Source organism: Haematobia irritans, chromosome 4 (assembly GCF_050003625.1).
Source record: "Haematobia irritans isolate KBUSLIRL chromosome 4, ASM5000362v1, whole genome shotgun sequence".
Taxonomy (NCBI): domain Eukaryota; kingdom Metazoa; phylum Arthropoda; class Insecta; order Diptera; family Muscidae; genus Haematobia; species Haematobia irritans.
Window position 1 is genome coordinate 109,182,224 of NC_134400.1, and position 72,089 is coordinate 109,254,312.

General features: G+C 34.6%; 2 protein-coding genes across 3 annotated transcripts; one reads left to right on the forward strand and one right to left on the reverse strand.

Annotated features, from left to right (window-relative positions):
- Positions 1–7,774: 7,774 nt before the first annotated feature.
- Positions 7,775–32,659, forward strand: LOC142236167 (uncharacterized). Of its 2 annotated transcripts, XM_075307429.1 has the most exons (5): positions 7,775–7,854; positions 11,978–12,602; positions 20,811–21,017; positions 21,082–21,870; positions 30,863–32,659. In XM_075307429.1, the coding sequence occupies exons 2-5, from the start codon at positions 12,095–12,097 to the stop codon at positions 31,351–31,353; spliced, it is 1,995 nt and encodes a 664-aa protein (XP_075163544.1). In that variant the 5' UTR covers positions 7,775–7,854; positions 11,978–12,094; the 3' UTR covers positions 31,354–32,659. The 2 variants fall into 2 exon arrangements, with proteins under 2 accessions (XP_075163544.1, XP_075163543.1); XM_075307428.1 differs by lacking the exon at positions 7,775–7,854 and having other exon boundaries at positions 11,892–12,602.
- Positions 32,660–45,360: 12,701 nt separating this feature from the next.
- Positions 45,361–45,949, reverse strand: LOC142235019 (pupal cuticle protein Edg-78E-like). The gene is made up of 2 exons (XM_075306240.1): positions 45,885–45,949; positions 45,361–45,816 (listed from the first exon to the last, which is right to left on the reverse strand). Exons 1-2 carry the CDS (start codon positions 45,894–45,896, stop codon positions 45,451–45,453), a joined length of 378 nt encoding a protein of 125 aa, XP_075162355.1. The 5' UTR covers positions 45,897–45,949; the 3' UTR covers positions 45,361–45,450.
- Positions 45,950–72,089: the final 26,140 nt, after the last annotated feature.

Genomic DNA, 72,089 nt, shown 5'->3' on the forward strand with positions numbered 1-72,089 from the left:
AGCCATGTCCCTTTGAATGTGAGGCGGGCATGCTAACCATTGCACTACTGTGGCTAATTTTCACGATTACTTTTCTTTAATAATTCGTTTTCAATTGTTGGATTGAATCATTATTATAAAATTTGCAACAAGAATATATAATTTTATTCTGTTTTTGCAGATTTAATTTATATGTTACCGCTTAAACTCGAACTAAGTACCCACATTTAGATCCTAATTTGTACACTGAAAAAAAAAAACAAATACTTTGATTTGATTGAAAACATTATGGTTGGGACATTACAATTTAGTGTTTGTTTGAAGGAATGTTGAAATCTATACGCTTGAAGCAGAGTATGTTTGATAGTATTGATAGTTACAGAGACAATTTTTCTTGAGTGGGTACTCATGTACAAATAAAGTGGTTTAAAAATCCAAATTAGGATAAATAGATACTTAAAAAAAGTTTTTCTTAATTAAAAACAAGTATACACGGCCGTAAGTTCGGCCAGGCCGAATCTTATGTACCCTCCACCATGGATTGCGTGGAAACTTCTACGAAAGACTGTCATCCACAAATTTCAACTCACTCGGATGAAATTTGCTCCTCCAAGAGGCTCCAAAACCAAATCTCGGGATCGGTTTATATGGGGGCTATAAATGATTATGGACTGATATGGCATGGTTGTTAAATATCATATACTACCACCACTTACCAAATTTCAACCAGATCGGATGAATGTTGCTTCTCCAAAAGGCATCGGAGGTCAAATCTGGCGATCGGTTTATATGGGAGCTATATATAATTACGGACTGATAGGAACCAATTCCTGCATAATTGTTGGATACCATATACTAACATTACGTACCAAATTTCAACCGAATGGGAAGAATTTTGCTTTTCCAAGGTGCTCCGGAGGTCAAATCTGGGGATCGGTTTATTTGGGGCCTATATATAATTATGGACCGATATCGACCAATTTTTGCATGGGTGTTTGAGGTCATATATTAACATTACGTACCAAATTTCAACTGAATCAGATGAATTTTGGTCTTCCAAGAGGCTCCGGAGGTCAAATCTGGTGATCGGTTTATATGGGGGCTATATATAATTATGGACCGATATGGACCAATTTTTGCATGGTCATTAGAGACCATATACTAACATCATGTACCAAATTTCAGCCGGATCGGATGAAATTTGTTTCTCTTAGAGGCTCCGCAAGCCAAATCGGGGGATCGGTTTATATGGGGGCTATATATAATTATGGACCGATGTAAACCAATTTTTGCATGGTTGTTAGAGACCATATACTAACACCATGTACCAAATTTCAGCCGGATCGGATGAAATTTGTTTCTCTTAGAGGCTCTGCAAGCCAAATCGGGGGATCGGTTTATATGGGGGCTATATATAATTATGGACCGATATGGACCAATTTTTGCAAGGTTGTTAGAGACCATATAGTAACACCATGTACCAAATTTCAGCCGGATCGGATGAAATTTTCTTCTCTTAGAGGCCCCGCAAGCCAAATTTGGGGGTCCGTTTATATGGGGGCTATACGTAAAAATGGACCGATATGGCCCATTTCCAATACCATCCGACCTACATCAATAACAACTACTTGTGCCAAGTTTCAAGTCGATAGCTTGTTTCGTTCGGAAGTTAGCGTGATTTCAACAGACGGACGGACATGCTCAGATCGACTCAGAATTTCACCACGACCCAGAATATATATACTTTATGGGGTCTTAGATCAATATTTCGGAATGACAAAGTTAATATACCCCCCCATCCTATGGTGGAGGGTATAAAAAACAAGTAAGGAAAGTCTAAAGTCGGGCGGGGCTGACTATATTATACCCTGCACCACTTTGTAGATCTAAATTTTCGATACCATATTAGAGGTGTGCACGTGACACGAAATTGTCGTGACTCAAAATTTTTTTCGTGATTTGTACGTGAGTCGTGAGTCACGCTCATGCCAACAGCGTGAGTGTGCGTGAGCGTGATTAACAAACCAAAATGTCGTGCGTGAGTCACGAAAATAATATCTTCGTGAGTGTGCATGAGTAACGATTAACAATCACGAAAATATTCCTGCTCACCAACATAAAACGCTTAAGAGTTAAATTCAATTACAATTTTAGTGACACCTGGGATGTTAAGAGTTTAATAACACTCTCGATTATAATAATGCTCATGTTTTCAGACACTTCTGTAAGGTAAATTAATTATAAAATTATTCGTGAGTCACGATATTTTTCGTGAGATACGGTATTTTTCGTGAGTCACGACGTTTTCGTGCGTGAGTTCAAATTTTCTTTTCGTGAGTGTGCGTGAGTCCTACCAAAAATATCGTGTGTGAGTGTGCGTGAGTATGATTTTTCAGTCGTGAGTGTGCGTGAGCGTGAGTAAACTATTACTCTATACTCTATACCATATCACATCCGTCAAATGTGTTGGGGGCTATATATAAAGGTTTGTCCCAAATACAGACATTTAAATATCACTCGATCTGGACAGAATTTAATAGACTTCTACAAAATCTATAGACTCAAAATTTAAGTCGGCTAATGCACTAGGGTGGAACACAATGTTAGTAAAAAACAAGTATGTACGGCCGTAAGTTCGGCCAGGCCGAAGCTTATGTAGCCTCCACCATGGATTGCGTAGAAACTTCTTCTAAACACTGCCATCCACAATCGAATTACTTAAGTTGCGGTAGCGCTTGCCGATGACAAGGTATCTTGAAACCTCCTAACACCGTCTTCTAAATTGTATGTAAGTCCATACGTGGTTATATTAAATCAAAAAAGATCGATCAAATACGTATATAATTCAGTTTGACAAAATTTTCTATAGACATAAAAAAATTTTAACAAAATTTTCGATAGAAATAAAATTTTCACAAAATTTTCTACAGAAAGGAAATTTTGATAACATTTTCTACAGAAATAAAATTTTAAGAAACTTTTCTATAGAAATAAAATTTTGACAAGATTTTCTATAGAAAAAAAAATTACAAAAATTTTCTATAGAAATAAAATTTTGACAACATTTTCTATAGAAATAAAATTTGGAGAAAAAAAATCCATAGAAATAAAATTTGGAAAAATTTTTCTATAGAAATAAAATTTTGACAAAATTTAATAGAAATAAAATTTTGACTAAATTTTCTATAGAAATAAAATTTTGACAAGATTTTCTACAGAAATAAAATTTTAACAAAAATTTTCTATAGAAATAAAATTTTAACAAAATTGTCTATAGAAATAAAATTTTGGTAAATTATTTTTGGCTCGAGTGGCAACCATGATTATGAACCGATATCATATGCTGACACCACGTACCAAATTTCAGCCGGATCGGATGAAATTTGCTTCTCTTAGAGGCTCCGCAAGCCAAATCTGGGGATCGATTTATATGGGGGCTATATATAATTATGGACCGATATGGACCAATTCCTGCATGGTTGTTGAATACCATATACTAACACCACGTACCAAATTTCAACCGAATCAGATGAAATTTGCTTCTCTAAGAGGCTCCGGAGGTCAAATTTGGAGATCGGCTTATATAGAGGCTATATATAATTATCGACCGATGTGGACCAATTTTTGCATGGTTGATGGAGACCATATACTAACACCATGTGCCAAATTTCAGCCGGATTGGATGAAATTTGGTTGTCTTAGAGGCTCCGCAAGCCAAATCGGGGGATCGGTTTATATGGGGGCTATATGTAATTATGGACCGATATGGACATATTACTGCACGGTTGTTAGAGACCATATATTAACACCATGTACCAAATTTCAGCCGGATCGGATGAAATTTGCTTCTCTTAGAGCAATCGCAAGCCAAATTCGGGGGTCCCTTTATATGGGGGCTATACGTAAAAGTGGACCGATATGGCCCATTTGCAATACCATCCGACCTACATCAATAACAACTACTTGTGCCAAGTGTCAAGTCGATAGCTTGTTTCGTTCGGATGTTAGCGTGATTTCAACAGACGGACGGACGGACATGCTCAGATCGACTCAGAATTTCCCCACGACCCAGAATATATATACTTTATAGGGTCTTAGAGCAATATTTCGATGTGTTACAAACGGAATGACAAAGTTGATATACCCCCATCCTATGGTGGAGGGTATAACAAGTAAGGAAAGTCTGAAGTCGGGCTGGGCCGACTATATTATACCCTGCACCACTTTGTAGATCTAAATTTTCGATACCATATTACATCCGTCAAATGTGTTGGGGGCTATATATAAAGGTTTGTCCCAAATACATACATTTTAATATCTGGGCAGAATTTGATTGACTTCTACAAAATCTATAGACTCAAAATTTAAGTCGGCTAATACACTAGGGAGGAACACAATGTTAGTAAAAAAAAAAGGGAAACGTTTTGAAGCAATTTTAAGGAAACTTCGAAAAAGTTTATTTATGATTTATCGCTCGATATATATGTATTAGAAGTTTAGGAAAATTAGAGTCATTTTTACAACTTTTCGACTAAGCAGTGGCAATTTTACAAGGAAAATGTTGGTATTTTGACCATTTTTCTCGAAATCAGAAAAACATATATATGGGAGCTATATCTAAATCTGAACCGATTTCAACCAAATTTGGCACGCATAGCAACAATGCTAATTCTACTCCCTGTGCAAAATTTCAACCAAATTGGGGTAAAACTCTGGCTTCTGGGACCGTATTTGTCCATATCGGGCGAAAAATATATATGGAAGCTATATCAAACTCTGAACCGATTTCAATAAAATTGGGCACACTTGACTATAGTACTAATTGTTCTTCTTGTGCAAAATTGTTAGCAAATTTGGGTAAAACTCTGGCTTCTGGGGCCATATAAGTCCATATCGGGCGAAATATATATATGGGAGCTATATCTAAATCTGAACCGATTTCTTCCAAAATCAATAGGCATCTATTCTGAGCCAAAACACATACTTGTGCCAAATTTGAAGTCGATTGGACTAAAACTGCGACCTATACTTTGATTACAAAAATGTGTTCACGGACAGACGGACAGACGGACATCGCTATATCGACTCAAGAGCCCACCCTGAGCATTTTTGCCAAAGACACCATGTGTCTATCTCGTCTCCTTCTGGGTGTTGCACACATATGCACTAACTTATAATACCCTGTTACACAGTGTGGAGCAGTGTATAAATATGGGAAAAAAGAAGTTTAGGAAATTAGAGTCATTTTTACAACTTTTCGACTAAGCAGTGGCGATTTTACAAGGAAATTGTTGGTATTTTGACCATTTTTGTCGAAATCAGAAACACATATATATGGGAGCTATATCTAAATCTGAACCGATTTCAACCAAATTTGGCACGCATAGCTACAATCCTAATTCTACTCCCTATGCAAAATTTCAATTAAATCGGAGTAAAAGATTGGCCACTTTGGTCATATGAGTGTATATCGGGCGAAAGCTATATATGGGAGATATATCTAAATCTGAACCGATTTCAACCAAATGTGCTACACATAGCTACAATGCTAATTCTACTCCCTGTGCAAAATAAATCGGAGTGCAATTAAATCGGAGTAAAAGATTGGCCACTTTGGTCATATGAGTGTAAATCGGGCGAAAGCTATATATGGGAGATATATCCAAATCTGAACCGATTTCAACCAAATTTGGCACGCATAGCTACAATGCTAATTCTACTCCCTGTGCAAAATTTCAATTAAATCGGAGTAAAAGATTGGCCACTTTGGTCATATCAGTGTAAATCGGGCGAACGATATATATGGGAGCTATATCTAAATCTGAACCGATTTCAATACAATTTAGCACACTTGACTACACTACTAATTGTACTTCTAGTGCAAAATTTCAACCAAATCGGGGTTAAACTCTGGTTTCTGGGACCGTATTAGTCCATATCGGGCGAAAGTATATATGGGAGCTACATCTAAATCTGAACCGATTTCAACCAAATTTAGCACGCATAGCTACAATGCTAATTCTACTCCCTGTGCAAAATTTCAACTAAATCGAAGTTAAAAATTGGCCTCTGTGGTCATATGAGTGTAAATCGGGCGAACGATATATATGGGAGCTATATCTAAATCTGAACCGATTTCAATAAAATTTGGTACACTTGACTACACTACTAATTGTTCTTCTTGTGAAAAATTTTAAGTAAATTAGGGTAAAGCTTCTGGGACCATATAAGTCCATATCGGAAATATATATATGGGAGCTATATGTATATGGGAGCTATATCTAAATCTGAACCGATTTCTTCCAAAATTATTAGGGTTCTATTCTGAGCCAAAACACATACTACTTCTGCCAAATTTGAAGTCGATTGGACTAAAACTGCGACGTAGACTTTGATTACAAAAATGTGTTCACAGACAGACGAACAGACGGACATGGCTATATCGACATAGGAGCCCACCCTGAGCATTTTGCAGAAAAACTTTCTTACAGCGAAAAGCAAATGAGATCCGAACTTTGTTCGTCTAAAATTTCGTTTGGGAGGAAAGAATTATTTTTTTGCGTGTATGTGCACAAAAACATTAGACCCTTTTGCATTTTATCCAAATTAAAATTAATCAATAAAAGTTAGCAAAGTGCGCATGCCGATCTGCGCACCACCACCAAATTTAATTTACTCGCTCAATGTCCTAGAAATGTATCTTTGGGTCATAAAAACGAAGAGCTCAAAACTTTAAATGCTCAGTTGTGAAAAACACATCGTCGCAGAAGGAAACAAAATTCGATAAAATGTCTCTGTAATAGTATTGACATTTCTGCATCTTTTTCATATCGGCTATTTAACGTTTCACATATACCTACATAAAGGGTGATTCTTTTGAGGTTAGGATTTTCATGCATTAGTATTTGACAGATCACGTGGGATTTCAGACATGGTGTCAAAGAGAAAGATGCTCAGTATGCTTTGACATTTCATCATGAATAGACTTACTAACGAGCAACGCTTGCAAATCATTGAATTTTATTACCAAAATCAGTGGCAGAAAATCCGCTTTTTTATCGACAAATTTTGTTCAGCGATGAGGCTCATTTCTGGTTGAATGGCTACGTAAATAAGCAAAATTGCCGCATTTGGAGTGAAGAGCAACCAGAAGCCGTTCAAGAACTGCCCATGCATCCCGAAAAATGCACTGTTTGGTGTGGTTTGTACGCTGGTGGAATCATTGGACCGTATTTTTTCAAAGATGCTGTTGGACGCAACGTTACGGTGAATGGCGATCGCTATCGTTCGATGCTAACAAACTTTTTGTTGCCAAAAATGGAAGAACTGAACTTGGTTGACATGTGGTTTCAACAAGATGGCGCTACATGCCACACAGCTCGCGATTCTATGGCCATTTTGAGGGAAAACTTCGGAGAACAATTCATCTCAAGAAATGGACCGGTAAGTTGGCCACCAAGATCATGCGATTTGACGCCTCTAGACTATTTTTGTGGGGCTACGTCAAGTCTAAAGTCTACAGAAATAAGCCAGCAACTATTCCAGCTTTGGAAGACAACATTTCCGAAGAAATTCGGGCTATTCCGGCCGAAATGCTCGAAAAAGTTGCCCAAAATTGGACTTTCCGAATGGACCACCTAAGACGCAGCCGCGGTCAACATTTAAATGAAATTATCTTCAAAAAGTAAATGTCATGGACCAATCTAACGTTTCAAATAAAGAACCGATGAGATTTTGCAAATTTTATGCGTTTTTTTTTAAAAAAAAGTTATCAAGCTCTTAACAAATCACCCTTTACAAACAAACGGACTGTAACTTATTGGAAAGCTAGCTAATAGCACCAATACAACACCATATCAATAGCAGCTGCAAAATGTGAGTAAAAGGAGCATGTTTCATGTCCTTATTGTGTGTAGGGTTGTTGGTGATATGAATTCTCTGAATAGGGAGGAAGGGTAGTTGGGTTTAATGAGAGCAAGTATGCATGTCAACTGATGCACAGTGGTTTCCAAATACCTTTTAGGTAGGTAGAGAGAGAGAGAGGATATATGAATGACTCAACAATGTAAGTAAACAATAGAGAAATATAGTAAATATAAATAAAAAAAGGTTATGTACGAAAAGGTTCATAAAGTTATACGTTTCACAAAAATCATGGAATAATTTAAAATATTTACTATTCCTTGACGCAACAAAAACAAATTTTTGGTTGTTTTTGTGTATCACAAATAGGGTTTTCTTTTTCCCGGACTTTTTGCGTTCCCGGGAAAGCGGGAATTTTTTTTCGAATTTACCGGGATCCTGGTCAAAGGGAAACCTGCTTTGATGTGGAATACATTTAGACATTTGAATAAATTAGAAATCGCCTAAAGCTACGGTTATAAGGCGCTTTCTGGACAACTAACAATATATATTATATTGTTCTCTTACATCAGGCATAAATCATACTAAAATACCAAATATTTTGTAATACAAAACATTTTGATAATGGTTACGGCGGTCTCTTTCGGTATAGTTTTCGGAAGAACACTATTAATATAGTGGAATTTTTTGTAACACTAAAAAACTGTTTGGAAATGAAAGAAACTTATTTCGATTTCACCATCGTTAAACGGGGTCAATAAATGCACATGTTCAGTCAATATTGCCAAAAGGGAAACACTACCATGTAATACGACATTCACATTACACTTCCAAAAGCCACTTTAACTAGATTTCAATTGTCGTATGCCCTATAAATAAGGGCTTTAAACCCCAATTTTTAAAAGCTTTCAAGCCTAATGTGTATAAGGTATAAATTTGAAATTAAAGTAACTATCTTTAAAAAGGTTGGAATTTTCTTACTTCATAAAAAACATCCTTGCAATAATTATGAAATTTTGAAATTATGCAATTGTCAACGTGGGTTACATAAGGTCTATCAGCCTATCGGAATATCGGTTTACAGAAATATGACAATCATAAATTAGGAAGTGCAAACTTCTTTTTAACGATTGGGAGCCCGTTGGATTCTGGATTAGAACCCACAACTATGTATGTTCCACAAGGCAACTACTATGACTTGGTACCATAGTTATTCACATTACACTTCCAAAATCCACTTTAAATAGATTTCAACTGTCATTTGCCATATAAAACCCTCCATTATACATAAAATATTGTGAAGAAAATTTCCCGGGAATTCCCGCACTTCATTCCCGGAAAAGCGGGAGCGAAAAAATAGCAATTTCCCTGGAATTCCCGGTATCCCGTTCCCGGGAAAAAATCCTAATGACAATTCATAACATGGGTCACCGTTAATATCACTAGTTTACACTGAAAATTTACATTTGATGAGAGTTGACTTTTTTCACTCTTAAAATTTTGTGATACTAATGTGGGTTTTTTACTATCTTTTTCCTATAAATCAGTTAAACTTTTAAAAATATGCTAGTTAGGAAATCCAATTTATTATAAATTTTGTTGAAATATCTTTATGATAGAAACTCAAAACAATGTTAACTATTCCAATTACCTGTACTTATGATAGATTAATAATAAAACAAACAAACAATCTGCTGAATTCGAAAAAAAAGTTAACAATTTTTTATGGAACAGTTTTTGAGATATCCCGTTATTTTTAGTTTTTCGCTCTTTTTTCACTAAACAAATTATATCTCGAGTTAGAAATGTCCGAGTATATCGTTAGTGGTACTTCCCGGTTCCAAAGATTTTGTCTTTACTTTAAAAATGTTGGTATTGATTCCGAGTCAAAGAAGCGGAGAATACAAGTAAGGATACTTTTTATTTATTTGAATGAAATGTCAGGCTGGTACAACAAGAATTTGTTCTTATAAATGACAGTACCAACTTTATAATGATATTAAGTTTGATGGTAATTGCTTTAAGGAAGCAAATTTTAATTTTTCGTTTTTATACCACATCGAAATATTGCTCTAAGACCCCATAAAGTATATATATTCTGGGTCGTGGTGAAATTCTGGGTCGATCTGAGCATGTCCGTCCATCTGTTGAAATCACGCTAACTTCCGAACGAAACAAGCTATAGACTTGAAACTTGGCACAAGTAGTTGTTATTGTTGTAGGTCGGATGGTATTGCAAATGGGCCATATCGGTCCACTTTTACGTATAGCCCCCATATAAACGGACCCCCAAATTTGGCTTGAGCCTCTTGGAAAAGCAAAATTCATCCGATCCGCTTGAAATTTGGTATGTGGTGTTAGTATATGGTCTCTAACAACCAAGCAAAAATTGGTCCACATTGGTCCATAATTATATATAGCCCCCATATAAACCGATCACCAGATTTGAACTCCGGAGCCTCTTGGAAGACCAAAATTCATCTGATTCAGTTGAAATTTGGTACGTGATGTTACTATATGGCCTCAAACTCCCATGCAAAAATTGGTCGATATCGGTCCATAATTATATATAGGCCCCATATAAACCGATCCCCATATTTGACCTCCGGTGCCTTTTGGAGAAGCAAAATTCATCCGATCTGGTTGAAATTTGGTTCGTGGTGGTAGTATATGATATTTAACAACCATGTGAGTTGAAATTTGTGGATGGCAGTCTTTCGTAGAAGTTTCTACGCAATCTATGGTGGAGGGTACATAAGATTCGGCCTGGCCGAACTTACGGCCGTATATACTTGTTTCACCTTTTTTTCTTCATATGCTATCAAAGACCTTTAAAAACGAGTTAACGACAATTTTATTTTCGAAATTCAGACTCGACTTCCAGTAGAAATTATGATATGTTTCAAGTAAGAAACGTCTTTAAAATAAAGTGTTAAAAAACATGTCTTATATTTGAACGATTTTTTGCTTCGTAGTCAAGATGCAAAAAGACAACAAATTTAAAGACAATTTCATTAATTTTAAAGAACTTTTCTGAATTTTTATAGTCAAGTTGACCTTACCCCAAAAATTTTTTCTTTCATATTATGATACCCATTTTTAAGTCAAATCACTTAATTATAAGGACAATACGACTTCATCGAAAAGTTTATCGACTTTTGAACAAAGAAAAAACGTTGTATTAGAGAAATGCGTCTTTTATGCTAAGGAAAATTTGCATTCATATTTTAAGGACATGAAATCTTTGGCCTGTGATAGAATCAATCACATAATTGACAAATATTAAAATTTATTTAATATTAGTCAATTATTATTTATTTATTTTAATTAATTTTTAATTGATTCAATTAAATTAACAAAACGGAATAGTTACCAATGATTTTCGTAAATGACTTTTTTATTTATAAAATAATAATTGTAATAGTTAATTTCTTAATTGATAACGATTTCAACATCAATCATCTTTTTAATTTAATTGCAAATTTTTGGTCATATTATTTCTGTGTACATATGTTATGAATGGTTAAACAAAAACGCTACAATCAAAATTAATATAAAAATTTAAATTTACAATTAAATTAAAATTATAAAATTTAAATAAAATTAGTTATCAAGTTTTAGTAACAATTGGCATCAGTTCTAATCGAGATTTTGAATAGTTTCCAATACTACTATATATTGTTATGGTAAAAGTAGTAGGTTTGGGATACACCTTCCATAAGTAGGTGGGCGGATCGGTCCAAATTGTTGGTCATAAATTACACATCTCCAGAGGTACATGTACAAAATTTTAGTGCTCCAGGACCATTGCATTTGGTCCATAGTGCATTGTTTACAATAACCAAACTTTTGTTCATATTGCTAATGTTGCGTTGGTTGATGCCTGCTAATTTCATTAAATCCCGCTGATGCCTTAGACACCACGGTGCAGGGGTTTTAGTATACTGAGTTTTCCCAGCATATGCGCCGTTTCATAAGCATGAGACAGACGAGAACATTACAACTACTGTCAGTGAGTGCAGTCGTCAGTTTTCCAACTGTGGCTCTGATGGTCGGTCGGATGTTCTCTGCATTGCGCTCGTTGTGTTATGCCACTCAAAAATAAATTAAGTGTAATGTTTTCCTTTGGTTACAGATAAAAGTGCATAGAAGGAGACAACAGTGCCAACGACAACTGAGTAAAAACCCATTTACCACTGATAACACAAGAAAATCTTAAATATCCTATCGATTTTTCATTGCCAAAGTCGTAATGAGTTCCAAACAAAGTGCGCGCATTAAAGGTAAACGCAAACCCGGCGATCCATGGATATCAAAAAATCGAGTCCTCAATCCCTCCAAGTCCAAACGGAGTTGTCCCATTTATCGCAATCCCAACTTTGACACGGACGAAACAAAATTACTTATCCAATTGTGGGGTGATCCAAAAGTGCAACGTGAATTGATAACCACGCATAAGAAGCATGTGGTCATATCGCAATTGTCGGCAAAGATGGAGGAGTACGGTTACTATCGTTCACCCGAAGAGATAACAACGCGCATTAAAAATATGAAGTGTTTCTATAATCGCCTGAAAAAAGAGATGGAAGTGAATAAAAATCTTGATCCCTCTTGGCGTCATTATGCGGATATGGATGCCATTATGACACGGCCTATATTCAGTGTGAGACCAAATGAGGTGCCGGCACCATCATTGAAATACTTAATGGAGCAAGAGGAGGAAAAGAGAAAAGAGCGCAAGCGCAAAGCAGAAGAAGAGGGTGAGTCTAGAAAAAGGAAATTGACCAATGTATTCGCGTATTGACGACACAGTAGGTGCGGATAGACGAAGTGAAATAATTGTACGCCTTGTCTTATCCCTTGGAGCGTACATTCGTTACTTGTTTGTTAAGGCTTTATCAGTTAGTCAGTTTTTGGGTTGGTAAATGTGAACTAATGTGAGAGACACATACAGCTGATACTAGTCCACCCTCAAAACAAAAAGCAAAAGGTTTATTTTTGAATATTGGCTAAATATTATAATGGTGTTTGTTTTATGTGAATATATAATATGTTTGGAAGCATTTCGAAACCATTCACAAGTATGTTAGTTTAATGTTCCAAACAATACAGGGTGGCTGATATGTAATACAACAATGTAAAGCGCTATATTTTTTTATACCCTCCACCATAGGGTGGGGGGTTTATTAACTTTGTCATTCCGTTTGTAACACATCGAAATATTGCTCTAAGACCCCATAATGTATATATACTCTGGGTCGCGTGAAATTCCGAGTCGACTTGAGCATGTCCGTCCGTCCGTCCGTCTGTTGAAATCACGCTAACTTCCGAGCGAAACAAGCTATGGACTTGAAATTTGGCATAGGTAGTTGTTATTGATGTAGGTCGGATGGTATTGCAAATAGGCCATATCGGACCACTTTTACGTATAGCCCCCATATAAACCGACCCCCAGATTTGGCTTGAGCCTCTTGGAAAAGCAAAATTCATCCGATCCGCTTGAAATTTGGTACGTGGTGTTAGTATATGGTCTCTAACAACCAAGCAAAAATTGGTCCACATTGGTCCATAATTATATATAGCCCCCATATAAACCGATACTCAGATTTGACCTCCGGAGCCTCTTTGAGGAGCAAAATTCATCCGAGTCAGTTGAAATTTGGTATGTGGTGTCAGTATATGGTCTCTAACAACCAAGCAAAAATTGGTCCACATAGGTCCATAATTATATATAGCCCCCATATAAACCGATCCCCAGATTTGACCTCCGGAGCCTCTTTGAGAAGCAAAATTCATCCGATCCGTTTGAAATTTGGTACGTGGGGTTAGTACATGGTCTCTAACAACCATGCAAAAATTGGTTCATATCGGTCTATAGGTATATATAGCCAATGTCCAATCACACAAAAATTGGTCCATATCGCCAAAAATAATCTACCAACATTTTATTTCTATAGAAAATGTTGTCAAAATTTTATTACTATAGAAAGTTATGTCAAAATTTTATTTCTGTAGAAAATTTTGTTAAAATTTTATTTCTGTAGAAAATGTCAAAATTTTATTTCTATAGAAAATTTTGTCGAACTGGCCTACCTTACAATTTAGAAGACGGTGTTAAGTACTTTTTAAGATACCTTGCCATCGGCAAGTGTTACCGCAACCCAAGTAATTCGATTGTGGATGACCGTCTTTAGTAGAAGTTTCTGCGCAATCCATGGTGGAGGGTACATAAGATTCGTCCTGGCCGAACTTACGGCCATTGTTTTAATTGTGTTGATCAAAAACAAAAATTGTCCGAAATAACAAACAAAAAATCAGTTTATATTTGTTCGATTTGTTTGCCTTTGGCACGAATTATGGTCTTCAAACGTCTGACAAAGATAACACGGGCTGTGTAAAAGTGTTTGCGGTATTTCCCGCGAAACGCCGTCTTGCCAAAGTGCCATTTTTTAGTGTCAACCTTACTCTACAATATACCCCAGGCTCCACTGAAAAAAATGTTGTCGTGATATTGTGAAAGATTTCATGTCTTTAAAATACGAATGCAAATTTTTCTTAGCATCGAAGACGCATTTCTCTAATATAAAGTTTTTTTTTTTCTTGTCCAAAAGTCGATAAACTTTTCAATGAAGTCGTATTGCCCCTATAATTAAGTGAATTGACTTAAAAATGGGTGTCATAACATGGAAGAAAAATTTTTTGGGGTAAGGTCAACTTGACTTTAATAATTCAGAAAAATTCTTTAAATTTAATGAAATTGTCTTTAAATTTGTTGTCATTTTGCATCTTGACTACAAAGCAAAAATTCGTTCAAATATAGGACATGTTTTTCAACACTTTATTTTAAAGACGTTTTTTATTTGAATGTGGAAAATAAAGTTGTCGTTAACTCGATTTTATAGGACTTTGATAGCATATGAAGAAAAATAGCTGAAAAAGCGAAAAAATAAAATTTGCTTCCTAGAAACAAGTACACAAAACCCAAATTTAAAAGAGAATTATGTCTTAAAAGTATCCTTACTTGTATTCTCCGCTTCTTTGGTTCGGAATCAATACCAACCGGGCATGCTTTTTTTCAGTGTCATAAGTCCAAAAAGAATTAAATTTAAAATGCAAAAAATGTCAAAAGTAGACTAAGTCTTTATTTGAAAGAAGACGCATCTTTGACTCGGAATTAATAACAAAATCCTTAAAGGCTCATAAGTCCAACGGATTAAGATCCAGAGATTTTGGTGGCCATACTGAAAAAAATATTGTCATAAGGCCAAAGATAAAAGACGCATTTCTCTGATATAAAGTTTTGTCCAAAAGTCAATAAAATTTTCAATCTTATAGTTAAGTGATTCTATTTTTAAAATTTTGCATCTTGACTACAAAGCAAAAAGGAGATTTTCTCCAACACTTTATCTGAAAGACCTTTTTGCTTGAAACAAAGCATAATTTCTACTTGTAGTCAAGCACGAATTTGGAGATTTAAGTTGTCATTAACATGATTTAAAAGGACTCTGATATAACACGAAGAAACAAACTGATAAAACGAATAAATTAAACTGTGTTTCCTAGAATCAAGTACGCAGAACTTTAACGTAAAAGTTAAATGTGTCTTAAATTTGTCATTACTTCAATTCTTCACTCCTTTGGCTCGGAATCAATACAAAAATCAATAGTCTAAAAACAAAATCTTTGGAATCGTACATGTTTTTTCTTTAGTGCATTATGTGGTAGAAATGAAAGGACCAACCTCTTTTATAAGCCATTCAATATTGAACTAAAATTTTAGGGCATATAATTTACACAACATTAAATACAAATTTCTTTAAATTAGTGAAATTTTAATTAAAAGAAAGTTTATGATTTTTGCTGCAAGACTTTTTTCTTAAATTTAGGACACGAGTCTTGGAAATTTAGGTCTCCAGTGTACGTCTTATGTCTTTGATGTAAGGCAAAATTTCCCTCAAGTAAAGAAAAACATTTCTGATTTAAAGAGATATTTTTAAATTAATTGATATATTGAATCTATAGATTTAAGAAAACGATTCTTCAAATATAGGCTAAGACTTATTATGAGAATTTTGCATCGTTTATTTAATTTTTTATTTAATTAAGAAAACATTTTTTATTTTTAAGTATATGTCATAATTTGGATTTTGCATTTGTTTGTACGTGAGCAGCTTTCTTAATATACCGCCAAGGGAGAATTAAAAATCCATACATGAGATCTGTATCCTAGATTTTAAGCTAGATAGGCCTCTAAAAATGTCTTTAGTTTTTTGACTCGGCATCAATACCAAAATCCTTAGGGGAAAGTCAAAATATTTGGATCCAAGTAAACTTTTGTTTGAGTGTAGGATATTTTTCCCGCACTGAAAAAACAGTGAACCCACCAGGAAGAAATCTTTTGATTAATTTTAGAAAATGTTGAATAGTTTTAGAAATTTGTAACTAAACAGTATTGCAAGCGCTGGCATCACACCGATATCACAAAAATAAGTAAATATTTTTCGACAAATTCATGAAAATTTATTAGACATAAATAATTTTTTTTCACTTTTTAAAGAAAATTTTGTAGTTTGCAGGAAAAAATTTGAGTTCAAAATTGCAAGAATGTCTTTAGTGACATGCGAAGTTCATAATGGACGCTTTTGAAGTAAAATTTACAAATTTGAAGAAATAATGAATAATTTTATGAGAAATACGAATTTAGTAAATCTCTATGCTGAATTTGTATATAATTTTTTCCCGTCTTTTAGTTCATTTAACTAAAGTTCGCAAAAAATTATTAGAGTATATGAAACTTTCTCCAAATATAATAATTCCATGAACTAAAATATAGTTAAATTGGCTTTAGTGAAATAGTGAGTTCACTTTTTTTTGAGTGCGTTAATATTTGGCATTTATGTTGATCCAACGGTTGATGAATACAGGGACGATCTTCGTCAGTCCATTATTTTAGGTTCACAGGTCGTGAATTTTGCTTCAAATATTTTTTCATTAACTTTAGGATACGAATCTTGGAAATTTGAGTACATTCGGTGACCTAAGACACCGTTTTCCTTAAAGTAAATAAAAGTATTTTTGATTTAAAGAATGATAAAGTTTTTTTTTTAACATTAAGAAAACTTTTTTGCTGTGAAGTGTCTGTTATAATTTTGTTGAATTTTTGAATTTTGGGTTTTTCAAGTGATATTTGTTTCTAAGTGAATAGCTTTATTAATATATCGCAAAAAGAGAATGTAAATCACATAAATGCGATCTGTATTCTAAATTTAATTTTATTGATCCCAGAGTTATAGCTAGATAGGTCCAAGAAAAATATATTTATTCAAAAAAAACGCATAATACCAAAATCCTACAGGCCGAAAGTGCGGCTTCTTAAGCTTAAAATACCCCATGTAAAGAGTTTTCATTCTCTTTGAGCGAAACATTAAGATTATAAAAATTAGACCTTCAAGTAAAACAATTAAAAAAGAATTAAATTTAAAATGCAAAACATGTCAAAATTGGACTAAGTCTTTCTTTTAAAGAAGCCGCATTTTTTGGCTCGGAATTAATAACAAAATCCTTAAAGGGATGTCAAAATAGTAAAATTATTTGTGTGTGGTTGTTAGGGGGTATATACTAAAATCACGTACCAAATTTAAACACGATCGGATGAAATTTGCTCCTCGAAGAGGATTGGTTTATATGGGGCCTTTATATAATTATAAAGGTACTCTGAAAAAAAAAATTTTTTTTCGAACCAAAGAGCGGAGAATTCAACACCCAGAAAAAAGTGACCCCTTCTATAAGTTAAAATTAACTCATTATGAAGAACGTTGGACTTCGTATAGCGCCAAAGACATTTTTATTTGTTTGAACGATATGATTTTCGTAGAAATTAGGTAGAATGTATTCCATATATTAGTGAGCATTTTCCTATATTTATGTACCACTATACTACAGAATGAATAAATTTAACTTATTTGAATTCATATATGGAATGATTTTATTGAACTTTTTTCATTCATTTGGACAAATCTTACATATTTGTAGTAAACCTTTTACTTCAAAATTAGAACTCCTTACCTTCGTTTTTAAATACAGTTTTATTTATTTATACGAGGGCAGTTCGGAACCTTCTTAGCCTAGCACAAAAAGCGCGGAATAAACAGAAAAAAGTTAAGTGTTTTGGAAACTTCCATCTCTGTTATGAACACATGTTAAATTCTGTTTCGATCTGGCAACTCCTTCATATAGAAACAGGTTTTCAAAAAAGACGCATCCGCAATTTTTTTACAATGGAAATATTAGAAATGCGTGCTGTCATTAAATATTTACATAAACAAGTAAGGAAAGTCTAAAGTCGGGCGGGGCCGACTATATTATACCCTGCACCACTTTGTAGACCTAATATACCATATCACATCCGTCAAATGTGTCGGGGGCTATGTATAAAGGTTTGTCCCAAATACATACTCAAAATTTAAATCAGCTAATGGGCTAGGGTGGAACACAATGTTAGTAAAAAAAGGGAAACGTTTAAATCTGAAGCAATTTTACGGAAACTTCGCAAAAGTTTATTTATGATTTATCGCTCGATACATATAGTATTAGAAGTTTAGGAAAATTAGAGTCAGTTTTACAACTTTTCGACTAAGCAGTGGCGATTTTACAAGGAAAATGTTGGTATTTTGACCATTTTTGTCCAAATAGGAAAAACATATATATGGGAGCTATATCTAAATCTGAACCGATTTCAACCAAATTTGGCACGCATAGCTAGAATGCTAATTCTACTCCCTGTGCAAAATTTCAAATAAATCGGAGCAAAAAATTGGCCTCTGTGGTCATATGAGTGTAAATCGGGCGAAAGCTATATATGGGAGCTATATCTAAATCTGAACCGATTTCAACCAAATTTGTCACGCATAGCTACAACGCCAATTCTACTCCCTGTGCAAAATTTCAATTAAAAATAAAATTTGACACACTTGACTACACTACTAATTGTACGCCTAGTGCAAAATTTCAACCAAATTGGGGTAAAACTCTGGCTTCTGGGATCGTATTAGTCCATATCGGGCGAAAGATATATATATGGCTTCTGGGACCGTATTAGTCCATATCGGGCGAAAGATATATATGGGAGCTATACCTAAATCTGAACCAAAATCAATAGGGTTCTATTCTGAGCCAAAACACATACTTGTGCCAAATTTGAAGTCGATTGGACTAAAACTGCGACCTAGACTTTGATTACAAAAATGTGTTCACGGATAGACGGACATACGGACATGGCTATATCGACGCAGGAGCCCACCCTGAGCATTTTTGCCAAAGACACCATGTGTCTATCTCGTCTCCTTCTGGGTGTTGCAAATATATGCACTAACTTATAATACCCTGTTCCACAGTGTGGCGCAGGGTATAAAAACAACCCACGCGCAAACATATCGATGACATCGTTGACAGGTATCGATTACAGGTAGATAAAAGAAATATAGGAAAATTTCCTATATTCTAAGAAGTGTGTTTCCTTAAGTTTTGAAAGGATTGAATACTTCTTAGTACGAATGAACTAAATATTTTTCTATGCCAAATCTTATTCGTATGTATGATAAGCTCTCTTTAATAAAGGAAGTCATAATTATCATTTTATAAGAAATTTTACTAAATTTGAGAAAACTTGGTTTTAGTTCGGTTTTTGTTTATTTTTTCGAATGATTTGTTATCAGTGAATAAATTTTTCTTGTTCAGTATTAAATTCTTATACACAGCGAAGAAAACAATATTAGTAAAATTCCATGCCATATTCTAGTTAATGAACTATTCCTTACTGCTTTCAGTTTAGGATTTTTTTATTGAAACCATTAAATTTTATTATTTCACACAAACATTTACCTTAATGGAAATAAAATGGTTAAACTAAATTGATGAAAATTTTTTCCTTTCATTTCGAAGGCACTTTTTCTGTGTGAAGTAAGGATACTTTTAAGACACAATTTTCTTTTAAATTTGGGTTTTGTGTACTTGACTCTAGGAAGCAAATTTTAATTTTTCAGCTTTTTTTCTTCATATGCTATCAAAGTCCTTTAATAACAAGTTAACGACAACTTTTTTTTTCCACATTCAGACACGACTTCCAGTAGAAATTATTCTATGTTTCAAGTAAAAAACGACTTTAAAATAAAGTGTTGAAAAACATGAACGATTTTTTGCTTTGTAGTCAAGATGCAAAATGACAACAAATTTAAAGACAATTTCATTAATTTTAAAGAATTTTTCTGGATTATTAAAGTCAAGTTGACCCAAAAAAATTTTTTCATGTTGTGATACCCATTTTTAAGTCAAATCACTTAATTATAAGGACAACACGACTTCATTGAAAAGTTTATCGATTTTTGGACAAGGAAAAAAACTTTATTTTAGAGAAATGCGTCTTCTAACCTAAGCAAAATTTGCATTCGTATTTTAAGGACATGAAATCTTTGGCCTCACGACAATATTTTTTCAGTGTATGTGGACCAAGTTTTTGCATAGTTATTAGTAGGCGTACACTTACATCACGTGCCAAATTTCAACACGATCGGTTGAAATTTGGTCTTCCAAGAGACTCAGGAAGAGCCCCCATATAAATCAATCTGGTGATTGGTTTATATGGGGGCTGTACCGATATGGCCCATTTACAATACCATCCGATTTACATCAATAACAACAACTTGTACCAAGTCCATAGCATGTTTCGTTTGGAAGATAGCGAGATTTCAAAAGACGGACGGACATCGCTGGATCGACTCAGAACTTCAACACGATCCAGAACATATATACTGTATGGGTTTAGAGACCAATATTTCAATGTGTCATCCCATCCTACGATGAGGGTATAAATAGTGTAGGAAAATAGCAATGTTTGATACATCATCCATTTACCAAAGTTTTAGTTTTTACGTGTTCCCATTGTAATAATTTCTCGTTTTATATTCCTACAGGTATAGATGTGTCCGATAGTGATGACGACATTGACGATGTATTGGCAATGCCCGGTGCTAGAAGGCGATCTTCTAAAAGCAGTGACAATGGTGTTATTGAACCCCATGCTGAAATTGAACTTGAAGTCGATGATGTTACATTTGCGGCCATCGAAAATGGCGGAGGTCAAACAGAAAAATCCGATATTGCAAAATCCCATAAAGCAAGTGAGTAATCATCAAAGTTTCACATATCACTTTACTTAGTCTTAATAACTCTCCCTATAAATAGATGATGACGTTACGATTAAAATGGAAATTGGATCCGAGGAGTTTCCAGCAGAGACAGAGAGTAATGGCAATGGAAAGGACATCGCATCTGATGATAATGACTGTGAACTATTAATACCAAAAGTCGAACCCATTGAGGTAGACGATGATTCACAGGACAAAGTAGATCCAGCAAATTTAGGCAATTCTAAATCCAATCCTACAACGTCGAATTTGTTGGGAGTTTTGAATCAATCAGATAAATCGCAAACTGCACCTCTCATATCATTACAAAAATTCTCTATGCCTCCAACTAGTGGAATTGCTACAGTTACCACAAGTACATCTACCCCGGTAACACCATCAAAAATATCCGTTGTTTCACCCACCATACTAATGCCGCCATCTGGACAAACGTCAAAGGGCAATAATTTACAGGGAGCTATGCAAATGCGCGTAGGCGGTAATCTCCAAGCTTTACTGGCAGGATCAAGATCAACAGTATCGACAGCTAATGGAATGAAATTCATTTTGGTTAATACTACGGATTCTCGAGGAGCAACTGTTGCAACTGCTGTACCAACAGCATTGACGGCTCAAAGTCCTCCACAGCAATGTGTTGTAAAAACTGTACAGCAAACTCAGCAAATCCAAGATCAACAAAAGCAACAACAGCCGCAGTCACAACCAAATCAATCGAAGGCACAACACCGATCTATGCATAAGACAATCAATCAAACACCCTTGTCGAAAAAGAGGCTCTTGGATTCAATGCCTGATCGGGAAACAATGCGCAGAAGAGAACTGTGTGGTAAAGCATAATTTATAATTTTTATTCTCTGTATATTATAGGCCATAAACAATATCATTTCTCTCCGGGAAAAGAATGTGTCAGTTCAAAAGATTAATTTTCTGACATTTCGTTTTGTGTTTTTTTTTGTAAGGAGTCAGTTCCAACATTAATTTTCCGGGATTTGCTTTTATGTTGTTCGTAATTAAATTTCGTATTTTCGCGGGTTTGGTCACAATGTTTTGTGCAAACATGAACTTTTGAATTTTTAATTTATTTTTCTGCTTCTTTGACTCGGAATCAGTACCAAATCCATGGGATATTAGTGCAAGTTACCACTAGCGAACCCATTATAGGGCAGTTACCGATGTAAGGTGACCAAAACCGACACCGGTTAACCGGATTCCAATTCACAAACAGAAATCTGATAGTGAACAAATTGGCATTTTCGGTTAAAACCGAATTTTGGCCATCGGTGAACCGGTTTTCTATTTTAATGAATTTTTATCTGATATGTCATATGTTTTTTTCGACGTCAAACTTTATGTAGAGAGATACTGAAGATGAAAAACAACTGACTACATAGACTACTTTTTCACTAAGTAGCACAAAATAATCATAGTGAATTCTCTATACGACGTAAAGTCCTAGCTTTAACAGCAAATGAACCCAAACTTATTATTAGTCTTGTGACGATTGTCTCAAATTGTTTTTGCTTCTAAAGAAAATTTTTGGTTCGATATCTATCTTGGTCAGGTTAGGTTAGGAATTATAACATAACACACTGGAAGTATAACAAGAATTCATCCTTAGTTTGTTTTAAAATGTTTATTTCATTACAAGCAATGGTTAATTTTTAGTTTTTTTTTAGTGTTTAAGAATTATTTTCACTTTGAACAAAATAAAAAACCGAAAACCGTTTTTATACCCTCCACCATAGGATGGGGGTATATTAACTTTGTCATTCCGTTTGTAACACATCGAAATATTGCTCTAAGACCCCATAAAGTATATATATTCTGGGTCGTGGTGAAATTCTGAGTCGATCTAAGCATGTCCGTCCGTCTGTCCGGCTGTCCGTCCGTCTGTGGAAATCACGCTAACTTCCGAACGAAACTAGCTATCGACTTGAAACTTGGCACAATTAGTTGTTATTGATGTAGGTCGGATGGCATTGAAAATGGGCCTTATCGGCCCACGTTTACGTATAGCCCCCATATAAACCGATCCCCAAATTTGGCTTGCGGAGCCTTCCGGAGCAGCAAAATTCATCCGATCCGATTGAAATTTGGTACGTGGTCTAAGTATACGGTCTCTAACAACCATGCAAAAATTGGTCCATATCGGTCCATAAATATATATAGCCCCCATATAAACCGATCCCCAGATTTGACCTCCGGAGCCTCTTGGAGGAGCAAACTTCATCCTACCCGATTGAAATTTGGTACGTGGTATTAGTATATGGTCTCTAACAACCATGCAAAAACTGGTCCATATCGGTCCATAATTATATATAGCTCCCATATAAACCGATCCCCAGATTTGATCTCCGGAGCCTCTTGGAGGGGCAAAATTCATCCGATCCGGTTGAAATTTGGTACCTGATGTTAGTATACGGTCTCTAACAACCATGCAAAAATTGGTCCATATCGGTCCATAATTATATATAGCTCCCATATAAACCGATCCCCAGATTTGAACTCTGGAGCCTCTTGGATGAGCAAAATTCATCCGATCCAATTGAAATTTAGTACGTGGTGTTAGTATATGGTCTCTAACAACCATGCAAAAATTGGTCCATATCGGTCCATAATTATATATAGCTCCCATATAAACCGATCCCCAGATTTGACCTCCGGAGCCTCTTGGAGGAGCAAAAGTCATCCGATGCGGTTGAAATTTGGTACATTTCGTTAGTATATGGCCTCTAACAGCCATGTAAAAATTGTCAAATTTTATTACTATAGAAAATTTTGTCAAAATTTTATTTCTATAGAAAATTTTGTAAAAAATTTATTTCTGTAGAAAATTTTGTCAACATTTTAGTTCTATAGACAATTTTGTCACCATTTTATTTCTATAGAACATTTTGTCAACATTTTATTTCTATAGAAAATTTTGTCAACATTTCATTTCTATAGACAATTTTGTCAAAATTTTATTGCTATAGAAAATTTTGTCAACATTTGACTTCCATAGAAAATTTTGTCAACATTGTATTTCTATAGAAAATTTTGTCAAGTTTTTATTTCTATAGAAAATTTTGTCAAAATTTTATTTCTATAGAAAATTTTGTCAAACTGAATTATATACGTATTTAATCGGCCTTTTTTTTTAATATATACCCCTTATGGACTAACTTACAATTTAGAAGACAGTGTTAAAAAGTTTTACGATACCTTGCCATCGGCAAGTGTTATCGCAACCCAAGTAATTCGATTGTGGATGACAGCCTTTAGTAGAAGTTCCTACGCAATCCATGGTGGAGGGTACATAAGATTCGGCCTGGCCGAACTTACGGCCGTATATACTTGTTTTTTTTAATTTGGAATTTTCGAATACCGTCCTAAACCGACTTTTTAATAACAAAACCGATTATTCGAACACCCTACACCGATGCCCAGAGTTGCCAGTATTTTCCTGTCTCTTGTCCACAAGTTGGGACAATTTCGTTCTCAAAAGTTACCATCCAAAAATAACATTTTTCTCTTGAAACATGTTTGGGGTGATCGTATTCCTCCTCTGGTTATATGGAATACATTGCCACAGGACAATACTCAGAAGAGGGGACAATATTTCGACACGAGTTTTCATGAAATGATTTCACAATAGTAGAAAAATGTCTTACACCCAAAGAAAAAATACTTTCCTCCGCAACGAAATTTTAGCTAAAAGTAATTGCCCTTTTTTATACCCTCCACCATAGGATGGGGGGTATATTAACTTTGTCATTTCGTTTGTAGCACATCGAAATATTGCTCTAAGACCCCATAAAGTATATATATTTTATATATATTTTATATTTTATTTATATATTTTATAATTAAGTGTCAAACCAATGTAAAACTTTTGTAATCAATTTTGGCCTTATTTGAGCTTCTGATTATGATTATAAATAAAGTGAAATAAAATATATTTTGGGTCGTGGTGAAATTCTGAGTCGATCTAAGCATTTCCGTCCGTCCGTCTGTTGAAAGCACTTGAAACTTGGCACAAGTAGTTGTTATTGATGTTGGTCGGATGGTATTGCAAATGGGCCATATCGGTCCACTTTTACGTATAGCCCCCCATATAAACGGACCCTCAGATTTGATGTTGGTTATGGTCTGTAACAACCATGCAAAAATTGGTCCGCATTGGACCAATTTAGCCCCCATATAAACCGATCCTCAGATTTGGCTTGCGGAGCCACAAAGGGAAGCAAATTTCATCCGACCCGGCTGAAATTTGGTACATGGTTTTGGTATATGGTCTCTAACAACCATGCAAAAATTGGTCCACATCGGTCCATAATTATATATAGCTCCCATATAAACCGATCCCCAGATTTGGCTTGCGGAGCCTCAAAGAGAAGCAAATTTAATCCGATCCGGCTGAAATTTGGTACATGGTGTTGGTATAGGGTCTCTAACAACCGTGCCAGAATTGATCCATAACGGTCCATAATTATATATAGCCTCCAGGTTTGGACTCCAGAGCCTCTTGGAGGAGCAAAATTCATCCGATCCGGTTCAAATTTGGAACGTGGTGTTAGTATATGGCCGCTAACAACCATTCCAAAATTGGTCCATATTGGTCTATAGTTATATATAGCCGATCCCTAATCATACAAAAATTGGTCCATATCGGTTCATAATCATGGTTGCCACTTGAGCCAAAAATAATCCACCAAAATTTTATTTCTATAGAAAATTTTGTCAAAACTTTATTTCTATACAAAATTTTGTCAAAATGTTATTTATATAGAAAATTTTGTTAAAATTTTTTTTTATACCCACCACCATAGGATGGGGGGTATATTAACTTTGTCATTCCGTTTGTAACACATCGAAATATTGCTCTAAGACCCAATAAAGTATATATATATTCTGGGTCGTGGTGAAATTCTGAGTCGATCTGAGCATGTCCGTCCGTCCGTCTGTTGAAATCACGCTAACTTCCGAACGAAACAAGCTATCGACTTGAAACTTGGCACAAGTAGTTGTTATTGATGTAGGTCGGATGGTATTGCAAATGGGCCATATCGGTCCACTTTTACGTATAGCCCCCATATAAACGGACCCCCAAATTTGGCTTGCGAGGCCTCTAAGATAAGCAAATTTTATCCGATCCGGCTGAAATTTGGTACATGGTGTTAGTATATGGTCTCTAACAACCATGCAAAAATTGGTCCACATCGGTCCATAATTATATATAGCCCCCATATAAACCGATCCCCCGATTTGGCTTGCGAGGCCCCTAAGAGAAGCAAATTTCATCCGATCCGGCTAAAATTTGGTACATGGTATCAGTATATGGTCTCTAACAACCATGCAAAAATTGGTCCACATCGGTCCATAATTATATATAGTCCCCATATAAACCGATCCCCCGATTTGGCTTGCGAGGCCTCTAAGAGAAGCAAATTTCATCCGATCCGGCTGAAATTTGGTACATGGTGTTAGTATATGGTCTCTAACAACCATGCAAAAATTGGTCCACATCGGTCCATAATTATATATAGCCCCCATATAAACCGATCCCCCGATTTGGCTTGCGAGGCCTCTAAGAGAAGCAAATTTCATCCGATCCGGCTGAAATTTGGTACGTGATGTTAGTATATGGTCTCTAACAACCATGCAAAAATTGGTCCACATCGGTCCATAATTATATATAGCCCCCATATAAACCGATCCCCCGATTTGGCTTGCGAGGCCTCTAAGAGAAGCAAATTTCATCCGATCCGGCTGAAATTTGGTACGTGATGTTAGTATATGGTCTCTAACAACCATGCAAAAATTGGTCCACATCGGTTCATAATTATATATAGCCCCCATATAAACCGATCACCAGATTTGACCTCCGGAACCTCTTGGAAGACCAAAATTCATCTGATTCAGTTGAAATTTGGTACGTGGTGTTTATATATGGCCTCAAACTCCCATGCAAAAATTGGTCGATATCGGTCCATAATTATATATAGGCCCCATATAAACCGATCACCAGATTTGACCTTGGAAGAGCAAAATTCTTCCCATTCGGTTGGAATTTGATACGTGATGTTAGTATATGGTATCCAACAACCATGCAGGAATTGGTTCCTATCAGTCCATAATTATATATAGCTCAAATATAAACCGATCCCCAGATTTGACCTCCGGTGCCTTTTGGAGAAGCAAAATTCATCCGATCTGCTTGAAATTTGGTACGTGGTGGTAGTATATGATATTTAACAACCATGCCAAAAGTGGTCCATATTAGTCCATAATCGTACATAGCCCCATATAAATCGATCCCGAGATTTGGTTTTGGAACCTCTTGGAGGAGCAAATTTCATCCGAGTGAGTTGAAATTTGGTACATTGTGCTAGTATATGGTCGTTAACAACCATGCTTAACTAGGTCCATATCGGTCTATAGTTATATATGGCCCTCAGATAAATCGATCCCCAATCACACAAAAATTGGTCCATATCAAGTTTCAATTCTGGCTCTCTACGTACAAAAAGTCCATATCGATTCGTAATTATTTGTAGACTTAACTATACATAACTTTTTTGTCTAATAAATATATACCATGTATGGACTAAATCACAATTTAGAAAACGATGTTAAGAAGTTTTAAGATACCACAACCCAAGTAATTCGATTGTGGATGATAGTCTTTCGTAGAAGTTTCTACGCAATCCATGGTGGTGGGTACATAAGATTCGGCCTGGCCGAACTTGCAGCCGTATATACTTGTTTTATAGAAAATTTTGTCAAAATTTTATTTCTATAGAAAAGGTTTTCAAACTGAATTATATACGCATTTAATCGGTCTTTTTATACCCTCCACCATAGGATGGGGTATATTAACTTTGTCATTCCGTTTGTAACACATCGAAATATTGCTCTAAGATCCCATAAAGTATATATATTCTGGGTCGTGGTGAATTTCTGAGTCGATCTGAGCATGTCCGTCCGTCCGTCTGTTGAAACCACGCTAACTTCCGAACGAAACAAGCTAATCGGTCTTTTTTAATTTAATATATACCAAGTATGGACTTACTTATAAGTTAGAAGACGATGTTAGGAGGTTTTAAGATAGCTTGTCATGGGTAAGCGTTACCGCAACCCAAGTAATTCGATTGTGAATGGCAGTGTTTACACGCAAAGAAAAAAAACGTTTGGAAAACGTGTACCGAAAACGTTTTTCTTTTGTTAGAGTTTTTTGAATTGCTTCGAAAATTTTAAACTTTTACCACCAAAAAAATTCGTTTGTTACAAAGTTTTTATTTTTTTAATAAAAAAAGTTATTTTTGAAACAACAACAGAGTCCATTTCGTTTATATCAAACACTCTTCTTTTCTGACTTTAGGTCTTTAATAAAACACATTTTACAGTTCAAACTTTAATATAGTACAATGTAATGTTGAACATTTTTTCGGAATCTTCCGAACATATGTAGAATGTATGTAAAACAAAAAAAAAAAACTTTGGTCGAAGCAGGGATCGAACCCACGACCCTTGGCATGAGAGTCAGACGTAGCAACCACTGCTCCACGGTGCCAAACTAAATGTTTGTTTCTGTTAAATAAACTTTGTTTATTCGGTTCGTGGGCGCCGCAAGCTATGCTATATAAATATAACTTATATGGATATTTATCTCTTGATGACCATAACAGGTACATAGCTCAGTGGTTAGTGTGTTGGCTTACAAAGTGCATGGTCCGCGGTTCGATTCTCCGTCCAGGCGAAAGGTAAAAAAATTTTAAAAATTTATAAAATCGTATAATTTCTTCTACATTGTTTGTATTACAGAAAAAGGTGCTAAGAACTAAAAATCTTCGTGGAAGTGAGAAAGATGTGAGGGAAAATGCAATTAGCCAGAAAAAAATTTTTTTTTGAGTTAGTCTTTATGAAATTGTTTTTACATCCTGGAAAAGAATAAACGTTTATCACAAAAAGTATATACATTTCTTCCAAATACACTTCCTTACAGCGAAAAGCAAATGAGAAACGAACTTTGTTTGTCTAAAATTTCGTTTGGGAGGAAAGAATTATTTTTTTGCGTGTAGAAGAAGTTTCTACGCAATCCATGGTGGAGGGTACATAAGCTTCGGCCTGGCCGAACTTACGGCCGTATATACTTGTTATAATGTATTTTGTTTTAGACCAAATAAAAACGAATTTATAATAAGAGAGACAACGAATGTCTCCAAACGTTTTTATTTGCTTTTAAATAAAATTTTTTACCGGCAAAAGAAAACTTTGCTTGACTAAAAACTCGTTCCTTGGAAAAGAAAACTCTTCTTTCAGTGTAGCCAAGAAAATAATTTCCTAAATCCATAAAGGGTGATACGGTCAAAATTTGGTCAATATAAACTTGACGTATTTCTTTCAATTTTGCATTTAAAAAACCTGAACACCCCTCATTTTGAAGGTGTGTGTGTGTAGAAGTTCGTCCTATTTTGATTTTGGAATTCACTCTTCAGTTGTCAAAAAATGGGAACGTTTGTCGACAGCCAGGAAGTCTGGATCGGGGGGAAATCGAAAACCGGAAGCCTCTGAGACGACAAAGAGAGTTGCCGGTAGTTTCAAGCGAAACCCTAATCTCTCTCTCTCCGAGATGCCGCAAATAAGCTGGGTGTATCGTCTACAACCATGCATCGAGTCAAAAAACGAGCCGGACTATCGACTTACAAGAAGGTAGTGACTCCAAATCGCGATGATAAACAAAATACGACGGCCAAAGCGCGATCCCGGAGGCTGTACACGACGATGCTGACGAAGTTTGACTGCGTGGTAATGGACGACGAAACCTACTTCAAAGCCGACTACAAGCAGCTTCCGGGACAGGAGTTTTATACGGCAAAAGGAAGGGGAAAGGTAGCAGATATTTTCAAGCACATACAACTGTCAAAGTTCGCAAAGAAATATCTGGTTTGGCAAGCCATCTGTACCTGTGGCTTGAAAAGCAGCATTTTCATAGCTTCTGGAAATTTACGTGAGTGTTTGAATAAACGTCTGCTGCCTTTCCTGAAGAAACACGGTTGTTCCGTACTGTTTTGGCCGGATTTGGCATCTTGCCATTACGGTAAAAAGGCCATGGAGTGGTACGCCGCCAACAACGTGCAGGTGGTTCCCAAGGACAAGAACCCTCCCAACACGCCAGAGCTCCACCCAATTGAGAAATACTGGGCTATTGTCAAGCGGAACCTAAAGAAGACCAAAAAAACTGAACTAAGGACTAAGAACGAGCAGCAGTTCAAGACAAACTGGCTTTCTGCGGCGAAGAAGGTGGACAAGGTGGCTGTACAAAATCTGATGGCAGGTGTCAAGCGTGAGGCCCGGCAATTCGGATTTGGAAAAGCGAAAGTCTAACTGAATATTTTTCCTGAATTTTATACTAATTGAACTTGAAAAAGAAATTTAATTTGATTTTTTAAATAAACGATTTCACCGATTTACACGCGTTTTCCCTTGACCAAATTTTGACCGTATCACCCTTTATCTAGTGCGAATGCTACTTTTGCACCATTTGTATGCCGGGGAATAAAGAGGAGCAAAGTTTTTGAGAATTCGCTGTACTTCTGTATAAGATACATGGTAAAGAGATCCTAATGTTTCAGTGCTAATTGTTTGTATATATTATGAATATGAAATGAATATGTGTTGTAGAAAAAAAAAATGTAGATTATTAAGGTTTTAATGCAGGTGATACTGGTGATTCAAATCTCTGACTCAGACTCATCGTTTTTATTTATTTTTGGATGTAATTTATTTTTGATTCGCATCAATATGTCTAATACATGTCTCTCTGTCTTTTTCAGCAATTAAAAGTACATTACAAAAACTTCTAAAAGCTAAGGAAGATTCGAATGAAATGCAATCACAGCGATTAGCTTTGGAAAGGGAACGTTTGCAATTCGATCGTACGATAGCCCAGAAATTTCACAGTATTTTTGAGCAAAATCAACAAATCCAACAACAATTAGCCCAGCAACAACAACAACTTCAGTTACTCATACAAAAACAACAAGGACAACCAAGACCTGCAGCGACTCAACAGATATTCACAACAACAAATCCAGCTACCACCAGTACCATACAAAATCAAGGTCAATTGATGATGCCTCAAAAATTGCTAATAACAACTATGGTCCCAACATCCGCCGCTGGCCAATCAGTCTCTGGCACACCATGTACCATAAACACCGGTTTGACATCGAAGGTTTTGACAGCTACCAGTTTTGGTAACATTACGACAAATATCAATGCGGATAACTCATTGTTGGTACCCAAGGAAGAACCCATTGATTAAATTCAGACATTGATGTTACAACGAAAGGCCTTGAGGGAAGACAAAAACTGGATTGATATTCAATTTCAAACGTTCTTAAATTGAAGCCGGTTTGGTAAAAAACGCTATCTAGTCTTTCTCTGCGATTTGAAAATATTATTGTATATATCTAATGCGAATAATTTTACTCAGCAAAACATGGAGCTCCATTTCAGCAGGATTTTAAAGGTGAGAGGCAGCAACAACTGCTTACCAAACGACCGAATCAGCGCTGATTTTTGGAGTTTCATTTGATTTGAAAAAGGTTTCATTTGGTTTGAAAAAGAATTCATACTATATAATTATGACCAATTTTGCTTCTCCAGGAAGCTCATAGATATTTGCGATTGGTTTATATGCAATATCAATATCAACTAGCTGTATAAGTTGCAAGCCGATACCTTGTTTTGTTCGAACAGAAGATCAGACATCTTGTTATATTTTATAGGATCTGAGACTAATATTCAATATAGGTGTTTATATCAAAACAATTAATTTTTAACCCGCTCAAGACGATACTAGAAGTATTTGAAAAGAGTACTTACAAAAAAGTATACACCAATACATATCCTTTGAATGGAATCATAGATTATAAATACATAGATGGTTCTAAAATTGCGACCAAAATCGCGAAAATACTAAACTAAATTTTGTGCGGATTTGCTTTTTACGAACGATACAAAAGCAAGTTACTGTCTGGAAATGACTCTTTCCGAAAGATCAAAACGAAATACCAAATAATTAATCTTTGGTGCTGACACAATTGTTTCGCAGAGAGAAACAGATCATTGATGCAGTCTATAACAGGGTTGATAAAGTTGACACTTTTGTGCTTTTTTGATACATTTCGACTGCCAACAGCACCGTGGCACGCCTCGAGCCATTTGATACTTTTTCATCACAATTATTCTATTCTATAGAGTAATTGTGATGCAAATGAACGTTTCTCAGATATCAACTCAACTCTAAAAATTGTAAATAACGGACATTGAAGAAATAAACATATACCAAAATTAAGGATATTTTAGTTTTTATTACAGGATCTCAACATTTTTGAGATTAATATTGTCTATACTCCATTCGTCCGCAATTGTGAAACGTGGAATGAGATTTTTTTTCCGCCCAGAAGGAGACGAAATACACACATGGTGTCTTTAGCAAATAATGCTTAGAGCCTGCCCCTGAGCCGGTAACTACAGTTAGTAGAATTGTAAAAAATGGTAAATTTTTTACTGTTTTGTAGATTGGTAGAATTCTTGATTTGATTTTGAAATTTGGTAGATTTTGCAAAGGGGTACTTCAAAAATTTTCTATTGAAATAAATTTTTGACAAGATTTTCTATAGAAATAAAAATTTGTCAAAATTTTCTATAGAAATAAAATTTTGTCAAAATTTTCTATAGAAATAAGAGTTTGACAAAATTTTCTATAGAAATAAAATTTTGACAAAATTTTCTCTAGAAATAAAGCTTTGACAAAATTTTGTATAGAAATAAATTGTTGACAAAATTTTCTTTAAGAATAAAATTTTTCCTATAGAAATAAAATTTTGACAAATTTTCCTATAGAATAAATATCGACAAAATTTTCGCAGAAATAAAATTTTTACGAAATAAAACTTTGACAAAATTTTCTAATGAAATAAAATTTTGTAAAATGAGATTTTTTTTAGAAAATCTAAAAAAATATCTAAATCGGCCAACATCAGTTACCATCCCTGGTCTATAAACTTTTTTTATGACTATATGACTAGCATGCATATCTGTACTCATACTCGCTACGCTATTTGGGTAGGACTATATACTTCCCGGTTCATCTTCTTACACTGATTGTCGGTTTTTATGAATATCCTGTTTTCGGTGGACCGGTGTTTTCAAGATCGCAACAACCGGGGTTCGAGAATAGTTCTGTTATAATATTTTACTAAATTTTAAATCTAATGACGAGATGTACTCAGTCTCACAAAAGTTTACTTACTCCTGATTTTTTAGTCTTTAACTAAATATTTCATGTTTCGTGCTGTTATTTATAAACAATATCAAAAAATCCTTACAAAATTAACAAATACTTGGTTTTTCAAGTTACGCTATGGTCACACTGGGCAAATATTTGACAGAAATCAAAAAAGAAACAGTCGCCACAGCCAAACCAGAAAACATATTTAGCTCATATTGGATATATCCCTTTTCGACCTATAGCCGATCCACGTGATAGATTTCCCTATATTTTTGAATTCTGATATTTATGTGTACATAGAACATTTTAAATTATTAAGTTTGTTCAGTTTGATCCTGTATCCTGTTTTTTCAGGATACTTGTGCGTACTGTTTGTGTTACTGTTTGAATACAATATTTAATATGTTTTCTTATTGAAAACACTTGTTTGATGAAATATTCCACAACTTAAATAATTTTAATTTATTTGCAAACTTACCTCTTCCACTCATTTTTACAAATGCGCTAAGTACACTGCTGAAACTACAAAATTAATATGACAATTATTTTTTGCCGCTCTTATCGCAGTACGTCATATATTAAAGAAATTATAGAGACTTAAACTTACCCGCACAATTGTGCGTACACGGTCGGAAAGGGTTATAACATCATGGTAGGGTTATTTTCCAAAACCCGTATCCATATATTTGGAAAATGGTTCTGGAAAAATGTTTGACACTCATTTTGGTCAAATATTTGCCTAGTGTGACCATAGCCTTAGTCTATAAAAACTAAAAAAATATATATAGAATTTTCACTTCAAATTAAACCTTTTTTAAATCCAATGAATCCTTTATCAAATAAAATGAAATATTTTTCAAATCAAATGAAACATTTTTCAAATCAAATAAAACCTTTTTCAAATCAAATGAAACCATTTTCGAATCAAATGAAACCTTTTTCAAATCAAATGAAACCTTTTTTATTTCAAATAAACTTTTTTTCAAATTAAATGAATTTCTGAATTCAAACGAATTCTTTCTACTTAATGAATTTACAAAATTATGGAATAAATTGCTATATCGCTAAAAGCAAAAAAATATAAATTTTTGTATAAAATTACGTTAAAGAATTATGCGTTACCTTCTTACGGGTACACTCAACCACTAATGAAATTATTTCGTATCCCAGTTTTATTTTAGGATTGAACGCCTTCTTTATTGAATATACACTGAAAAAACAGTGAACCCACCAGGGAGAAAACGTTCGGTTAATTTTAGAACATTTTGAATATTTGTAGAAAATTTTAACTAAACAGTATTACAAACGTTGGCATTACGCCGATGTCATAAAAATAAGTATATATTTTTCGACAAATTCAAGAAAATCTATTATACATAACTAAGTTTTTACACATGTTAAAGAAAATGTTGTAGTTTGAATGAAAAACTTGGAGTTCAATATTGCAAGAATGTCTTTAGTGACATACGAAATTCATGATGGACGCATTTTTGGTAAAATTTACAAATTAAAGAAATTTTGAACTATTTTGTGGAAGACGCGAATTTAGTTAATTTTTATGCTTCATTTGAGTATATTTTTTTTCCTCGGTTTTAGTTAATTTAACTAACGTACCCAAAAAAAATATTAGAGTAAAGGAAACTTTCTCCAAACATAATAATTCCATGAACTAAAATAAAGTTAAATTGGCTTTAGTGAAATAGAGAGTTCACGTTTTTTTTGAGTGTACACAGAAAAAATTTTCTCCAAAATATTTCCAATTAAAACTTTATTTGAATTTTCAAAAAAATTAAATTTAATTGGTGGTTAATTTGTTTAGTTAGAACAAGAATCAATCACAAAAGTTAATAGTATCAATTTATTTTTCAGTTGGATTAATTGTAATTTTTTTATTGGCTTCGGTGATTGATACTATCATTTATGTGATTGAAGACATTTCAATTAAAAATTAATTGAATCAATTAATTTCGTGATTGAATCCAAAAATTATTTTTTGTATGTACGTAAATGTTATTTTTTGAGGTCAGTTGTAAAATAAGGATTTGGTGACATTATAAGTCAAAATATTGCGACTTTATTTTTACGAAATTGGGCCCATTTGGCAGAAATAGTTATCACATATCATAGAAGCACACGCCAAAATTTTTTCCAAAAAAACTGGACTACGAAAAGAAAATCGCAATATATTAATTAGTCTTAAATTTCGTTGGGGAGGAGGTAAATACCTATATTTTTTGTATTTTTGTCAACATTTCTATATGATCTAAATGATGAATTCGAAAAATGATCTAAAGTATGAATTCGAAAAAAGTGGGTCAAAATTTCATTAAAAATTACAATATTTGATTTGAAAAAGGCTTCATTTGAAGTGAAAATGGTACATGTTAATATGTTATCATATATTTAAAAAAAAAAAAAATCTTTAACCGTACACAGAAAAAAAATTCACGAAAATTTTTCCAATTAAAGTCTTAATTGAACTTTAAAAAATGTTCAATTAAAAATTTATTTGATTCAACAAATTTCAATTATCAATTAATCAATTAATTTTTATATGGATCAATTTCATTTTTTTTTTAAATATATTGGATCAATTAATTTCGTGATTGAAGACAATTAATATTGTTTGTGTGTATGTAAACTTTTGTAAGACTATTTATTTGTAGTAAGTGAATGATATTTATTTTGTCTTGGACATCTCAGTTTCAATTGTGATTCAATACTTTCCATTCCATTTGAACTACTATTTAAATAATTTTAATATGCTAACAGTCTTAGATATATTTACCATAAATTTTCTGTATAGTTAAGTATAATTAAATTTAATAATAAAACCATAAAATTAAATGTTTATTAAAATCAAAATGTTTTTGCTCTGAAAATAAAGAACATTAATGTAAAATTTCATAGAAATCAACAAAAGAAAATCTTCTTGACGGTTTTACGGTTCCTCCAGATATATCTTTATCATTATATGGCTACATGGGCTGACTTAAAAGTTCTCCCAATAAAAGTGTAGATAAATGTGGTTCTTACACAAAATCTTTGAATTAAGAACTCCGGCTTGCAAGCTATTGAAATTTAATGAACCCGCATTTTTTGAGTGTATGAAAGCTTTCCGTTTATATTTCACACTACGGGGGTGCACGTGATACGAAATTATCGTAACTCACATATTCAGCGCGCCATTTTCAGTACTCGGTCTTACTGTGTCCTATACATGGAAGAATTGAGAAAATTTTAATTTATTGCGAAAACTAAATTTCATGTATTACTCGTGAAACTTCTTGTGAAGTAAGAAGGAGATTTAAAACAGCTAAAAAAACTAGTAAAATGTATAGTGCGTGAGTAAAATATTACCCACGTGCGCATCTATATTTAACATATATTCAGCGCCATCACATATATTCTCGCCCTAAATAAAGAACATTTTAATTACGCACCCATTCCAAAATATCACCTTAGCGCCATCTACTAATATCAATGTTTATTTGTCCACATTCTCAGTCTTTTTACTTGTGAAATTTAATCGTGTCGTATTTTGTTTACAGAGTTGATTTTAGCAATGTTTGCGATTATACATTTTCTGCTTTCTCCATATGAAATTGAATCTCGTCGAATTTTGTTTACAGTGTTGATTTTAGCAATGTTGTCGATTATACGTTTATTGCTTTGTCCGTATGAAACTGAATCTCGTCGAATTTTATTTACAGAGTTGATGTTGGCAATGCTGCCAACTATTTCATATTTGAGAATGACTTTGGACAAAAGCAAAGAGTATTTGTTTTACAAAGAGTTGACATAAAGATGACGTGTTTCATAGCCATTAAATAAGCAATAGATGTCTCTATTTGGTATTAGCACATGACAGCAGTTTCTTTGCATGATAATGAAATTTCGCAGAAATATTTTCCCCCAAACGAAATTTTAGGTCTACAAAAATCTTTTTCCTCTATTTTAAACATTACTGCAAACAATTTACAAAATTATATAAAAAACAGAGAATCAAACCACAAGCCATTCGTTTGGAATGCAAACACATTACACTCAAAAAAAAGTGAAGCCACCATGAAAGAAAACGTAGGTTTAGTTTAGAAAATTTTGACTAAAATAGTTTTCTAATTGCAACATGTTACAAATAAGTTAATATTTTTGTCAAATTGAAGAAAATTTATTAAAAATATTAATAATTTCTGTTGTTTAAGAAAATGTCAAATGTTGAAGGAAAAAAAATTGGATTTACAAATTTGTTAAAATGTCATCAGCGCTGTCCGATGTTCAGGACAGGTACAATTTTAGTAAAATTTACTCATTTGAGAGACTTATAAACTCAATTTAAGCAAATAGGAAAATATGAACATTTAATTTTTAGTAAACTTGTGCACTATATTTGTATACAACTTTTTTTCTAATTTTTAGTTCACGTCATTAAGTTAGCAAAACATGTTTCAAATAAGGAATAATTGCTCACATTGGGAAAATTTAAACTAAAATCGACTAATCTTCATGAACTAAAATAAAGTTCAGTTGGCATTGGCGCCCCCTTTTTTGAGTGTAGGTTAGGTTAAAGTGGCAGCCCGATTAAGATTCAGGCTCACTTAGACTATTCAATCCATTGAATAGTCCACATTAACTAAAAGTACCTATTACATACGGGCACTTCTAGTTTTAACCGTTGAACCTTCTCGATTATTTTCTTCTGTTGAACCAACCAGATTGTTCCAAAAACATTAGCAGACTGCTTAAGTTAACGTTTTCCAGGTCCGCCCCTAAAATTTGCTTACGCCTTACACAAAATGCAGGACACTCACACAAGAGGTGTTTTATTGATTCCTTTTCCTCCGCAACATGACAGCTCATGATGACTTCCCACCAATAGTTTTTGCAAAATCGCCTATCAGGCAGTGAGCCGTTATAGCAGATATCAGGTGTGATATCTGGCGTCTCGAGAACACTAGCATATCTAGTGTGCGGTTTAAGTTTAAATGGGGCCATATTTGCTTGGTGTCGTTACAACCCTTACAATTCTCCCATCGAACATTTGCCATCATGACAGCCTTCTCATGCAGTAAGAGCTTGCAGGTAGCCAGAGGCATACCAACAGATTCTAGTTCCCCTGGAATATGTAAGGTAGTTCCTAGTTTTGCTAGCTCATCTGCTTAGCAGTTCCCCGGTATGTTCCTATGGCCAGGCACCCATATTAGGTGAATATTGTGCTGCTCAGCCATCTCATTGAGAGATTTGCGGCAGTCGATGGCCGTTTTCGAGTTGAGAAACACAGAGTCCAAGGATTTTATTGCAGGTTGACTGTCTGAGTATATATTAATGCCAATATTGCTTGGAGCATTACTTCTCAGCCAATTCACCACTTCTCTTATTGCTAATATTTCAGCCTTAAAAACACTACAGTGATCAGGTAATCTTTTCGCTATTCGAAGTCCAAGATCTTTAGAATATACTCCGAAACCCACTTGACCATCCAATTTGGAGCCATCAGTGTAGAAATCTATATATCATTCCCCGGGGTCCGTGTACACCACGCCTCACTGTTGGGAATTAGAGTCTAAAACTTTTTGTCGAAAAGTGGACCCGCCAAAGTATAATCCACTACGTTAGGCACATCTGGCATTATTTTGAGGACCGAACTGTGACCGTAACTTTTTTCCGACCACAGCGATAGCTCGCGCAACCGCACAGCCGTTGTTGCAGCTGACTGTTTGGCCAAAATGTCTAAAGGCAATAGATGCAGTATGACATTAAGGGGGTTTGTTCCTGTCTTGCTGAATGCACCTGAGATACACAAGCACGCCATACGCTGAACTTTGTCTAAACTTGTCGGCTGGTGAAGTGCCGTCCACCAGACTACAACACCATATAGCATTATAGGTCTAACCACTGCCGTGTATAGCCAATGTACAATTTTTATACCCTCCATCATAGGATGGGGGTATATTAACTTTGTCATCCCGTTTGTAACACATCGAAATATTGCTCTAAGACCCTATAAAGTATATATATTCTGGGTCGTGGGGAAATTCTGAGTCGATCTAAGCATGTCCGTCCGTCCGTCTGTTGAAATCACGCAAACTTCCGAACGAAACAAACTATCGACTTGAAACTTGGCACAAGTAGTTGTTATCGATGTAGGTCGGATTGTATTGAAAATGGGCGATATCGGTCCACTTTTACGTATAGTCCCCATATAAAGGGACCCTCAGATTTGGTTTGTGGAGCCTCTAACAGAAGCATATTTCATCCGATCCGGCTGAAATTTGGTATATGGTCTCTAACAACCATGCAAAAATTGGTCCACATCGGTCCATAATTATATATAGCCCCCATATAAACCGATCCCCAGATTTGGTTTGCGGAGCCTAAAAGAGAAGCAAAGTTCATCCGATCCGGCTGAAATTTGGTACATGGTGTTGGTATATGGTCTCTAACAACCATGCAAAAATTGGTTCACATCGGTCCATAATTATATATAGCCCCCATATAAACCGATCCCCAGATTTGGCTTGTGGAGCCTCAAAGAGAAGAAAATTTCATCCGATCCGGCTGAAATTTGGTACATGATGTTGGTATATGGTCTCTAACAACCATGTAAAAATTGGTCCATATCGGTCCTTAATTATATATAGCCCCCATATAAACCGATCCCCAGATTTGGCTTGTGGAGCCTCTAAGAGAAGCATATTTCATCCGATCCGGCTGAAATTTGGTACATGGTGTTGGTATATGGTCTCTAACAACCATGCAAAAATTGGTTCACATCGGTCCATAATTATATATAGCCCCCATATAAACCGATCCCCAGATTTGGCTTGCGGGGCCTCAAAGAGAAGAAAATTTCATCCGATCCGGCTGAAATTTGGTACATGATGTTGGTATATGGTCTCTAACAACCATGCAAAACTTGGTCCATAATTATATATAGACTCCATATAAACCGATCTCCAGATTTGGCTTGCGAAGCCTCAAAGAGGAGCAAATTGCATCCGATCCGGCTGAAATTTGGTATATGGTCTCTTACAACCGTGCAAAAATTGGTCCACGTCGGTCCTTAATTATATATAGCGCCCATATAAACCGATCCCCAGATTTGGGTTGCGGAGCCTCAAAGAGAAGCAAATTTCATCCGATCCGCCTGAAATTTGGTACATGATATTGGTATATGGTCTCTAACAACCATGCAAAAATTGGTCCACATCGGTTCATAATTATATATAGCCCCCATATAAACCGTTCCCCAGATTTGGCTTGCGAAATCTCCAAGAGAAGCAAATTTCATCCAATCCGGTTGTAATTTGGAACATGGTGTTAGTATATGATCTTTAACAACCGTGCCAGAATTGGTCCATATCGGTCCATAATTATATATAGCCCCTTATAAAACATTCTCCAGATTTGACCTCCGGAGCCTCTTAGAGGAGCAAAATTCATCATATCCGGTTCAAATTAGGAACGTGGTGTTAGTATATGGTCGCTAACAACCATACCAAAATTGGTCCAATCACACCAAAAATTGGTCCATATCGGTTCATAATCATGGTTGCCACTAGAGCCAAAAATAATCTACCAAAATTTTATTTCTATAGAAAATTTTGTCAAAATTTTATTTCTATAGAAAAGTTTGTCAAAATTTTATTTCTATAGAAAATTTTGTCAAAATTTTATTTCTATAGAAAATTTTGTTAAAATTTTATTGGGTTCATAATAAAATTTTCATCATTGTCAAAATTTTATTTCTATAGAAAATTTTGTCAAAATTTTATTTCAATAGAAAATTTTGTTCAAATTTTATTCGGTTCATAATCATGGTTGCCACTCGAGCCAAAAGTAATCTACCAAGATTTTATTTCTATAGAAAATGTTGTCAAAAGTTCATTTCTATAGAAATTTTTGATAAAATTTTATTTCTGTAGAAATTTTTGTCAAAATCTTCTTTCTACAGAAAATTTTGTCAAAATTTTTATTTCTATAGAAAATTTTATTTCTATAGAAAATTTTGTTAAAATTTTATTTCTGTAGAAAATTTTGTCAAAATTTTATATCTACTTTGTCAAACTGAATTATATACGTATTGGATCGATCGTTTTTGATTTAATATATACTACGTATGGACTTACATACAATTTAGGAGGTTTTAAGATACCTTGCCATCGGCAAGCGTTACCGCAACTTAAGTAATTCGATTGTGGATGGCAGTGTTTAGATGAAGTTTCTACGCAATCCATGATGGAGGGTACATAAGCTTCGGCCTGGCCGAACTTACGGCCGTATATACTTGTTGGTTTTAGTCACTTTTTCCCTATTGCCTTTTTGCACGAGTATAAAGCTACCGTTGCTTTCCTCGCCCTTTCTTCAATATTAAGCTTAAAGTTCAGCTTCCTGTCCAAAATAACGCCAAGGAATTTTGCATACTCCCTAATGGAAATTTCAATACCCCTAAAGAAATGGGTCTAACCGTGGGAGTTTTGCGATCTTTGCAGTACATGACTAGTTCTGTCTTTGCAGGATTTACCCCAAAACCATTATCTTTCGCCCATTTCTCAGTCATCCGGAGGGCTCTCTGTATAATATCTCTAACTGTTGATGGGAATTTTCTCCTGACTGCTAGCGCCACATCATCTGCGTATGCCACCACTTGTATCCTTTCTTTTTCTAGGGAAACCAGAAGGTCGTTTATAGCAACATTCCAAAGAAGAGGTGATAGAACTCCCCCTTGAGGAGTGCCTCTGTTCACATACCTTTGTATGTTTGCTTGTCCTAGTGTGGCTGAAATGCGTCTCTTCCTTAGAAGTTCGTCTAACAGCCTAAGTATACCTGGATCAACATTCAGAGTTGTCAGTCCATTTAATATCGAGCTCGGATGGACGTTATTGAACGCCCCTTCGATGTCTAGAAACGCCACGATTGTGTATTCTTTGACAGATAGTGAGCTTTCAATAAAGCTGACTAGTTCATGTAATGCGGTCTCAGTAGACCTTAACCTAACCTATGCATGTTGTCGTTTCGAGAGCAAACTTGAATCGACGCTAGTTCTAAGATAAATATCTATCATCCTCTCCAGAGTCTTAAGTAGGAATGATGATAAGCTGATTGGTCGGAAATCCTTCGTATTCGAGTGAGAGGCTTTTCCCGCTTTAGGTATGAAAACGACTTTTGATTCCCTCCACTTTCGTGGAATATGTGCTAAGTTGATACATCCTATATATATCGCCGACAACCAGGGGATAATTCTGTCAGCCACCGCTTGTAACTCCGCCGGAGTAATTCCATCAGGTCCGGGGGATTTGAATGATCCAAAGCTATTTAACGCCCATTTTATTCTAGATTCTGATACAATTTCCTCGATAGGAAACGACCGCTGAGCCACTGTGGCACCGCCAGTACATGGTTCAACCGTCTGATTTCCAGGAAAATGTGTGTCCAATAGTACCTCCAGCGTCTCCTCACTGGACGTTGTCCAATTGCCCTCCGATGTTTTAATGAAACCTGGAGCGGAGTTGGTGGATGCTAGAACCTTCCGTAGTCTGGAAGCCTCGGACGTATTCTCAATACTGCTGCAGTAAGCATTCCAAGAGTTATGCTGAGCCTTTCTCAGTTCTCGCTTGTATCCTCTCAGATTCTTCTTGTAAGCGTCCCAGTCCTCAGGGGCTCTGGTGGACTTTGCCTTGTTAAAGAGTTTCCTGCAGGATTTCCTCATATTACTTAATTCCGTAGACCACCATGGTGGTCGATTTTTCCCCCTTGGCTTCCCTTTAGGGCATGCAGCTTTCAGTGAAATGTTCAAGGCCTTAGTAATCCTCTCCTCTGCGTGTTCGATAACTTGCACAGTGCTCATATTTGTCTCTGGTATTTCCGGTATCATCATATTGAAAGATTCCCTATACCTATTCCAGTCAGCTTTCCTAACATTTGGCGGAAATATGGTCTTGGTGGTATGAACATCAAATTTGAAACTGATGTAACGATGATCTGAGAAGCTGTGTTCACTTAAAACCTGCCACTCAGATATCATTTCATTCAGTTCTTGCGAGGCCAAGGTGATGTCCAAAACCTCTTGCCTGTTTTTAGTGACAAAGGTTGGGGCATCTTCCTTGTTGCAGACTACCAGATTAGTACGCAAAATAAACTCTATTAGCGACTCTCGCCTTGCATTAGTATCACTACTTCCTCATATACTATGATGCGCATTCGCATCGCATCCCATAATGTCTTTCGTCTTTGTTTTCAGTGACTCCTCCACTAAGGTCTTAACGGCACGTGGAGGCATCTCCCTGTCATGTCCCATATAGACCGAAAATACCCAATATTTGCATTTGGCTATTTCTAAATTGGCAACGACAGTGTCTGCATTGCACATTGAAGGATGCAGAAACAAGTTAAGCTCGTGTTTAGCAATTATACAGGCTCGAATTACATCATTACCAGTATACTGCAATAGTTTGAACCCCGGAGTACTTAATTCACATATTTTGTTTCTATAAACATATGGTTCTTGAATAAGAACTATGTCTATGTCCCCTTTCATCAGGAGAACTTTTAAGGCAGCACATGCAGCCTTACAATGATGAAGATTTATCTGGAGGATCCGTAGGACCATCGAGATTTTCAACAACCGTCACATCAGCCGCTTCAATCGAGTCATCAAGAATGTCCTCTTCAGAGATCTCGGTGACTCTCGCAATAACCATAGGTTCAACTTTGGTGAGTTCTGAGGCAGTAGAAACTTCCTCACGCATACGGTATCTATCCATGTCTTCAACTTTGGTATCTCCCTCGACTTCGCAAGAGGACCCGCTTACTTCTGATTCAGACAGAGGCTTGTCCATTTCTGAATCCTTTAGCTGATCGTTTTTATACACCTTCATTTGGATATAATGAAAGCCATAACATACACGGCCCTGAGACTGCTAGATGTGGCAAAGACTGAGTGTTCAATATAAACACTGCATGCCGTCTTGGCCCATCCACTTCATCCAAACGGCCAACCTTCCAATCAGCTGTTGGAAGATCTGGATTGCATTGTTTCAGTCTATTTAAAATAGATTCAGGGTCAGGAGGGTTTGCAGGTATCCACACATGTGCTCTTGGTCTAGCCGGTATGTCTTTCTTCTCGACTAACTCTAGAGCAGCTCCTTCCCAAACTTCACCAATTAGTATCAGAGCAGCTTTAAAACATTTATAGACCTCTGGTCCTCAAATGCGACTAGCTTAAATCGTCCTTGATACCAACCAGCCTCTTGGTGTCGAGGATCTGGGCTGGGAAACTTTTCCAGCACCTGTGAGTAGACGCCAGACAAAGCATTCTCAATTTCCCCCCATTTTTGCTTTGGAACCATACCGTCCAATGCTCCTTTATTTATGATAGCCATAGCAACTGAGGCAAGCAATCGTTGATCCCTTTTGGAGGATGGCAGCTCATCCGGTGATCGTTCCCTTTTTCCAGCCTCAAGAATTCCTTGAGTCCATTTTAAGGAATCGCTTTGTTTAGCCGACAACGTGCTTGGGTCGACTGATCCTAATTTCTTTAGGATAAACAAAGCATTTCTGCGTTCCTTGAATCTCTTTCGTGAGGGATTACCTCCTTTTGATGCCGTTACCTTGGAAAAGGTCCGACTTGTCAAATTGTCGCCACCTGTCGACCCGTCTACAGGTCGACTAATTGGGCCTAACTCTTGGTCATTGCCCAAATTTATAACTCCAGTCGATACCCGTCCACTGGGCCCTGAAGTTAGCAACCCAGTGGATGTCTTTGAATTTCTCTGCATGGTGGCCTAATATCCCACCACACTTGAAATTCGTAGTAGGTACTTATTACGATGATTGTATCCGCTATTAAAAACACGTTCATTCCGTTCGACGGTTGAATAGAGAAAATGAGTGTAAATAAACAATTTTTTTACCCACTACTGTACCACAGTATTGGGGAAGGGTATAAAAATAGGTTTCAGAAGAAAGATTTTAATTTTTGGTACGTACTCGCCGTATTGTTTTACTATAGCCCCACCAAAAAAACAATAACAATTTCCAACTCACACAAAATATTCTTATTTCTTGTACTCCATGTTATTTTAACGACATAACAAAATGTTCAAAATTCAATTGGGAAAATTCCTAGAAGTGTCTCCTGTTTTCAACATGAGGATGAGTACGGATATATTCCAAGGACTTCAAGATGGCATGGGGAATTGGTGGGGGAGTGGGTAAATGTTTTCCACTTGGCTTGAAACCTTCCTCATCGGCAACATATGAAACCTGAATCAATTGGCCTTCAGGTGAATAGTAACCATAACCACCAGTAGCGTAATGACCACCAAGACCTTCCTCTTGGGCGGCAATGCCATTGGATGTTTCATAGTTGTATTTGTAATGGCCCTCGGGGTCGATATCACTGTCGAATTTCACAGTATAAGCATGGACATCCTGGGGGTTTCCGGCTAAAACACCACAAGTCATTGTGGCAACCAAAGCAAGAAGAACCTAAAGATATGAACAAAAAAAAATTATTTGATAAATTATGAATTTCGCAGCTACAATGAGCTACTTACGAATTTATTCATTTTGAGTTAAATTTAGCTGAATAGTTTCAGTTGATGGTGAGTTGACAATGGTTAGTGTGATTGATTCCATAATTTGCTATGATTTTATAGTCCAAATCTGTCAATCAAAGTCATCGACAACAAATCCAGCCCACTACTACCATCTTTCTTAATTACTGCATGTCCATTCATGCATGCACAGCTAAAATCATTGTAATAGCTCCTGAGAATAGCCATAAATTTCGAGTGGTTTTTTTGTGGAACTGCTCCATTGTTTGCAGTCAGAACTTGATTTTTGATGCTATTTCGCATTGTGTGATCGATCGATTCATAAAACTATATCATTTTCCTAGTCACCGTAATATTTCATAATAATCTATTAATTTGAAAAATTATCATAATTTTAAATTTTGCCTATCCACTGCTAATCATTTTGATTTGCCATTGTTTTTACTTTCGAAAGTCGTCGGGCTTGTCATTTAGTTGTGGTAGTTTTTTCCATCCGAATTGAAGATGATGACAATCACTGTTTGCTGTCAAGGTTGTGAAGTCTAAAACAAATTTACAGCCATCAATATAAAATATTCTAATGTTGCGCATGCGTAACAAACAGTCATCACTATTGATGTTTAAACAAGTAAAGTTCGACTAGGCCGAATCTTAAATACCCACCACCATGAATCAAATTTAAGAGTTTTCTTTGACAATTCTTCGCAGTAGTGGTTTACTTGAAAATATATAGAATTCCAGGTGGATTTGATGACAGATGCTCTCCCAAGCACAGCGGGTCCAATGGTACGCCTCCTGAAGTTAAATTTAAAGTATATAGATTTAGAGGTTTTGGTTAGAGGTTTAGAGAAATCTTAATCACCACGTCTAAGCGCATCCCTCTCCCAACAAGAAAAAGCGTCGCCTAAAAAGTAGTGAAAATGTCCTTTTGGATCAGAGAGTCGTGCAAAATTGGACGGATGTCCACCATTTCAACAGCCGTTGCACTGGATGTGCATCACTTCTGAAGGTGTGATCCGAATTAAGTATTTGTGATGTGAATTAAAAAGTTTGTGAACTGTCATTTGTTTGAAACATTTGACCTCCAATATTTTCATAATTCCGCAATTTTTCTAGAATGGATTTAGCATTGGTTTTTCAAACAAAATTTAAATTAGTTGTAATATTTTATTAATTCTTATTCTCTTTTTAAGCTATGTGAAACATAAAATGTAAAAATTACCCATTAAAAATATGAAAAAGCCAGTTATTATAAATTAATTTAAAAGAACTTCCTGTGTAGTTAAAATAAAGAACATCTTTGGGAGGACATTTTTGGAAGTGCTTTTAAAGTTGTGCCTTTAGAAGATCTTCCAAATTTTTTGCTGTATCTTCAAAAATATACTTTCTGAAGAAACATATGACAAATTAGGTAGAAATTTCATTGAAATACAGAGAACCAGTTAAACGATAGTCAAGACTCGGTTTTGGTGGTTAACCGAAAATGCCTATCTTTTCACTATCCGGTTTGTGTAATCGAATGTGGTTAATCGTCAGTTTTGGACACCCTAGTCTTCTACCCCTAAAATTAAATCGGTAGACAGACCCTTACCGATATATATCTTTACACTCAAAAAAAAGTTTACTTGGATCCAAAGATTTTGACCTTCCCTTAAGGATTTTGGTATTGATTCCGAGCCAAAGATGCGGCTTCTTTAAAATAAAGAAATTTTTTTAGCGACCTATCTGGCTTTAAATCTAGGACCAATAAAATTAAAATTAAGATACAGATCTCATTTATCAATTTTTTATTCCCTTTTCGCGGTTTATTAATAAAGGTACTCACGTACAAACAAATGCCCGTTAAACAATTTAAATTATAACAGATACTTCAAAGTAAAAAATGTTTTTTTAATTCCAAAAATCCTTAAAATAAGTCTTAGCCTATATTTGAAGCGTTTTTATCTTAAATCTAAAGTTTCAATATTTCAGTTAATTTAAGGAAAATTTCTTTAAATCGAAAATGTGTTTCTTTACTTTAAGGAAAATTAGCCTGAGTTCAAAGACATGCGACTTTAACGGAGGGGCGCAAATTCACAAAATTTGTGTCCTAAATTTAATGAAAAAATTTTTAAAGCAAAGATTATAAAGTTTAATTTAATTAAATTGTCATTATTTTAAAGAAATTTGTCCTTAATATTTTGTAAATTTCGCATCCTAAAATTTAAGTTGCATAACCTTTAATATCACGCAAATATTTTTTTCAGTGTATGGTTGACATATCTCCTTATGGTTATTAGATACCTCCATCTTTTGAATTTAAATTGTGTTTCCTAGCAACCAATGAAGTCGAATCGAGATATTGGTCTATAAGGGGTTATACTAATACATGGACCGATTCATACCATATTTGGTATGATCCATAAATAGGGACCTAAAATACCTCCACAGTTTTAATTTCAGGCAAAAGATAATTGGGATGTCTAGACGCTCAAGATGTCAAATCGGAGGATAGGTATATATTGGGGCGATACCCATACATGGACCGATTCACACCATATTCGGCAAATCTATTTATGTACCTAAAATATATTTAGATTTTTAATTTCAGGAAAATCAGATATAAATAGCAGAGTCTAGATTCTCAAAACCCGGAATCGTTTAGTAGGTTTATATGGGGATTATATCAAAACCACCTTCGAAATTGACCTGCCTGTGGACAAAAGACTCGGTACAAAATTTCAGCATGACAGGTTCATTATTGAAAACAGTAACATGATTATCTTAGAATTTCTCCCTGATCAAGAATATATACAGCGAAACCTCTCAAACTTGGACTCTCTTAAAAACGGGCCACCTCTCAAAATAAGATAATTGTCGTCAAACGTTTGCTATATTAACGAAAATCGATATTTCGACCTGTTACAAACGGAATGACAAACATATTATACCCCCCATCTATGGTGGTGGCTATAAAAATGTCTCAATCAGGGCATGTGGATTGGTAATGCAGGTTATGTTATAGACCATAATGCACAAAAGCTAATAAATCATGCGTTTCTTTTCAATAAGAATGCTAATTATAAAGCTGTGATGCCCGTTTTGGCAATTTGCTTAGTTGAGAAGTTAAGTACACTATCGATTTGGATTTTCTGATATACAGTCTATTAACAGCTCCATGCTAAGATGAAGGTACAAATTAATCTTTGTTTCAATCAATCATTTGCCGTAAAGAGTTGTTATATACTATCTGGAATTGTCAGTGATAAAGACACTTTATCATTCAAGAATATTTTCCACTTAAAATTGAGGGATGAATTGCAACATCTCCGAAATTTTAGCATGCGAAGTTGGTGTGTCAAAATCTTCGTTTGGAAGGAAATAATATTTATGCGTACACTGAAACAAATATTTCCGTAATATTAAAGATTATGCAACCTATATTTTATAATTTATAATAGGAAAGCTCTGTGATATTTAGTTTTTAATCTGAATATTTTATGCAATTATTTAAAAGTTTTATGTTAGCGAATAAGAAAACTTTAAAAGTGCAATAGAGAAAAACCTGACGAAAGATTAAATGTAAGTGTATTTCCTTTTATTAACCAGTTGATATTACGATGTAAAATTAAAAATAATAATTGTGCTTAAAAAATTAAAATGTCGGCCACGGGGGGGGGGGTATATGTTGCCTTTCGTGAACATATACCGGAAAATGAATCACTCTATGCTGTCTGTCAACTTCATTTAAATTCATGTTTTCCCTGGAAATTTCACTAAAAAATCTATAAACTTGAAATTTTCAAAAAATAAGGCAAGAAGGAGGTGCAACTCCTCGATCAGATATCGAAAAATCACGTACCCTATATTCATTTAATCGCCTTCTGCTACGTTTCCTATAAATTTCATGTACACTGAAAAAACAGTGAATCCACCAGGAAAGAAAATTATAGTTAATTGTAGAAAAATTTGATTAATTATAGAAAATTTTATCTAAACTGTATCATAAGCGCAGATGTCGCGCCGATTTCGCAAAAATAAGTAACAAATTTTCGACAAATTTAAGAAAATTTATTAGACAAAATTATTATTATACCCTCCACCATAGGATGGGGGGTATATTAACTTTGTCATTCCATTTGTAACACATCGAAATATTGCTCTAAGACCCCATAAAGTATATATATTCTGGTTGAAATTCTGAGTCGATCTAAGCATGTCCGTCAGTTCGTCTGTTGAAATCACGCTAACTTCCGAACGAAACAATCTATCGACTTGAAACTTGGCACAAGTAGTTGCTATTGATATAGGTCGGATGTTATTGCAAATGGCACATATCGGACCACTTTTACGTATAGCCCCCATATAAACCAACGCTCAGATTTGGCTTGCAGAGCCTCTTGGATGAGCAAAATTCATCCGATTCGGTTGAAATTTGGTACATGGTGTTAGTATAGGGTCTCTAACAACCATGCAAAAATTGGTCCATATCGGTCCATAATTATATATAGCCTCCATATAAACCGATCCCCAGATTTGACTTCCGGAGCCTCATGGATGAGCAAAATTCATCCGATTCGGCTGAAATTTGGTACGTGGGGTTAGTATATGCACGCAAAGAAAAAAAACGTTTGTACCGAAAACGTTTTTCTTTTGTTAGAGTTTTTTGAATTGTTTCGAAAATTTTAAACTTTTATCACCAAAAAAAATTCGTTTGTTACAAAATTTTTATTTTTTCAATAAAAAAAAATTATTTTTGAAATAACAACACAGTCCATTTCGTTTATATCAAACACTGTTCTTTTCTGACTTTAGGTCTTTAAGAAGACACATTTTACAGTTCAAAATTTAATATAGTACAATGTAATGTTGAACATTTTTTCGGAATCTTCCGAATATATCTGGAATATATGTAAAAAAAAACAAAAGCAAAAAAAAAAAAAACTTTGGCCGAAGCGGGGATCGAACCCACGACCCTTGGCATGCAAGTCGGACGTAGCTACCACGGATCCACGGTGCCAAACTAAATGTTTGTTTCTGTTAAATAAACTTTGTTTATTCGGTTCGTGGGCGCCGCAGCTATGCTATATAAATATAACTTATATGGATATTTATCTATTGATGACCATAACAGGTACATAGCTCAGTGGTTAGTGTGTTGGCTTACAATGTGCATGGTCCGCGTTTCGATTCTCCGTCCAGGCGAAAGGTAAAAAAAATTTTAAAATTTATAAAATCGTATAATTTCTTCTACATTGTTGGTATTACAGGAAAAGGTGTTAAGAACTAAAAATCCTCGTGGATGTGAGAAAGATGTGAGGGACAATGCAATTAGCAAGAAAATAATGTTTTTTTTTGAGCTAGTCTTTATGAAATTGTTTTTACATCCTGGAAAAGAATAAACGTTTATCACAAAAAGTATATACTTTTCTTCCAAATACACTTCCTTACAGCGAAAAGCAAATGAGAAACGAACTTTGTTTGTCCAAAATTTCGTTTGGGAGGAAAGAATTATTTTTTTGCGTGTGGTCTCTAAGAAACATGCAGGAATTGGTCCATATCGGTCCATAATTATATGTAGCCCCCATATAAACCGATCCCCAGATTTGACCTCCGTAGCCCCTTGGAAGAGCAAAGTTCACCCGATCCGGTTGAAATTTGGTACGTGGTCTTAGTATATGGTATCTAACAACCATGCAAAAATTGCTTCATAACGGTCTTAATTATATATGAGCCCCATTTAAACCGATCCCTAGATTTGACCTCTGGATCTCATGGAGGAGCAAAATTCATCCGATGCGGTTGAAATTTGGTACGTGGTGAAATTTGGTACATTGCGCTAGGATATGACCGCTAGCAACCATGCCAAAATTGGTCCATATCGATCTATAATTATGTATAGCCGATCCCGATCAAAAATAATCTACCAAAATTTTATTTCTATAGAAAATTTTTTTAAATTTTAATTACTATAGAAAATGTTGTCAAAATTTCTATAGAAAATTTTGTCACAAAGTTTTAAGATACTTTGCCATCGGCAAGTGTTACCGCAACCCAAGTAATTCGATTGTGGATGACAGTCTTTAGTACAAGTTTCTATGCAATCCATGGTGGAGGGTACATAAGATTCGGTCTGGCCGAACTTACGGCCGTATATACTTGTTTTTCACTTATTAAAGAAAATTTCGTAGTTTGAAGTAAAAAATTGGAGTCCAAAAGTGCAATAATGTCTTTAGTGCCATACGAAGTTCATGATGGACGCATTATTGGTAAAATTTACAAATATTAAGGAATTCTGAACTATTTTGTGGGAGACACGAATTTAGTTCATCTTTATACATCAATTGTGTATAATGTTTTCTTCTGCTTTAGTTAAGTTAACTTACTTAAGCAAAAAATTGTTAAAGTCATGGAAACTTTCTTAAAACGTAATAATTCTATGAACTAAAAGAGAATTAAATCAGCTTTAGTGAAATATAGGGTTCACTTTTTTGAGTGTAAATCAGAGAAATTTAGATTTTGGTATACTGTTAAAAAAAGGGACAATGGTTAGAAAGCATATACGTACCAAATTTCTAGCGCATCGGACGAAATTTGTTCCTCCAAGAGGCTTCCGAAGTCAAATCTGGGTATCGGTTTATATAGAGACTATATATATTTAAGATCCGATGTGGACCAATGGTTGGCATAGTTGTTAGAGGCTCCGGCTTTGGTTTGCATGGGAGCTATATTTATTTGTAGATTTTTTGGAAAAAATTTTAAAAATTTACCAAAAATAAAAGCAAAGTCTATATCCTATATATCCAAACATGGACCGATGTATACTATACAGAAATAAATTCCATAATTAAACTAACGCTATATTTAACTTATTTTTATTTTATTATAAATTTTATTATTTTTTCGAAATTTTCCACAGAGTAATGAAATTTTAATTTTTAAGTATGCCTCAAAGATGTTATGAACTAAACGTGGGTATAAAGTTCAAACATAAGTTCAATATGAACTAGAGCAGAAGAAAATGTTCGTACGATTCCCAAAAATAGCAAGAATGAACTACGGTATGGTTAAAATGGTCATGATTTGGCGCCAATGATTTTATTCTTTCTTTTAGTTCATTTTTTCTTCTATGAGAGAGTGCAATTTCATGAACTGCTGTTAAAAAATACAAGAGGGCATTAATTATCCTGGTTTTAAGAACGCTTTGTGGAAATTTCAAAATGTGGAGGATAATTTAGTTCAGTTTTCGCACGAGTTAATTCAATCTTCCCATAAAACAGTTTACTTTTTTCTCGGTGCAGATTTGACATTTCTCTTTACGGACCTATAACACCTTTAAATTCCCAATTTCAAGTAAATCTGATAAATACTGCGGCTTCCATACCTTCAAGAAGTCAAATCGAGAGATCGGTCTATATGGGGGCTATATCAATGCATGGACCGATACATATACAAAACAAGTAAGGAAAGTCTAAAGTCGGGCGGGCCGACTATATTATACCCTGCACCACTTTGTAGATCTAAATTTTCGATACCATACCACATCCGTCAAATGTGTTGGGTGCTATAAATAAAGGTTTGTCCCAAATACATACATTTAAATATCACTCGATTTGGACAGAATTTGATAGACGTTTACAAAATCTATAGACTCAAAATTTAAGTTGGCTAATGCACTAGGGTGGAACACAATTTTAGTAAAAAAATATGGGAAACATTTAAATCTGAAGCTATTTTAAGGAAACTTCGCAAAAGTTTATTTATAATTTATCGCTCGATATATATGTATTAGAAGTTTAGGAAAATTAGAGTAATTTTTACAACTTTTCGACTAAGCAGTGGCGATTTAACAAGGAAAATGTTGGTATTTTGACCATTTTTTCGAAATCAGAAAAACATATATATGGGAGCTATATCTAAATCTGAACCGATGTCTACCAAATTTGGCACGCATAGCTACAATGCTAATTATACTCCCTACTCAACTAAATCGGAGTTAAAAATTGGCCTCTGTGGTCATATGAGTGTAAATCGGGCGAAAGCTATATATGGGAGATATATCCAAATCTGAACCGATTTCCCAAATTTGGCACGCATAGTTAAAATGCTAATTCTACTCCCTATGCAAAATTTCAACTAAATCGGAGCAAAAAATTGGCCTCTGTGGGCAAATGAGTGTAAATCGGGCGAAAGCTATATATGGGAGCTATATCTAAATCTGAACCGATTAGGCTGATATTTTGCAAGTTTTTCGAGACTCACAAAATATTCGGATGTACGGAATTTGAGGAAGATCGGTTGATATACACGCCAATTATGACTAGATCGGTGAAAAATATATATGGCACCTATATCTAAATCGGAACCGATTTTTTCCAAAATCAATAGGGATCGTCTTTGATCCGAAACAGGACGCTATACCAAATTTTAGGACAATAGGACTAAAACTGCGAGCTGTACTTTGCACACAAAAATACTCCAACAGACAGACAGACGGACATCGCTAAATCGACTCAGAATTTAATTCTAAGCCGATCCGTATACTAAAAGATTGGTCTATGATTATAAAAATTGCTTCCATACCCTCAAGAACTGAAATCGGGAGATCGGTCTGTATGAGGGCTACATCAAAACATCGACCAATGCATACCAAATTAGGCGTATCTCTTTACGGAACTCCAGATTTCCAATTCCAAGCCAATCGGATAAAGAAGGCGGCGTCCAATGCTACAAAAACATGAATCGAATTTCTGAGTGTGAGTAGGTTAAAAAAATTGGATATCAAGTTTTATTTAAGCATTAAGTCTACTATGATGTTTAAATCAGTTATAAGATTTATATGCTTCTGTGTAAACATTATTATACCCTCCACCATAGGATGAGGGATATATTAACTTTGTCATTCCGTTTGTAACACATCGAAATATTGCTCTAAGTCCCCATAAAGTGTATAAAGGGTGATACGGTCAAAATTTAGTCAAGGGAAAACGCGTGTAAATCGGTGAAATCGTTTATTTAAAAAATCAAATTAAATTTCTTTTTCAAGTTCAATTAGTATAAAATTCAGGAAAAATATTCAGTTAGGCTTTCGCTTTTCCAAATCCGAATTGCCAGGCCTCACGCTTGACACCTGCCATCAGATTTTGTACAGCCACCTTGTCCACCTTCTTCGCCGTAGAAAGCCAGTTTGCCTTGAACTGCTGCTCGTCCTTAGCATTTTTTTGGTCTTCTTTAGGTTCCGCTTGACAATAGCCCAGTATTTCTCAATTGGGCGGAGCTCTGGCTTGTTGGGAGGGTTCTTGTCCTTGGGAACCACCTGCACGTTGTTGGCGGCGTACCACTCCATGGTACGTTCCGTACTGTTTTGGCCGGATTTGGCATCTTGCCATTACGGTAAAAAGGCCATGGAGTATATATATATATATATATAAATATATATATATATATATATATATATATATATATATATATATATATATATATATATATATATATATATATATATATATATATATATATATATATATATATATATATATATATATATATATATATATATATATATATATATATATATATATATATATATATATATATATATATATATATATATATATATATATATATATATATATATATATATATATATATATATATATACAGTTGAAGCTCGGTTTAACGAACGATATATTGTCAGGCCCTTTCGTTATTTAGAAATATTCGTTAAATCGAACTGGAATATTAAATATTAACTTTTATTAAAAATCGTAGTTTTTTTACCAGATGAGTAAAAATTCGGAAGCGTGTGGCAAAATTACACTACACAGGCATTTAAAAAATATTACTTTAAATAATCCTTAAAAACTGATGAGCTTGATATACATATCTAGGTTAGGTTGAAAAGAGGATCCAATTCGCTGTCTCAGAAGAGCCTGTATACACCCATGAAAATACCTTCTTAGACGAATTCCCTGATTTGTTTCCAGTCCCCAGTTTCAAGATGGGCCAAACATAACTATTACACTATTACTCTGCTGCTCCTGTCGGCATAGATGAAAGAAAGTTTTTCAGCCGTAATGTATCCCTCTATGTAATTATGCTGATATTCCTGTGCATTTCATAGATTCTCTTCAGCAATAAGAAGGAGGTTCTTTGTCATTGAGATAAATATTTATACAATCGGGTAGCACTCATTAATAAGAGAAAAATTCACCACCTGCCCAACTGGCGATCCTACGAAAATTTGGTGCATATTACCACCTATCACAGGACTAGTACCAGTGCTCCAGTTTGTCGCAGGTTTTAGATTTGCATATAATTTATTGATTTATATTCTCTATGAATTTTAAAATCTTATTGGATCTAGACATTTACCAATGGGTCAGCATATTCCAAATTTTTTCCTTCCTTGTGCAATTGGGATGTGCAAAATAAGGGTTTGTCCCAGACTGGTTAATGAGGACCTGTCTAGTCCTACTAAGTTCTCCTAGGTTATGTCCTTTGGAATGAGTTCAAGCCGTGACCTACAGTGTAAATGTACACCGTCAATGACAAACCCGTGTCCCGTTTCGACCAGGTCTGGGACTGGTCCATTCACATCAGGGAGTAGTCCTGTACCGGTTCTGTGGTATATCCATTTTCCGTAGCGAAGCTGTCTCTCTATTAAACCTAAGTTTACCTAGTTATCCGGCCATTGAATTTGTGTTTCCAAACATTTGATGGAATCTAAATATCTTGGGAATGCCATACTTTGTGGACATTTCCGAAGGACTTAAGCCAATCTCACAATCGTGAAATATTGCTGATTTTTAGTTGTCAATTTTCTTAAGATTAAAATCGTTTTCGTTAAATCGAACGTAAATTTTGTTCAACCGTTCGTTATTTAGAATACTCAATGTTAGGAATTTGGACGTTCGTTAAATTGGATTTTCGCTAAATGGGATATTCGTTAAACAGAGCTTCGACTGTATATATATATATATATATATATATATATATATATATATATATATATATATATATATATATATATATATATATATATATATATATATATATATATATATATATATATATATATATATATATATATATATATATATATATATATATATATATATATATATATATATATATATATATATATATATATATATATATAGACCCCATATAAACCGACGCTCAGATTTGGCTTGCCGAGTCTTTTGGAGGACCAAAATTCATCCGATCCAATTGAAATTTGAAATACATGGTGTTAGTATATGGTCTCTAAACACCATGCAAAAATTGGTCCACATCGGTCAATAATTCTATATAGCCCACATATAAGCCGATCCCCCGATTTGACCTCCGGATCCTCATGGATGACCAAAATTCATCCGATTGGGTTGAAATTTGGTACGTGATGTTAGTATATGGTCTCTAACAACCATGCAGGAATTGGTCCATATCGGTCTATAATTATATGTAGCCCCATATAAACCGATCCCCAGATTTGACCTCCGGAGCCTCTGAGAGAAGCAAACTTCATCCGATCCGGTTGAAATTTGGTACGCGGTGAAATTTGGTACATTGCGCTAGTATTTGGCCGCTAACAACCATGCCAAAATTCGTCCCTATCGGTCTATAGTTATATATAGCCGATCCCCAAAAATAATCTACCAAAATTTTATTTCCATAGAAAATTTTGTCAAAATTTTATTACTATAGAAAACTTTGTCAACATTTTATTACTATAGAAAATTTTGTCAAAATTTTATTACTATACAAAATTTTGTCAAGATTTTATTTGTATAGAAAATTTTGTCAAAATTTTATTTCGTTTTGTTTTGTTATTGTTGGTTTGTACTTCAATCATATTTGTTGTTTTGATCTCAGCCTTAAAACAATTGCGTTCACTAATTTAATCGGCCTTGTTTGTTTAATCGGCCTTGTTTGTTTAATCGGCCTTGTTTGTTTAATAAATACCCCGTATGGACTAACTTGCAATTAAGAAGACGGTGTTAAGAAGTTTTTAGATACCTTGCCATCGGCAAGTGCTACCGCAACCCAAGTAATTCGATTGAGGATGACATTCTTTAGTACAAGTTTCTATGCAATCCATGGTGGAGGGTACATAAGATTCGACCTGGCCGAACTTACGGCCGTATATACTCGTTTTTATTTAAAAATGTATTCACCTAAATATATAATGGTGTAACATATAGATTGCAAACGTAATATACTTGTTTTCAAAAACAATGTTTTTGTTCCCACACACATCGTGTTAAAACTCGTTGTCCCAAACATCTTTATTTTTGTATCCAAACATATAAAAAACACCCTTTTTCTCCCGTATACATGATTTTTGTCACATTTGAAAACTATTTAATTGTTTATTGAGATGTTTTAATGTTCTAAAAAGGCATTAAATTATTACGGTAAACACATAATTCTTTGTAACTAAAGGAAGATTTCATTTGTCCAAAAATCCGCTTGAAAACAAAGTATATTTGCTTTATGTATGTATCAAATGCCAAATTATCTAATAACATATAATTTATTGTATTCTCAACATCGGAAATTTATTATGTCAGTGAAACTCTATGTACGACTAGTCTTTGGCAAACTTTACCATTGACATTCAAATTCAACGAAAATAATATGTGACTATTGGCATATTAAACTATCCGTAGACTCTCTAAAGAAAAGGGAACCCGTATTTCAAGATATGAAATATTCTGCATACAAAATTCTAAAGCAACATGATTATTCATAAATGGTTATTTTGTTTTTACTACTTTCACTTTTTGTTGTCTTCACCACAAAAAGAAACGTTTTATTGTATTCTTTTGATCTATAATTAATATTGCTTATGTATTATTATATCTCAAAACAAGGTCCAAGAATTTAGTTAATACGCCACTTAGGTGTATTTTCTTATTGCCCAAAATTAATACTAAGATAAGGATACTCGAAACTATAAATTTATTATGAAATTGAGGATAGCTAATTGATATGTGTATTATATGTTTATATCAAATAAGCTAACATATTGCTTTATTTTTTAATAAAGATATTATTTAAAATTCAAATTGAAACGGAAGAACAATAGCAAATGAAATGTTTGGAGTCTAGCTAAAAACTGTGTATGTGATTTAGGAAAACGTCATGAGAGTATTAAATGTGTCTACAAGTGCCAATCGACCTAATAAAAATATAATAATATCGAGATTAGAAAAAAAAACTTTGAAGAGTGTTTATATTTAGCGTGTTTATCTTGCAATCATTAACACTTAATTATGTCGAATAATAATACTGATTGAGCGTGCCTCTTGTCGAAGAACCTGTTAGAAATAGTTTTTGATGTCATATTTAGATAATATTAAGCAAATAGTGGATTTCTGACGTGTTAATATTCGGAGATATTTTCTGCGTAAAATTTGTTAGATGAAAAAGTCGGGCGGGGCCGACTATATCATACCCTAAATCACCCCTACTGAATTAGTAAACATAAGCATTTGTAGGGCACATGTTTATGGGAGCTCTATCTCAATCTGAACAGAAATGCCAGATCTTTGGAGATATACTTGATTTAATACCTGCAGAGTTAGCATGCCAATAATATTAAGTCCATTATTAAAACAAGTATATACGGCCGTAAGTTCGGCCAGGCCGAATCTTATGTATTCTCCACCATGGATTGCGTAGAAACTTCTACGAAAGACTGTCATCCACAATCGAATTACTTTTTTTGTGGTATCTTAAAACTTTTTCTAAATTGTGAGTTAGTCCATACGTGGTATATATTAGACAAAAAAGTTATGTATAGTTAAGTCTACAAATAATTACGAATCGATATGGACTTTTTGCACGGTACGTAGAGAGCCAGAATTGAAATATGGGGGTCCCTTATATGGGGGCTATATACAATTATGAACCAATTTTTGTGTGATTGGAAATCGATTTATCTGAGGGATATATATAACTATAGACCGATATGGGCCTAGTTAGGCATGGTTGTTAACGACCATATACTAGCACAATGTACCAAATTTCAACTCACTCGGATGAAATTTGCTCCTCAAAGAGGGTCCAAAACCAAATCTCGGGATCGGTTTATATGGGGCTATATATGATTATGGACTGATATGGACCACTTTTGGCATGGTTGTTAAATATCACGTACCAAATTTCAAGCAGATCGGATGAATTTTGCTTCTCCAAAAGGCACAGGAGGGCAAATCTGGGTATCGGTTTATATGGGAGCTATATATAATTATGGGCTGATAGGAACCAATTCCTGCATGGTTGGTGGATACCATATACTAACATCACGTACCAAATTTCAACCGAATGGGAATTTTGCTCTTCCAAGGGGCTCTGGAGGTCAAATCTGGGGATCGGTTTATATGGGGCCTATATATAATTATGGACCGATTTCGACCAATTTTTGCATGGGAGTTTGAGGCCATATATTAACACCACGTACGAAATTTCAAATGAATCAGATGAATTTTGGTCTTCCAAGAGGCTCCGGAGGTCAAATCTGGTGATCGGTTTATATGGGGGCTATATATAATTATGGACCGATGTGGACCAATTTTCGCATGGTTGTTAGAGATCATATACTAACACCATGTACCAAATTTCAGCCGGATCGGATAAAATTTGCTTCTCTTAGAGGCTTCGCAAGCCAAATCGGGTGATCGGTTTATATGGGGGCTATATATAATTATGGACCGATGTGGACCAATTTTTGCATGCTTGTTAGAGACCATATACTAACACCATGTACCATCCGATCCAGCTGAAATTTGCTTCTCTTAGAGGCCTCGCAAGCCATATCGGGGGATCGGTTTATATGGGGGCTATACATAATTATGGACCGATGTGGACCAATTTTTGCATGGTTGTTAGAGATCATATACTAACACCATGTACCAAATTTCAGCCGGATCGGATGAAATTTGCTTCTCTTACACTGAAAAAAAAGCATACTCGGTTCCAAAGATTTTGTCTTTAAAAAAATTTTAAAAAAATTTGTATTGATTCCGAGCCAAAGAAGCGGAGAATACAAGTAAGGATACTTTTAAGACACAATTCTCTTTTAAATTTAGGTTTTGTGTATTGCTTCTAGGAAGCAAATTTTAATTTTGCGCTTTCTCAGTTTTTTTTTTAATTGCTATCAAAGTCCTTTAAAAACGAGTTAACGGCAACTTTATTTTCCAAATTAGGACTCGACTTCCAGTAGAAATTATGCTATGTTTGAAGTAAAAAACTTCTTTAAAATAAAGTTTTGAAAAACATGTCCTATATTTGAACGATTTTTTGCTTTGTAGTCAAGATGCAAAAAGACAACAAATTTAAAGACAATTTTATTAAATTTAAAGAATTTTTCTGAATTATTAAAGTCAAGTTGACTTTAGCCTATAATTTTTTTCTTTCATGTTAAGATACCCATTTTTAAGTCAAATCACTTAATTATAAGGACAATACGACTTCATTGAAAAGTTTATAGACTTTTGGACAAGGAAAATAACTTTATTTTAGAGTAATGCGTCTTCTATGCTAAGCAAAATTTGTATTCGTATTTTAAAGACATGAAATCTTTGACCTCACTACAATATTTTTTCAGTGTAGAGGCCTCGCAAGCCAAATTTAGGGGTCCGTTTATATGGGGGCTATACGTAAAAGTGGACCGATATGGCCCATTTGCAATACCGTACGGCCTACATCAATAACAACTACTTGTGCCAAGTTTCAAGTCGATAGTTTGTTTCGTTCGGAAGTTACCGTGATTTCAACAGACGGACGGACGGACATGCTCAGATCGACTCAGAATTTCACCACGACCCAGAATATATATACTTTATGGGGTCTTAGAGCAATATTTCGACGTGTTACAAACGGAATGGCAAAGTTAATATACCCCCATCCTATGGTGGAGGGTATAAAAAGGAAATCTCTCAATTAGTGTGGCTAATAAATCCAATTTGTAAAAATCGGGCAATATTATTATATCGTACAGTTAGTGCTATAAAATATTACATTTAGCCAACTTTGAGGACGATCGGTTGATAAGTAAGGGTTTTTCGGCCCAATTTGGTAAAATCGGGCGATTTTGCCAAAAAGTGCAACGTGATCCTATTTGCCGAAATCGGACGACACATAGGGTGAGTGCAGCAAATGTGGTAAAGACTGGTAATGTGGTACATTAGCTTTTTTCTCTATCTAATAACATACACCCTCAAAAAAATCGCTTCTCTAACATATGTTCCAAACATATTTTGCAGGAAGCACATATATTATTGGATACCGCCGAAACATTAATATGTTTGTTTTATGTGAGCATATTATATGTTTGGAAGCATTTTGAGTCCAAAAATAGTATATGCTTGGAAGAATTCCCCAAAGAAGATTGTGTTCATTCCCTCACATAATTTTCACTTCCACGAATTTTTTGAGTTCTTCGCATCTTTTTCTGTAATACAAATATGCTGTTTTTTTTTTCAAATGTCTATTATCTTGGTTCCGAATGTCTATTCTCTTTATTCCGAATACTCATTCTACTATTCCAATTAAATAATATTTAGACTTAAGCATACCAAATTTTTGGCCTTATTATAAAACAGTTTTCCGAAACAACATACAAGCGGTTTCACAGAAATTGCTCTCATTTCATTCTATAGCTGTGTTATGTTGATATTTTTTTATTCAAATCTCCCGGTTTCCATCTCTATTTCTTTCTCTATACTAACTCTCTCTCTCTCTGTCGCTCTCTGAATAAAGTATCACAACATATATATGTTTACTCGAAATTTGTAAATTTATATATGTTTACATTCACACATATTATTTTTATGAAACATTCATGCCCCAAACATAATATATTCTAACATATTAACATATGTGTCCCAAACATTTTGTGTTAGTTTAGGAACATTACATGTTTGCACTTAAATATATTGTGTTTAAAAATTGTGCCCGAAACACATTTTGTTTATATCGGAACATATGAAAAACATATTTTTCTAACAGTGTACGAATAACTAAATAAAGCTGAATAGATTGTGTCTGTCTGAGAATGAAGTAATCAAAGATCAGTTTAATTTTTGCAACTTTTTCTTTGTGCCAGTTGAAAAAATCACATTTACCTGTGCTCGAATGTTTTTTTTTCGTTCTTACACTGATAAAAACATTGAACCCACCAGGAAGAAAACTTCCGGTTAATTTTAGAAAATTTTTAATATATGTAGAAAATTTTAACTAAACAGTATTACAAACGTTGGTATCACGCCGATGTCATAAAAATAAGTAAATAATTTTCGACAAATTCAAGAAAATTTATTAGACATAACTAAGTTTTTTCACTTGTTAAAGAAAATTTTGTAGTTTGAAGGAAAAACTTGAAGTTCAAAATTGCAAGAATGTCTTTAGTGACATACGAAGTTCATGATGGACGCATTTTTGGTAAAATTTACAAATTTAAAGAAATTCTGAACTATTTTGTGGAAGACACGAATTTAGATAATCTTTATGCTTCATTTGAGTATATTGTTATCCTCGGCTTTAGTTAATTTAACTAACGTACCCCAAAAACTATTAGAGTAAAGGAAACTTTCTCCAAACATAATAATTCCATGAACTAAGATAAAGTAAAATTGGCTTTAGTGTAATAGAGAGCTCACTTTTTTTTGAGTGTAAGCATTTCGTTTTGTGTGAAGATATATTTTCAATTTATTAATGTTCGGATATAAATAACTGACGAGTACTAAATAAGCATAAATTGTATGCAATTGCAATACATACATTACATTTATTTTTTTACACAAAAAAAATCTACATTATGGTGTACCACATTACCTTCACATTTTATGAATTCGCTCTTTTAGGGTTTTTTTTAATAAATTTGCAAATATATCCGAAATTTAGGGGTTTCTTATTTTTCACTCATAGTTGCGTGGTAAAATGAATATTGTAAAATCTTAGCCGTCGGAGAAAAACAAAAAAATTGGCTATCGAAAAACACATTTGCTGCACTCACCCTATATATGGGAACTATATCTAAATTTGATCCGATTTCTTCCAAAATCGTTCTTGTGCACAAAAAACACCCTGTACCAAATTTCATCAAAATCGGTTAATAATTGCGACCGGAATCCTGTGAACAACAAATACATGGACAGACGGAGGGACGGACACCAAATGCTAGATCGACTCAGGAGGTGATTCTGAATCGATCGGTATAAATTTTATGGGGTCTAAAATCAATATTTTTGGTAGGCACATTTTTTGACAGATCAATGTTATTATAACCTGACCACACTCAAAACAAAAAAAAGTTTACTTGGATCCAAAGATTTTGACCTTCCCTTAAGGGTTTTGGTATTGATTTCGAGCCAAAGATGCGGCTTCTTTAAAATAAAGAAATTTTTTAGGGACCTATCTGGCATTAAATCTAGGACGAATAAAATTAAATTTAGGATACAGATCTCATTTGTCAAATTTTCATTCTCTTTTCGCGGTTTATTAATAAAGGTACTCACGTACAAATAAATGACAGTTTAAAAATCCAAATTATAACACATACTTCAAAGTAAAAATTGTTTTCTTAATTCCAAAAAAAAAAAAAACTTTAAACCAAAGACACTAAATCCTCAAAATAAGTCTTAGCCTATATTTGAAGAATTTTTATCTTAAATCTAAAGTTTCAATATTTCAGTTAATTTAAGGACGATTTCTTTAAAACAAAAATGTGTTTCTTTACTTTAAATTAGCCTTAGTTCAAAGACACGCGACTTTAATGGAGGGACGCAAATTTACAAAATTTGTGTCCCAAATTCAATGAAAAAAATTTTTGAAGCAAAGATTATAATCTTTATTTTAATTAAAGTGTAATTATTTTAATGAAATTTGTCCTTAATATTTTGTAAATTTTGCATCCTAAAATTTAGGTTGCGTAATCTTTAATATCACGTAAATATTTTTTTCAGTGCACTATGTGGTTTAGGGTATAATTAGCAATGCAATAAATTCGATTCATTGCACACCCATCATCATAGTAATCATGCTAAAACCTGCAATAAAGAAGCAAACTCGTCTTTTATCTACAGGCAGATCAATTAAGAAGATGGGCTATATCGGTCTATGTTTCAGTATATACCCCATATAAAACAATCTCCCGATTAGATTTCTTGAGCATTAAATTGGAAATCTAGAGGGGTTTTAGGTACACGCACAGAAAAAACATGTTTGGACATGGTTGCCGCATCCATTTAATGCTTATTTAGAGTATGTAATTGTCGCGAAAACCATGTATTTTGTCTTTGTAAAAATAATTTTCGAGCGGAGAAAAATATATGTTGGCAATAAGCATTTAAATGGTTCTCAAATGCCGCAAACATGTTCTATTATTTAAATGATAGAATTTGAGACCATTATATGGTCAGGAAAATCATGTATCTGACCATTCAATTTTTTTACTTTTTTGCAGAGAAAAAAATATTTTTATAGTTTACGTATAGACATGTCTACAACCATTACATGGACATAAAGACCATGTACATTGTTTTCGTGACCATTTAATTTTTTAATTTTTTTGCAGCGACAAGAATTTTATAAAAACATTGAGCAGGTACACACGATTTTCATTTTGCGCGTCAGTCGTGTGTTGATTTTTTCTTGGAATGGACGGAGAATACGGAATTATTGTGTTTTGTGTTAATTTATTTATTCAGAAATAGCACGTGGTTTATGTGAATACAAACAAGGAAAGTGTAATTGAAAAAAATATACCTGGTTTTTGTTCTGCATTTTGATATATGGTATAATTTATTTTTATTTGCAGTTACATGATGTCTGCGTTGGTACATTTGTTGGGCACGAAGTAAATATGGAATGATTACTTATTGTTGAAATTGAACCAAACTAGAGTGTGTAAAAATATGTGAAGTTTGCTTGCACGACATTATAAATACAAATAAACAATGAATTAGTTTATAAATAAATAAAAACAAATAAATAAAGTTGATTTTGTGTTTTCTTTTCTCAAGTGGCGTCCTTTTTTCGACGACGAAAAACGTTTTTTCATAAAAATCAAAACATTTTAGGTTGTGACCATGTTCTTTTAACTAGAAGAAAAACATTTTTGACGAATAACATAACATTTTAGATCGTGACCATTGTCTTTTAATGGAAACAAAATTCTTTTTATCAATATAATAACATTTTAGATGAGGACAATTGTATTTTTCTTAGAACCATGTTCACTGAGCCAACATGGTTGCAGGTTAATATGTTACATGGTCGCCGCAAAAATAGCTGCTATCATATTATTTTGCTCTTCGAATATGATTGTGGCAATCATGTTTCTTCTCTGCGTGTACATAAAGAGATACGCCAATTTTGTTATATATTGATCCCCATATAAACCGATCTCCCAATTTAATTTCTTAGCGCATGGCAGACGGAATTTTTATCCAATCAGCTTAGTAGTATTTTTGGTTCATTGAGAGACACGCCAAATTTCATATATATCGCTTCATGTTTGAATATAGCCCCCATATAGACTGAGGCTATGTAAGCCCCCGATTTGAGTTATTGAGAGCATGGAAGTACGGTTGTCACAGTTAGTAGAATTCAACCACAAATGGTTGATTTTTTTAATATTTGGTAGATTCTTGACGTGATTTACTATAGAAATAAAATGTTGTCAACATTTTCTGAAGTAATAAAATTTTGATAAAATTTTCTATAGAAATACAATTTTCCATAGAAATTAAATTTTGAAAAAATTTGCTTGTATGAAAAAGTGCATGAAAATTGTGTTTATAAATTCGAAATATCCTTTTCGCCGCCAATAAGTCGACAAATTAAATGATCTCGAACTAAATAACAGGTTGGCTGATAAGTCTCCGGTCTAACAAAGAAAAACACATTTTTTTTGTCAAATTTCGTTTTAATTATTCAACATAGTTTCCTTCAAGAGCGATACAATGATTATAACGACCTTCCAAGTTTTTGATATCATTTTGGTAGTACTCCTTCGTTTTTGCCTCAAAATAGGCCTCAGTTTCGGCGATCACCTCTTCATTGCAGCCAAATTTTTTCCCTGCGAGCATCCTTTTGAGGTCTGAGAACAAGAAAAAGTCGCTGGGGGCCAGATCTGGAGAATACGGTGGGTGGGGAAGCAATTCGAAGCCCAAGTCATGAATTTTTGCCATCGTTCTCAATGACTTGTGGCACGGTGCGTTGTCTTGGTGGAACAACACTTTTTTCTTCTTCATATGGGGCCGTTTTGCCGCGATTTCGACCTTCAAATGCTCCAATAATGCCAAATAATAGTCACTGTTGATGGTTTTTCCCTTCTCAAGATAATCGATAAAAATTATTCCATGGGCATCCCAAAAAACAGAGACCATTACTTTCCCAGCGGACTTTTGAGTCTTTCCACGCTTCGGAGACGGTTCACCGGTCGCTGTCCACTCAGCCGACTGTCGATTGGACTCAGGAGTGTAGTGATGGAGCCATGTTTCATCCATTGTCACATATCGACGGAAAAACTCAGGTGTATTACGAGTTAACTGCTGCAAACACCGCTCAGAATCATCAACACGTTGTTTTTGGTCCAATGTGAGCTCGCGCGGCACCCATTTTGCACAGAGCTTCCGCATATCCAAATATTGATGAATGATATGACCAACACGTTCCTTTGATATCTTTAAGGTCTCTGCTATTTCGATCAACTTCATTTTACGGTCACTCAAAATCATTTTGTGGATTTTTTTATGTTTTCGTCTGTAACCACCTCTTTCCGGCGCCCACTGCGTTCACCGTCCTCTGTGCTCATTTCACCACGCTTGAATTTTGCATACCAATCAATTATTGTTGATTTGCCTGGGGCAGAGTCCGGAAACTCATTATCAAGCCAAGTTTTTGCTTCCACCGTATTTTGTACCTTCCGAAAACAGTATTTTATCAAAACACTTTTCCTTTTTTTCCATTTTTTTCACAATAACAAAAGTTGCTTCACAAAAGACGCTCTATCTCACAAACTAATTGACTTACAGACGTCAAATTTTGACACGAATCACTTGAAGGTTGGTACTATATAAAAATAATATGCATTTAATACTATCGATGTGTCAGACCGGGGACTTATCAGCCAACCTGTTATATATGGCCCTTATGACCTTCACAGCAAAAAATGTTGGAAATTGTTCTAAAGACACAACTTTAAAGGCACTTCCCAAAAATGTTCTTTATTTTAACTACACAGGAAGTTCTTTTAATTCATTTTTTTATAATTCGCTTTTTTCATATTTTTAAGAGGTAATTCAACATTTTTTGTTTTGTTGTTGAATTAATAAAATGACATAAATCATTAAAATTTTGTCGAAAAAATGAGAAATTCATTCTAGAATAATTGCGAATTTGTGCAAATGTTTGAATTCAAACGTTTCAGACAAGCATCAGAATGAATTAAAAATCATAAAAAATTATGAAAATTATTTATTTCGCAAAATATCACAATATTTTTAAATTCATTGATGTCAATTCAGTGCAACGGGCTGTTGAAATGGTGGTCATCCGCCTTATGACTAGCCCATGTTAAATTCATCGCTTCTGCACCAGCGTTACCGTTGTGCCACTTTTTTTGGCCGGTGCCACTTTTGTGCCACCTTTTTTTGTGCCACTAAATGTGATACTTTTTACGATTTTGTGCCACTTTTCCAATAATTTATGCCACTTTTCAAAAGTTTATATTTTTATTCAGAAAATTGGATATTGTGTACCAACCATAAATAGATTTCGTCCATTAAATCTTAATATATGTGAGCGGCTATGATTCAATTTAGGTTATGTTAAATTTTTTGTAGAGTAAAGTATCGTTTCTATGGTGACGTGATAATTATGAAAATGTTTAAGTTTTTTAGTGCAACCGCAAAGAATAATTGATGATGAATCCCATGAAACCTCAGTTAAAAATGTTTACTTTCTTTCTTGAAGACTGATGGTTCTAGTTCGGCAGACTATAATTCTGATAAATATATTTAACAAAAATTATTCTATTAGAAATATACATATTTTTATACCCTTCACCACTACTGTGGTACAGGGTATAATAAGTTTGTGCATTTGTATGTAACGACAAGAAGGAAAAGTCTGAGACCCATCGTTTAGTATACCGATCATCTTAGAATTAAATTCTGAGTCGATTTAGCGATGTCCGTCTGTCTGTCTGTCTGTCTGTCCGTCTGTCTGTCTGTTGATGTATTTTTGTGTGCAAAGTACAGCTCGCAGTTTTAGTCCGATTGTCCTAAAATTTGGTATAGGGTCCTGTTTCGGCTCAAAGACGATCCCTATTGATTTTGGAAAAAATCGGTTCAGATTTAGATATAGCTGCCATATATATTTTTCACCGATCTGGTCACAATTGGCGTGTATATCAACCGATCTTCCTCAAATTCCGTACATCCGAATATTTTATGGGTCTCGAAAAACTTGCAAAATATCAGCCAAATCGGTTCAGATTTAGATATAGCTCCCATATATAGCTTTCGCCCGATTTACACTAATTTGCCCACAGAGGCCAATTTTGTGCTCCGATTTAGTTGCAATTTTGCATGGGGAGTAGAATTAGCATTGTAACTATGCGTGCCAAATTTGGTTGAAATCGGTTCAGATTTGGATATATCTCCCATATATAGCTTTCGCCCGATTTACACTCATATGACCACAGAGGTCAATTTTTAACTCCGATTTAGTTGAAATTTTGCACAGGGAGTATAATTAGCATTGTAACTATGCGTGCCAAATTTGGTTGAAATCGGTTCAGATTTGGATATATCTCTCATATATAGCTTTCGCCCGATTTACACTCATATGACCACAGAGGCCAATTTTTAACTCCGATTTAGTTGAAATATTGCACAGGGAGTAGAATTTGCATTGTAACTATGCGTGCCAAAGTTGGTTGAAATCGGTTCAGATTTGGATATATCTCCCATATATAGCTTTCGCCCGATTTACACTCATATGACCACAAAGGCCAATTTTTAACTCCGATTTAGTTGAAATATTGCACAGGGAGTAGGATTAGCATTGTAACTCTGCGTGCCAAATTTGGTTGAAATCGGTTCAGATTTAGATATAGCTCCCATATATATGTTTTTCTGATTTCGACAAAAATGGTCAAAATACCGACATTTGCCTTGTAAAATCGCCACTGCTTAGTCCAAAAGTTGTAAAAATGACTCTAATTTTCCTAAACTTCTAATACATATATATCGAGCGATAAATCATAAATAAACTTTTGCGAAGTTTCCTTAAAATTGCTTCAGATTTAAATGTTTCCCATATTTTTTTACTAACATTGTGTTCCACCCTAGTGCACTAGCCGACTTAAATTTTGAGTCTATAGATTTGTAGAAGTCTATCAAATTCTGTCCAAATCGAGTGATATTTAAATGTATGTATTTGGGACAAACCTTTATATATAGCACCCAACACATTTGACGGATGTGATATGGTATCGAAAATTTAGACCTACAAAGTGGTGCAGGGTATAATATAGTCGGCCCCGCCCGACTTTAGACTTTCCTTACTTGTTTTAAAAGAGTTAATTGCAGTTAGTGATTTTTCAGATATCGACTATAAACAAAGAATTACAAAAATATACATAGACCATACAACCAATTCAGAAATTAATTCAGAAAGCATTCCTGAAACTGGTACTACTACAGTAAAAGCTTATATTTTAAAATTTTTACCCTAAAATTATCAAATTTTATTATGAATTGACATAATAACAGAAAATGGAATAATACAAAATTCTTATGTTTTAAGTTTGTTATACCCTGCGCCACACTGTGGAACAGGGTATTATAAGTTAGTGCATATGTTTGTAACACCCAGAAGGAGACGAGATAGACAGATGGTGTCTTTGGCAATAATGCTCAGGGTGGGTCCCTGAGTCGATATAACCATGTCCGTCTGTCCGTCCGTCCGCCCGTCTGTCTGTGAACACATTTTTGTGATCAAAGTCTAGGTCGCAATTTAAGTCCAATCGCCTTCAAATTTGGCACATGTTCCTAATTTGGGTCAGAATAGAACCCTATTGATTTTGGAAGAAATCGGTTCAGATTTAGATATAGCTCCCATATATATCCCAGCAAAAAAATTTGGAAGTTCTTCCAAAGGCACAACTTTAAAAGCACTTCCAGAAGAGGCACTCCCAATGATGTTCTTTATTTTAACTACCCAGGAAGTTCTTTTAATTCAATTTTTACTTTGGTTTTTTCATACTTTTAATTGGTAATTGTAACCTTTTTTGTTTCAAATAGGTTAAAAACACAGTAAGAATTCATAAAATGGTACAAATCATTTAAACTTGGTCGAAAAAATGCTAAATCCAATTTGAAAAAATTGTGAATTTTTGAAAATATTTGAAGTCAAGCGTTTCCGACAAGCGTTAGAATCCGTTAAAAATGATAAAAATTATTTATTTGACAAAATATCACACAATTTTTTAATGTACATCCAGAACATTGAATTCGGATAACACCTAAAGAAGTGATGCAAATTCAGTGCAACGGCTGGTGAAATGGAGAACTTCCATCCTATGACAAGCCCATGTTAAATTCATCGCTTCTGCGTCAATTTTGCACCACTTCCGGATCTAAAAAGAACATTTTCATTACTTTTTTGGCGACGCTTTTTTTGCTGGGATGTTTTTCTGATTTCGACAAAAATGGTCAAAATACCAACATTTTCCTTGTTAAATCGCCACTGCTTAGTCGAAAAGTTGTAGAAATGACTCTAATTTTCCTAAACTTCTAATACATATATATCGAGCGATAAATCATAAATAAACTTTTGCGAAGTTTCCTTAAAATTGCTTCAGATTTAAATGTTTCCCATATTTATACCCTTCACCACTACTGTGGTACAGGGTATAATAAGTTTGTGCATTTGTATGTAACGCCAAGAAGGAGTAATCATATACCAACCTTTTAGTATACGGATCGGCTTAGAATTATTCTGAGTCGATTTAGCGATGTCCGTCTGTCTGTCTGTCTGTCTGTCTGTCTGTCTGTCTGTCTGTCTGTCTGTCTGTCTGTCTGTCTGTCTGTCTGTCCGTCTGTCTGTCTGTTGATGTATTTTTGTGTGCAAAGTATAGCTCGCAGTTTTAGTCCGATTGTCCTAAAATTTGGTATAGGGTCCTGTTTCGGCTCAAAGACGATC

Excerpts from the sequence above, each read along its gene's own strand:
- LOC142236167 (XM_075307429.1), top strand. The coding sequence starts at position 12,095 with ATGAGTTCCAAACAAAGTGCGCGCATTAAAGGTAAACGCAAACCCGGC. Across the intron at positions 21,018-21,081 it reads TGCAAAATCCCATAAAGCAA|ATGATGACGTTACGATTAAA; the intron begins GTGAGTAATCAT and ends CCCTATAAATAG. Across the intron at positions 21,871-30,862 it reads GCGCAGAAGAGAACTGTGTG|CAATTAAAAGTACATTACAA; the intron begins GTAAAGCATAAT and ends TGTCTTTTTCAG.